The sequence below is a fragment of the Nelumbo lutea genome, chromosome 1, assembly GCF_056320005.1.
Source record: "Nelumbo lutea isolate HS-2025 chromosome 1, American lotus-T2T, whole genome shotgun sequence".
Lineage (NCBI taxonomy): Eukaryota > Viridiplantae > Streptophyta > Magnoliopsida > Proteales > Nelumbonaceae > Nelumbo > Nelumbo lutea.
The window spans coordinates 180,047,636-180,100,334 of NC_142684.1; the positions used below are offsets into that span (position 1 = coordinate 180,047,636).

General features: G+C 37.0%; 3 protein-coding genes across 4 annotated transcripts; all 3 read left to right on the forward strand.

Annotated features, from left to right (window-relative positions):
- The first annotated feature begins 1,364 nt into the window (after window positions 1-1,364).
- On the forward strand, window positions 1,365-26,670 carry LOC148879554 (D-xylose-proton symporter-like 2). Of its 2 annotated transcripts, XM_088961131.1 has the most exons (15): window positions 1,365-1,711; window positions 1,857-1,936; window positions 2,082-2,179; window positions 3,755-3,833; window positions 7,209-7,268; window positions 7,412-7,478; window positions 7,573-7,697; window positions 12,657-12,758; window positions 13,017-13,385; window positions 13,474-13,521; window positions 13,624-13,686; window positions 15,092-15,172; window positions 21,890-21,988; window positions 22,247-22,384; window positions 26,401-26,670. In XM_088961131.1, the coding sequence occupies exons 2-15, from the start codon at window positions 1,880-1,882 to the stop codon at window positions 26,530-26,532; spliced, it is 1,518 nt and encodes a 505-aa protein (XP_088817257.1). In that variant the 5' UTR covers window positions 1,365-1,711; window positions 1,857-1,879; the 3' UTR covers window positions 26,533-26,670. The 2 variants fall into 2 exon arrangements, with proteins under 2 accessions (XP_088817257.1, XP_088817256.1); XM_088961130.1 differs by having other exon boundaries at window positions 1,546-1,936.
- Window positions 26,671-32,134: 5,464 nt separating this feature from the next.
- On the forward strand, window positions 32,135-34,748 carry LOC148879555 (uncharacterized). Its single transcript, XM_088961133.1, has 4 exons — window positions 32,135-32,410; window positions 32,543-32,609; window positions 33,987-34,067; window positions 34,372-34,748. The coding sequence occupies exons 1-4, from the start codon at window positions 32,249-32,251 to the stop codon at window positions 34,434-34,436; spliced, it is 375 nt and encodes a 124-aa protein (XP_088817259.1). The 5' UTR covers window positions 32,135-32,248; the 3' UTR covers window positions 34,437-34,748.
- A 5,683-nt stretch (window positions 34,749-40,431) lies between these two features.
- LOC148879556 (transmembrane 9 superfamily member 2-like) lies at window positions 40,432-48,648 on the forward strand. The gene is made up of 8 exons (XM_088961134.1): window positions 40,432-40,469; window positions 41,284-41,977; window positions 45,070-45,110; window positions 45,198-45,783; window positions 45,892-46,029; window positions 47,206-47,362; window positions 47,470-47,954; window positions 48,183-48,648. Exons 2-8 carry the CDS (start codon window positions 41,835-41,837, stop codon window positions 48,400-48,402), a joined length of 1,770 nt encoding a protein of 589 aa, XP_088817260.1. The 5' UTR covers window positions 40,432-40,469; window positions 41,284-41,834; the 3' UTR covers window positions 48,403-48,648.
- Window positions 48,649-52,699: the final 4,051 nt, after the last annotated feature.

Consider the following 52,699-nt stretch of genomic DNA (forward strand, 5'->3'; position numbering starts at 1 on the left):
TTCATTAACCCGTTCAACGGTTTTGATCATTTTTTTAATTAGTATTTTTTAATTTATTTATTAGAATGTACTGTCCATTCAAACCGAACGATTGGACTGTCGACCCAGAAACCAATGGCCAGAACGATTCCGTTTACTGATCGTTTTTAAAATGTTTTTTACAACTCAGCTTATATGGTGCCTGTCTAGCTGTCATGAAAGCAATAATGTTTTGTCTGGATTTTCAAAGAAATGTCACAAACTTCAAAAAAGAAATTGTACAAAATATTTTACATGTAAATACCATTACAACTAAATAAACAACGACCTTAAAACTTTTTTCTAATCATAAAGAGAAAGTATATGATGCTACAAAAAAGTTTTGACCAATCAAAACATATCGATGATTTTTGATTGATCAAAAGTTTTTTTTTTTTTTTTTAATATCATATCTTTCCGATATCATAATCGAACCCCATGTTTCACGGGTTGAGCAGTGACACGTACATGGCATTGTAAGCGGGCCAGCTGCTATATCTTATTATGAGCGAGCCAATATATACATTCTGATCTCTGTTAATACGTACCACTTTACATTTTTATAAAACTCCTATCAGCCATTGGATTTTATATGGTAGGTATGGAGGACGCTGCAAAAGATGAAAATCAAAACTTGTAGCATTAATTGCCCATAACTCAGATTGTGTCTGACCTGTAATACATGCCTGCAACCAGAAACATAGACCACAGGAGATATTGGGATAAATACACCAAACACAGCTTAATATGCATAAACTTCTTATATCCACGAGTTCCTTGCTGGGACTAGCACGCGCCCACGTGCCTTACCTCATTTTCTCGTTGGTTGCGTACTTGCGTATACGACTATCCGTTGCCGTTGCTGGAATGCTCCGGCCGTCGTTAGCCAACTAAATGAGGCCCCTCACAACGTCCGATGATGATATCATCATTTCTGATACCGGAAGGAGGTCAGATCTGCTCTCACACAGGGCGCCTCACTTGCGCATCGTACCATGTGAATTATTATTCACGGGAGATGTGTTACGACGGAAAATCCAAGACCGCGGGCGCCCCACTTGCATATCTCAGCGTGTATCGAAATATTTTTCGTATTTATTACGGGGAGTTATTTCCGATATACGGCTGGGGTGGGCTGTGGGGGTGTTGATGCGAGTTCCGGACGGATGCCCGAGAAAATCTTGTTTCGTTGTCGAAGGTTCAACGTGATTGGGAATTTGGGATACTGTTAGTTGGGAAGTGGGAACATAGACGCACAATCGTCAATTCCACGTGGCATTTAGTCCAGAAAAGCGATGAGAAAAGAAGTAAAATGATGTTGACAAGGGCGACGCCACGCGGACTTTGTTGAGACGCAGATCAACTCCACGTGGCAAATTTGCCCAGAAGAGATGAAAAAAAAAGAAAACTGTGTTAAGAGGGAGATGCCACGTGGAGGGTTGCTTAGCGAGCCAAGTGGACACAGATGTGCGGCTGTGGTGTCTTTTGAGTAGCGTGGTAGGTTGCAAATCCAGAGACTCTTATTCCAAGTCAGAATTGAGTCAATTGATTGCCCAAGAACTCTCTCAGCTCTTCTGTGACGACGTGCTAGATCCGCGGCCGCTATTTTATAGGAAGAAATTGTTCTTAATTGTTGTTATTTTAATCAGGAAAAGTCGTTTTCACTGAAATTTTCTTGAGAAGAAAACTGCAGGTGATTATCCATCCATTTCTGCAACTCCAACTACCTCCTTGTGCCAACCTCCGCTCTGGTGCTTTAATTCATTCGCCCCCCCTGTTTATCTCTCCCAACAACCCTTACTCCGGGTTTCTGTTTCCTACTTATTGGTTGTGCTCAGAGTTCTGTTTCTGAAGTTGGAAAATGGCGTCCTCGGAGGCCTCTGACCCAGAGCAACCCGGGCTTTCATTCTTTGGAAAGGTTGTCAAGGCTGAAATCTGCTGTTTCTTTCTTTCTTTCTTTCTGGGTCTTTATCTAATTGCAATTTGATTGAATCGGAATTTGGAATTAGCTTAATTTTGCCCTTTTCGATTAAGAGCAGTTTTTCTTGTCGTAAACTGAGTAGGCTGGGAAGTCTTCGGGAGAGATCTACCAGGCAAGAGAGCCTCTTATTGGGCGGGACGAGTATTACAAGAACTATTCTGTTTGGGCAATAATCTTGCCGTGAGTATTTCGGAACTACTTCTTCTCTTTTGTTCAGTGATCGCACAATTTATTCCGTAAGAAAGCTGCATGTGTATATAGACTGAGATTGTATATTAAGTTTAATTTACTATGGCCTTGTCATAATATCTTGACAATTACTTGCATATGTAACTCAATGGTTATGCTTCGGAATTGTTATGACCGATAAAATAAGATTGAAAAAATGTTTTGGGATGCTGATGCCAAGATAAATATCCTCTTACCCAATTATAAGTAGATTATCTTCTAGTCAGAGAGAGGCCACCTTGTGTTAAAAACAAACCTAAGGTTAGGACCGTGCCCAGTTTACCACTCCCAACACTCCAGATAACTATGACTAACATTGGGTAATGGTATCTTCTAGATGAGATGACAGAGAGAAAAGATATGAAATTGTTAGAATTGGATGGGAAACTATACGTGCATGCTTGCCATTTTCTCTCTTGAACAAGTTATTTCTTGCATTGGTAGCATTAGGTTTGGCATTTTTGTCCCTTTATCTGCATTCTCCATTCCTTGCTCAATAATAGGAGTAGATGCTGGAGACTTTATTAGAAATACAATATTTTTCTTTTCTTTAAAAAATAGTTGTGTTTCTATGAACTGTTGATAATTTGTTACTTTTCCAGACAATGATTTCCAAAGAAATGGTGGTTTCTTTTAATCACACTGATTCTATGCATCGTCAGCAACTGTTTAAGAGAGACTGCACCAAATCCATTACTTTTGCATATCACTTCATTTTTAAGATAAATGGCCATGTATATGTGTATCAGTGTATGTATCATTTCCTACCATCATTTCGAAATTCAGATTGAGCTGGGTGGCCTAACTGTTCAGGTTATTTGAAAAATCCTGATCCATACTCTTCAGACTGTTAACCAAATCCTGAACTGTAATTTTGAAAATCAGACTGGACCCGATGAAACAGCTGAGTTGTGAAATAGTAGCCAAGATGGTATGCCAACCTGATGGATATTTTTTGGTCAAACTTGGAATTGGTCAAAACCACTTACCTGTGCATGCGTATTTTGAAATGGTTAAAAATTTGCATTTTTATTGCACAATAATGTTTTGGATTTATATGTTTGTTTATCTTAATTTTATTTTCCCCGTTTATCAATGTTATTTTCTTTTTTATTAGTCACTCAGTCAGTTTGATCTCAATGGAAAAACTGCTGATTAGTGATTTCCAAACCTGGAGAGTTACATCTTTGTTAAGCTTTTAGAACATTTTCTTGAACCATGTCATCTGTATGGTTTCAGAGTGCACACCTTCTGTGAATGGAATCAAGTTGCATATGTAATGTCCAACTAGGTATGAGACTCTAGTGACACCCATGTCTGGCTGTCTGCTACTGAAATGAATGATTTTCCTGTTCAATATAGATGTGTGTTTGTGGCTTCTTTTTCTTGCTTCACATCATTGAACATGGCCAACGCTTTATTTTGATAGTGTTCATGTTGAAGTAGTTAAATTTGTGTATATTGCCTGTTCAGCTTAGCTTTTCTAATTTCTATATATGAAATAATGAGCAACTTGCTGAGCTGTAGGTTTCTATTCCCAGCACTTGGAGGACTGCTGTATGGATATGACATTGGTGCCACATCTGGTGCTACAATTTCTCTCGAGGTATGATTTTACTTGAATTTATACACTGGACAATGTATACAGACACAAATATGCATATATCTGCATAAAATTTCATGATACAAAATATTGATAGTCTGGAGATTGTTATGATGTGAAATATTGTTCCTGCTGGCTTTGCTTGTTCAGATCAGATTAGAAACTGTTGCTCAGTGTGTTCATGTACCTGGTTTAAGATTATAAGACGGTGAACCTAACCACTTTGTGATTGGTTCTAAAACGAACCACCTTGTGCTAACAAACTCAACTAACTCAAGTGAGTGTTCTAGCTCCAGGCTTTCTACTCATAGTAAATAGTTAGAAGATGTTCTTCTAATTGCTTTTAGGATTTTTTAATCTCTTAATTTTTTTCATGTACTTGTCTTATTTCCTCTCTTGATTCTTAGAGCCATGTTTGTGTTAAATGTTAACTTACATTTACACTTTCTAGGTTTCTCTTTGAAGGGATTGGACCTGCCAATCTTTTGGTGGTTATGTATTATTGTGTTGTATTAGTATTGAGGAATGTCCTGTTCAACATTAGAGGATACACATCAAACTGCATCATTGCTCATGAGATTGTGGCTCTAGGGTATGCCTAGATAGGTAGAACTCTGTGGGTGATGAACATGTGATTGCAGGGTCAAGCTTAATTTGGTTACAGTTTTCTGTCTTGCACTTCCATTAACCTTCCCAGTTCCCACAAGCCACAACTCCCTATTTTTGCACCTTGGGATGTGGTTCCTATACTTTCTTTGGCTTTGGTTATTGTTATTACTTGCCTGTTTGTTCTTTCTTAAGTGTGATCTTGTAACCTTCACTGTTAGCCATGACTCCTAGGCCATTCAATTAACTGAATTTTAACATCCACTGCTTCTTCTACTAACCTAAATGCTATTATTAATTTATATGGCTTGGAGAGGAAATTTACATATAATAGTTAGAATTTAGACCATCTGTTCTACTTGTTATTGCATTTGCTAACTAAAAAGAAACATAGACAATATTCTAACTAGACTTGAATCCAGTCTGGAACCGAAGGAAATATTTAAGTTGAACTGACAACCATGGGAAAAAGGATGGGGTTAAGTAACTGTTAGGTGATATATTTCTAACATCAGTGGTCAGTGTATTGATTATTTTGAGTCAGGTCTTGCAAGTCTGCAGTAAATTATTTCCATTGATTAAGTTGAGGTGTCCAAGCAAAGGAATATGTGTGATGATCTCTGCTAGACAAAGATTTTTCTCAAAATCAACCCTTATTGCCTCACTACGCCAAAAATTTTACGACGTGTTACTTCCCCCTACACATGTTCTCAAAGAGTTCATATCTGTGCCCCACAACGTCCCACAGCACATCCCCGCCCGTCTATTTCGAACATCTCCCAATGATAGACCAAAATCGATGATGTCATCACCGGGAGATGTTCCCAATACATGGCGGGAATGTTCTGTGGGACGTTGTGGGGTGTCCCCTTGTGGGGCGCAGATGTGAACTCGTTCTCAAAAGCAGTACAGCAGCATTTCTAACTAGGTAGGTCTCCGATACAATTCTTTTCTACTGGCTACCTACATAGAAAGTGAATCAGCTAATGAGTTCATTGATTTTTGGTCCAACGATGTGTTTAAACTATCGTCTAATTATCTTTCCTTCTAGATAAAGTGATGTAGCTGCCATGGTCCTTGTCGACATTCCTACAGCTATCCTGTAATTACCTATGAATCGCCTTCAACTTATAAGATGTTACCCTATGGGATAGGCCCAATTGAAGCCCCTATAAAAGAGATAGGAGTTAAGCTTTTATAGTCGTTGAAACCTATAAATCCTGAATGTATTGCCAAAATTCCTCCTTGATGATTCCTTAAAAATCTCCAGTACCAAACCTTCCAGGTTTTCCAAGACTACACCCATCAAAGTAAAGTTTGATGGAGTTTAAAAGAGGGTGATCTAGGTCTGCCAAGTCCAAAACCATAGGTCATTGTTTTGAAGAGAAAGCTATATTCTGCCAACCTGTAGAAATATATTATATATAGTTAATATGTGTACTGATATGAAGAAAGCAAGTTCATTATTATTCCTTTTTTCATTCTTGTTCATAACTCTCTTCCTCAGTGTATCACTTGTAGTCATCAGGTGGTCCATGTCTCTTCCTTCTGTACTATTTCTTAGAAATGGTTTTTTTTTTTGATGAATTATTTCTTAGATATGGTTAATAAAATTTATTGGGATGGGGGTGGGGGTTTCTATGAGGTTGTTCCTTAACCATTTGGAGTAGGGGGAGCCCTGTGGAGCTGATATTTCCCAGTGCTGGATTAGGATAGAGGGTGGGTGGTAAGGGGGGTCAGCTATCCTTTAAAACAGGGCATAACCTGTCCAGGGAGAACAGGGTGGTCATATGAAGCATTTTTCTCTCCTAGTGTTGTTGAATTAAAAGTTAAGATACCATTATTAGGGGTGAGCATTGTTTGGTTAAAATCGACAAAATGAACCAAAAATTTTCTCTCCTAGTGTGCCTGAAGGACCTCCATGTACAGTTGAAAGGCCTTTATTAGTGGATATGCTATGATTCTGGGTGACTGGAATTCTTTTGGATTTATCTGGTGTGGTTTACAGTGGTTTTCTTGAGCTCTGGTTTGCAGCTTGCATTTAAGGTTCTTGGGGGTCCCATTGGTCTCAAGGCCTTTTGATAGGAAAAAATTGGTTATCTCTGTCTTCTTTTTGGTTAGAGGGCCTTCATGGGATCTCAAACTTTTTGGAGTTTGGTGGTAGGCTTTTAGGTGATCCTTTGAAATTGTGGTTTCTATTTGCTAAATATCCTGCATACTTCCCACATTGGCACCAGTGGACAGTGGTCTTGCATTTGTTTCAAGCATGTACAAGAACTAAGTGTATTTTGTTTCCTAAGAAACCAAATGCTTGAATAGAGCACACAGGATGATTTTTTTATTTGCAGAACTGAAGTGGTTTAGTGCTGAAGTTATGAAGAACTGGTAAACTACTATGAAATACTCGAACATGGTTTTGTTCATAAGAGGCAATAGGTGATTCCAGTTCTGCTACTGTTTATAACAATTGATCGGCATGATTGGTTTACTTGTGTCACAGTGCGTATTGCATAAATTTAGTCTTTCTCAGTAAGATACAAATCCTTGCTATGGATGCTTGTTCTTTATCGCCAACTTTTTCATTTCCTTTTAAATATCTGTTATTCTAACTGGATAGGTTCAAATAAAATGAAAATAATGATGGCAAGTAAGCTAGATAAAAATAAATTTCCAGGTCATATTGTGTAATTCCACAAATGCGATCTGTGGAATCCTAGATTAAGCTTCATGATGTCATTATTCTGATAAATTGATATTTTTCTTTTTTGGCAGTCATCCACATTAAGTGGGATCACATGGTATAACTTGTCTTCAGTGGAAATTGGACTCATTGTGAGTTAATATCTCATTGTTGCTTATAATTGCTTGACATTCACATAATGAACATGCATTAGTATGGTTCAATTCCTTTCTGAATATATATTTGTTTTCCTGTTTTTGTTGTTGCTTTTTTCGCATTATGAAATTGTTTATAGGTCAGTGGTTCGTTGTATGGGGCCTTGATTGGTTCTGTTTTGGCTTTTACTGTTGCTGACTTTCTAGGTTTGCATTCTCAACTTTTGGAGCATAGGATTATATTTCATGTTATTGTAAATTTTACTTGCTAAAATTTGAGAGTGGATATTTTCAATTGAAGGAAGACGAAGGGAGTTGATGCTGTCCGCTCTCCTCTATCTTGTTGGAGCTCTAGTGACAGCACTGACACCTGACTTCCCTGTTATGGTGATTGGACGCTTCATATTTGGCATAGGAATTGGGCTGGTAATTTATTTTATGCTGTTTTTTCTTCAACAGAATATCATTTATATTTAATTTCTCTCCATTTCCTTATACACAAACAGTTCTTCCTTTCTCCACCAACCCTTCCTTGTGCAATGTCAAATGGAAACATGGACAGAAGAATATACACAAGTCACAATGCATGTATATGAGATGTAGTGTGAAGGTTTACAGTTTGCTATAATGCTGGAAGATGATGTAAAAGTGTTAATAATTACATTTCCTAGAGAAAAACCAAGAGTCAATGTATTATGTATTTATTTAGTGGGTGTTTGCCAAATGCTAATATGTATGATTTTGTTTTTCAAAGCAAAGATAACTGCCACATTAGTAAAAGCAATATGATTTTTCTTATCAGATTTACTCAAAGAGTCTAAACAACCCACAGACCTTCTTTGTGGAAATTTAGCTGGGAGCTCAACAGGGCCTCTAGACACTCTATGGGGAGAATTTCAGCTTAAAATGCTTTCCCATGTAGCCAAAATAAACCTTTTCTTAGTGCTATAGGCCTAAGAAAGGGAGCTAAATAGCCAAGGACCTTGGTGCTAATAGGCACACTATGAGAGAAGTGGATAGGAAAAACAGAAAATGATATGCCAGATGTTCTAGCAAGAGAAGGGTGTTATGGACGCATTCCTCGGGAAGACGTACCATCGCTGCCGGCAGCAACAGGAACCTGACCCTCCGCAACAACAGTCTCATCCAGATTAGATTAGTCATATTGCTTGTTCTTATCTTATTCTATTGTTCTTATCTTATCTTGTTAGTAGATTATCAGATTAGGATTAGCTTATCTTATCTTGTTAGTAGATTATCAGATTAGGACTAGCTTATCTGATCCTTAGCAAGATAGAACTGGGAGTCTCCCTAATCAGCAAGGAGTCTCCCTAAGATTAGGACTCTTGTAATCTCCTATTTAAGGAGTTGCTATCAGTCAATAAAGATATCCAATATTCAGTTAAAGAAGTGAGTTAGGAGAGTTGGTGATCTCTTGAACAAATCACCAAAGGCACCAAGATAGGTTCATCAAGAAGGGACAAGGGAAAACAGGAGGTTTTCCCCATGGACCGACCTGTGACGAGATCCTATTCCTGGGCCCATAACAACTTGGTATCAGAGCCTACCGTCATGGGAGATCTGGAGCAGCTATCATCCAAGGTCCACAAACTGGAGCATAGGCTCGTGGAAACCCGCGTGGAGGTTCGTGAGGTCAAAGACGATGTCCGGGAGCTGCGATGCTTGCTGGAATCATATTTCTCTAACAAGGAGAGGGATCCAGAAGGGGCTGTAACCACAAACAGCCACCGACCAGACTTGACGGAGTCGTCCGGCGAACAGCAGGTCATCGCCCCGGTAGCCGTAGTCATCCCCAAGTACAGCAAGCTGGAATTCCCGTCGTACAACGGCAACGGAGACCCCTTAGGCTGGCTGTATCACTGTGAGCAGTTTTTTCGGAATCAACGGACAGATGACCGGGATAAGGTAAATCATTCTATATTGCTAGAAGAGGATCATGTTAAAGCAGAAACAGAACATGCTAAGGCACCAGTTGATTTCACTACATTGCAGCTTCACAATTTGATGTATGAGAAAATTCATTTTGGGAAAGCCATAAAGGTGCGCAAAGATTTCAAGTCAAAGTATCCAAATATTGAACTAGTGCTTGAGGAAGAGTTTTTCAGTTTAGCCCCTCAAGATATTACAGGATCTGTACTATCAAAAGACAGTGCACATGACCTGATGCTAAGGCGGCTTAATTTTGAGCTTTTCTGGCGAAAAGAACTCTGCAAACTTCTTGAGAAACTGGAGCAACACAAGAAAAGCCTTATGGAGACCATTGCACACCGAAAGAAGTTCCTTTCAAGTCTCCCGAAATCTCTGAAGAAAGCATCCTTGCTTGTCCAACACCAACTAGGGGTTCTGCATACAAAGAAATTAAAGTAGCATAATTTAGCAGAATTACTGCCACCTCCACTCTATGTGATTTACAGCAAGGCTGTAAGGGAGGCCATGTGCTTTCTGATGGATCCTCAGCTTGGAAAGAAGCTATGTTATGTCCAGTTTCCACAGAGGTTCGACGGTATTGATCGCCACGATAGATGCGCTAATCGCAATATAGTGTTCTTTGATATCAACAAGAAAGGCTTGGATGGGATCCAAGGACCAGTCTACGTTGGAACTGGTTGTGTCTTGAACAGGCAAGCATTGTATGGCTATGACCCACCAGTGTCTGAAAAGAGACCAAAGATGACTTGTGATTGCTGGCCTTCTTGGTGTTGCTGTTGTTATGGTGGATCAAGGAAAAAGTTGAAATCAAAGAAGGGAGAAAGAAGTTTGTTTGGAGGGTTTGACAAAAAGAAGATGAAAGTGATGGCAAAGGACTATTCCAAGAAAGGCTCTGCCCCTATCCTTGATCTTGAAGAGATTGAAGAAGGGCTTGAAGGATACGATGAGCTAGAGAAATCATCTCTCATGTCTCAGAAAAACTTTGAGAAGAGGTTTGGACAATCACCTGTCTTCATTGCTTCAACACTTATGGAAGAAGGTGGTTTTCCTGAGGGTACCAACATCACAACCCTCATTAAGGAGGCTATTCATGTTATTAGCTGTGGCTATGAAGAGAAAACTGAATGGGGAAAAGAGCTTGGATGGATTTATGGCTTAGTCACAGAAGACATATTGACAGGGTTCAAGATGCACTGCAGAGGATGGAAGTCAGTGTATTGTGTTCCTAAACTAGCTGCATTTAAAGGTTCAGCTCCTATAAATCTTTCAGATCGTCTGCACCAAATTCTCAGATGGGCTCTTGGATCAGTTGAGATATTCCTTAGTCGGCATTGCCCTCTATGGTATGGCTATGGAGGAAAACTAAAATGGTTAGAGAGGTTGACCTATACTAACACCATTGTTTACCCTTTAACTTCCATCCTTTGCTTGCCTACTGCATCATTCCTGCTGTTTGTCTTTTCATTGGAAAGTTAATCATTCCCACTCTGAATAATCTTGCTAGCATATGGTTCATTGCCCTCTTCCTGTCCATCATAGCCACTGGTGTGTTTGAGCTCCGATGGAGCGGTGTTAGCATTTAGGATTGGTGGTGCAATAGACAATTCTGGGTGATAGGAGGTGTCTCAGCTCATCTTTTTGCCGTCTTCCAAGGCCTTCTTAAAGTTCTTGCAGGAGTTGACACCAACTTCACTGTAACTTCAAAGGCCGCAGATGATACAGAGTTTGGTGAACTGTACCTCTTCAAATGGACTACACTTCTTATTCCTCCTACAACACTGATTATCTTGAACATGGTTGGAGTTGTTGCTGGAATATCAGATGCCATTAACAATGGTTATGGCTCATGGGGCCCCCTATTTGGGATTGATGGCTCTCAAGAAGGACCTCAGAACATCTTATGCAACTTGTTTCCTAATGATACTGGTACTGAGCTTCCCCATCAGTCAGCTAAGCTCTTTGTTGGTGCTGCTGTTAAAGTCTTGGTTGAATGGTGTAATTTACCATCGGCCAAAGCCACATGGCTCCCATTGGCAGAGTTCCACGCCACATATCCAGAGATCGAGCTTGAGGACAAGCTCGCAGTCCAGGAGGGGAGTAATGTTATGGACGCATTCCTCGGGAAGACGTACCATCGCCGCCGGCAGCAATAGGAACCTGACCCTCCGCCAGCAGCAGCAGTGATCCAATGATTCTCATCCTACCCAGTTCGGCAACAACAATCTCATCCAGATTAGATTTGTCATCTTGCTTGTTCTTATCTTATTCTATTGCTCTTATCTTATCTTGTTAGTAGATTATCAGATTAGGATTAGCTTATCTTATCTTGTTAGTAGATTATCAGATTAGGACTAGCTTATCTGATCCTTAGCAAGATAGAACTGGGAGTCTCCCCAATCAGCAAGGAGTCTCCCTAAGATTAGGACTCTTGTAATCTCCTATTTAAGGAGCTGCTATCAGTCAATAAAGATATCGAATATTCAGTTAAAGAAGTGAGTTAGGAGAGTTGGTGATCTCTTGAACAAATCACCAAAGGCACCAAGATAGGTTCATCAAGAAGGGACAAGGGAAAACAGGAGGTTTTCCCGTGGACCGACCTATGACGAGATCCTATTCCTGGGCCCATAACAACTAAGGGGCAACAGGGATCAAATGTAATGGGGTCCACCCATTGGAAGCAAGAGAATCTTTTGTTATAAATATAAGAAGGTTTGTGTAAGGAAGAGAGATTGGCTTCCTAATGTAACTTTGGGGTGTTGGCACAATCTATCTTGTAGCCTTCTATTATCTTTTCTGACAATAAGATTATTCCAGTTATACATAAAAAATCTTCCATAGGAGTATGTTCTAAATTAAAATATTTCAGAGTTGAATGGCTTGTTTAAGATGGGAAGAATTCTAGTACAAGGTAGACTATAAGGCTGATGTGGAGTTCGGGGAGGAGGTGTTGATACAGAGGATCCCTAATCCAGTGATAGGTCTGGATTACATGCATGATTCTTCCACATGGGAGATCATATAGCAAACTTCCCTAATGGCCAGATTAAGAAAAACATACATGTGTTTCTGTGTATTCTAAACCAGTGTTATGGAGTTGTGTTTCCAAAAGGAGGGGAAAAGAAGGCTAAAGAGGGGAGATATGATGCACCTTCTGATAGGGTGTGGAGGGTCTTAGTGAAAAATGGTACATCGTTTCCATTATTCTTATTTCCCCCTTCCTCCCCCCCCCCCCCCCCAAAAAAAAAAAAAAAAAAAAGAAACAGAACAAACAAATGAAAAGACATGGAGGGAACTCTAATATCCAACATTATACTAATTCACAATCTGGTCATGCATGTATAAAAGTCATGCTTTATTTAATTTTCTTTCTTCTTCCATTTTCTTTTTCCCTATAAAATTTTAAAGATATGTAATTTTTGGATTTAACTCTTTTAGGCGATGCATGCTGCCCCGATGTACATTGCTGAGACTGCTCCAACTCAAATACGAGGCCGGCTCATTTCTCTTAAAGAGTTCTTTATAGTTCTAGGAATGCTTGTAAGTGCTCAAGTTTATACTTTGGTTATATTTTGAGGGAAGTATTGAGTCAGCTATGCACGACATCATATAATGGATCCAAAAGAACAAATTTCTCATACTTCATGTGTTTGTTACTGTGTGTTTCATGTGGTAGCCCTCATCTAATTCTCATGATATCAAGTGATATTGTACCATGTTGGGCTAGATACTATATTAACCTGTTTTTATAGTTACTGTCAATCTTTCAATTACTGACTGCCTAGACTTCTCCTGCAGTTAGGTTATACGGTTGGCTGTCTTGAAATTGACCTAGTTGGGGGATGGCGCTATATGTATGGAACTAGTGTCCCTTTATCAGTGATTATGGGGATTGGAGTGTGGTGGTTACCACCATCACCTCGATGGCTCCTTTTATGTGCCATCCAAGGGAAAGGAAACATGCAAGATTTAAAAGAAAGAGCAATATCTTGCTTGTGCCGGCTGAGGGGGCAAGCTATTGGCAATTCAGCCCCAGAGCAAGTAGATGAAATTCTGGTTGAGCTTTCTTACAATGATCAGGAAAAAGAGTCTTCTCTAATGGAGATTTTCCAAGGGAAATGCTTGAAAGCCCTTATTATTGGTGCAGGTTTGGTCTTGTTTCAGCAGGTATTGTCATTTTGCAAGGTTCTATAAGTGTAGCATAGTTAAGTATCCTTTGGTATTTCTCTTATGTTACTAACTTGATGGTTGGCAGATCACAGGGCAACCAAGTGTGCTGTACTATGCTGCAACAATTCTTAAGGTGCACTTTTTGACTTTGGTTTATAAATTGAACACTAGTAGTGACTACATATCATAGCCTAGTAGGTGTGTATTTTTATTCTTATCCAACTTGGTTTAACAGAGTGCAGGGTTTTCTGCAGCATCTGATGCTACACGGGTCTCAATTCTTCTTGGTTTGTTAAAGGTAAGGTCAAAGAGGTTACTCTTACACATGGTTCTTTCCTCATTAGTTTATGATTTTTTTAATCCCTTATGTTGAATATGCAAGTGCTAGAGTTTTATAGAGTTTATCTGCTGATTTCTTTGGGTTGAAGTTGACTTCTTCACAGACAAAAGCTCAAACAAGTCTTAAAAGTTGGTTTGGTGGAAATTCTTGGTACTTAAAGGAGGAGCATATTGCACATTCCTTGTGAAAACATTGTAGAGATTATGGAGTACTTGGAATGTTTCCTAATATTCAAAAAGATTCATTTATCATTGTAAAATTTAAAAAGGATAAAGGCCATTTGAATTATTACATCATTGAAAATTTCCATATAAATATAATGCTACAAGCACCAGTTAGATGTGTAAAAGGATTTTCTATGATGCTATAGGTGTTGGATTTTGTTTTAGCTTGTTGTTTTTACTTTCTATGGAAGCTAACTTTGAAATATCAATGTTCTTTTTTAGGATACAAGGCTTTTCTTTCCTACTTTTTTATGAACTTAAGGAATCATGCTGGGTCCATAGTTAACTTGTTAATTGTATAAATTCAAAGTTGTTGTAGAAGGAAAGAAACCAGAAAAGACAGTATTATTAGAACTTGAAAGGACAGATTAGTGAAAATGTAGTTATTCTTTCTTTTCATGAAAAGCTGTTTTGACTTTGCTTTTACTTGGTCTTTGTTCTTTTACTCCTTGTGGCAATAAAATTAGATCAGTTCATTAAGAAAAAAGAGGCCATTGGACCTTTTCTAGAGATACATTATATTTTATGTCAATTTCTACATTTATATGCCAGTCTAACATTGACCACTTAGAATTTTAATAATAAACCTATTTTTTCAACATTGATGAATATGCCAACCATATGAATTTCCTAAACTAAGAGTTATGTATGAATACCTAGTTCAAAAGTTTATTGGACAGTCAAAATTTTCCTTGTATACTCTAAGCAATATACCTGTTATCCTACAAAGTTGGCTAGGTACTATTTTTCTAATGGAATGCATAAATTCCTTTCATCAAATACTGAAATAGAAGAAAACATGGCTTTGCAGGGTTCACATTTAACAAATTTAATAATATCAGTACCAGAGGAAATGCTTTGAAAAATTTCAAATTGATTTGTTGTATGAATCTATTTGTCCTTCCATCTAACAAGTCATGCAAAATCCTCCTGAATGGTATATGCAAAACATCATCTAGAGACATGAAGTAGTAGTTTCTTTCTTATGTGTTTACAAGATTCAAAGGCTTTCCTTAATTCATCTTGCTATTTTTTCTTTTTTTAATACATTAAGTTTTGTATCTTCTCAAGGTGAAAAAAGATGGGACTTGATGTTTTATTTGCATTCCAAAGGTCTGACTTATTTTTTCCTTTTTTAGTTGATTATGACTGGAATAGCTGTTCTTGTTGTTGATAAACTTGGCAGAAGACCTCTACTACTTGGGGGCGTCAGTGGCATTGTAAGTTCCTATTTACTTGCAAGGGGATCTCATATTCTGTTTTAAAATATTAAACCTTTAAAGATGTTTTGGAAAAATGTTATTCAGTATTGACATATTTAAGTTGTGGCATTTTTTTTTGTTTGGTAAGGTGAACCTTATTAAAGGAAGAAGGATAAAGGAGAATAGAAACACCTCCCTACAAACTTGAGAGTGGACTCTAAAGTCTTAATAAGGCAACAAAATGCAAAAGCACCAAAAAAGCATTCCCTGAATAAATATCACTCCTCTAGCAAGTTTTAAAGCAATACATTATCTGATGTAGGGATTCCTCTGAAATGTGAATAAATATCACCTCCATCCTGACTTGCTCAAGACCTAAGAAGAACATAGTTTCATCCTCTGACATAAGACCAAAACATCAGATCTAATCCAGTGCCTACAACAGATTTATCTAGAATAATTCAGAATGTCTCATCACCATGGTTAGTCTCCAGTTCTTAAAGGCGTTGGGTTCCTTGAGAGGAAGGAGAGAGACAATGCTGCACAACAAGTAACCATTCTGACAAAGAACTCACAGTAACTGGCACTCTCGTCAAATCCCAATGAGTGGCAAAAAATCAATAGAAGCTTTTAATACTCCAGAAAAGATTCTTATGGACATATCTACATTATCTTCCACCTCCTAAGAAGTGGTAGAGAAGAAAGTAGTCTTAAACAAGTCTGGGATATCAGAATGGGGGGGTGTCTAGTGATTGACAAAGAATGGCTAAAGTGATTCTTAATCTTGATATGGAGAATAATTTACCAGTCTGGAAAGTGGAGAATAATTTGAATTCTGAAACTGAAAAAGAGCTTTGTTGAGTCTCACTATGGAAATTGATTCGGCAGAAGGGGTAGGTCCTTTATCTGAGGAAAGCAGAATGAAGAGATCTCAAGCAAAAATCAAGTATGATAAATTGGCAGTAAAAGAAGAAATCAAGTGGAGACAAAGAGCTAAAGTGGCCTGATTAAAATAGGGGGATAAAAACACTCTCTTTTTTCATAGAATGGCAAACGCCAGATCAAGAGTTTCTTCAATCATTAAGCTGGAGTGGGAAGGTAGATTGGGGGAATCTGATGCAAATATGAAGGTAGTGGCAACTAACTTTTATAAAAACCTTTATAAAGAGATTTTGTCCTTCAGACCCTTTCCTAGAGACCTTCCTTTTAAACAGTTGAGTGAAGATCAGATTTCTAGGAGGAAATTAAAGCTGCCATTACTATGTTGGTGGTTGATAAGTCGCCAGGGCCGGATGGTCTTACCAACCTCTTTTATGTCAAATGCTGGGATTTTGTGAAGCAAAATATTTTGAATGTATTTCAGGCGTTCTATGGTAATGCTTCCCTTCAAAGAAGTTTAAATGCTACCTTTATCACCCTCATTCCAAAAATTGAAGGGGTGGTTAGTGTTAAAGATTTCAAGCCAATCAGTCTCTTGCACAGTTTTTATAAGATCTTTTCTTAAGTGTTAGCCGAGAGAATGAAAGGGGTGTTAGGGAATGCTATTTCATACAATCAAAGTGTTTTTGTTTTGGGGAGGCAGATGCTTGATTCTGTTCTTATTGCTAATGAGCTGATTCACTTAAGAAGAAGAGAGGGTACCCCTGGTTTGATTTGCAAACTGGACATTGAGAAAGCCTATGACTATGTCAATTGGAGGTGTATTGATTTGGTGTTGCAGCATATGAAGTTTGGGAAGAAATGGGGAAACTGGATAAAAGTTTGTGTATCCACATCCAAATTCTCAGTTTTGATTAATGGTCAGTCAGTGGGGTTTTTTGACAGTTCTAGGGGTCTAAGACAAGGTGACCCCTTATCCCCCTTGCTCTTTATTTTTGTTATGGAAATTCTCACTTTGTTTTGTAAAAAGGCTGTTGAATCTAGTGATTGGGAAAGCTTTGCATTCTCTCCTGAAGGGGAAAAGATCAATATTCTCCAATTTGCAGATAATACTTTATGCTTTGTGGATGCCTCTCCTTCCCAATTAGATATTGTCCTTGGGATATTAACCTGGTTTGAGGTGATCTTTGTGCTGAAAGTCAACTGGAACAAATATTTGGGGCTGCCCTTGGGAACAAATATTTGAGGTGATCTCCAACATAGTTGATTGCGCGGAGGTTCTGGCTTGTCAGACTGAATTACTCTTGGTGAAATATTTGGGGCTGCCCTTGGGGGCAAATTGTCTTACCTGCTTGATTTGGGATCCAGTTATTGAAAGAATGGAAAGGAAATTGGCTTCCTGGAAGGCAAGATCTCTCTCATTTGGGGGTAGGGTTATTCAGATAAATAACACACTTTCCAATTTACCTACTTACTTCCTTTCTCTCTTCCCCATCCCTAACAAAGTTGCTAAAAGATTGGAGCAGATTCAGAGATGCTTCCTTTGGAGGGGTTGGGATGAGGAGAAAAAAGTTCACCTTGTAAGTTGGGACCAAGTATGTCTTCCTAAGGCCGAAGGTTGTTGGGTTTTGTACTTTCGTTTAGATGTTTCAACAGACTTGCATGATCCCTTGTGCTCTTACTATTTCCTGTCACAGACTTGCATGATCAAACAATGCCCCTAAGTAACACAATTTCTTTATTTTTCACCTTCCTTTGGCCATGAATGGTTTCTCCTACTTGGAAACACCAGAATCACTAGCCTCACCAATTGATACCTAAAGGACAGCCCAGTGCACAAGGCTCCCGCCAATGAGGATGGACCTTGGCACATCGTTTGGGTTGCTCCATCGCGATCTGGGCGATCAGGATTTAAATTTTGGAAACAGCCTCTGTAAGTGCATGGTTGCATACATCTGTCTCTCACCAATTGATACCTCGACTTGAAAACTACCAGCTGAATTAGGATCTAAATTCTTGATATTTGACTCACCCTGCTCTTTTTCTTTGGCCTCTTCTCTTTTATTTCCATATGCTTATATGTGGGTGATTGGCTGAACTCCTTCCCCCCAAAAGACCTTAACTACTTGGCCACTTCAACCTCATTAGCAATCACTTGATCAATGGATAATGACTTACAAATTTTATTCCTCTAATCTGTTATAACATGTTATGTCTTCCCTAAGTTCATCGTACCCAAGAAGAACCTTCATTGCCTCTTTTGAGGTCCCAAGGGCACTACCATCAGTTTCTACTGACTCCCCTTACAAGACTGAAAAAGTCTTGTATTTTTCAAGTATTGGACACTCCTAAGCCCGTCTCTTCTGAATCACAACCTTTGCACAACTTCTCACCATTCTCCTATCATCCAAACAATGACCTCATCCAGTGGAACTAAACGACAAAAAAGGTGTTGACAACTCCCTAGGGGCAGTACAAGATTGTTTCACAATCATTTCCATTAGATCCACCAAAGACAGCCTATTAGAGAGAGGGGGAGAGAGAGAGAGATGTTATCAGTGCAGTGTAGGAGAAAAGAAGAGAGGAGAAAGATTTGAGAGCTCAAAAGCATGCTGGCGGCGCCAGCTATTTGTTATATATACTAGGGTGATAGCAACTAAAAAACAAAAGGGTAAAAATACAATAGTACCCCTGCGGTACTATACTTAGATAAATAACAGCTTTTAACAAGATAAATGAGACCAAAGCCCTGGAATCCGCTATGTGATTGCAACTTCCATCTCCCATCCTCGGCGGCTGAGGGGAAGATTCTGCCAACCCTGATGATAGAACCAATAACAAGAATGGGACTCGTAATCAGCCCCCCACAACGTCCCACAGCACATCTCTTGCGTGCATCGGGAACATCTCCTGATGATAATACCAGAAATGATGATGTCATCATCGGGAGATGTTCCCAATACATGGCGGTGATGTGCTGTGGGACGTTGTGGGGGGCTGATTTGAACTCCAAGAATGGCATCCTTTTCTTTGATTGTCTCATAAACTTGAAGTGCTGTCATTTTTAAGATCCCTTTCATGCCCTTGATACTCTGCATATTTTTCTCAAGAGTATATTATGCCTTCAAGGCCCATGGGCTAATAAACACATTTAAATGGTCCCAATTCCTATGCATTTCTATTTCAAAATACAACCAAAATTGGTCCCCCCCCCAGTCCATGACAGTGGGCCTAGCATCATAAAATTCCAATCTCTCTTTAAAATGCAGTTGGAAGCTTCCAGATTGCAAAACTTCAACAACCTGACATAACCCATATCAGAATTTGGATTTTTAGTCATCCATCACTCACCATTCCTTCTTTTTTCCACTGGCTATGTCCTCACTGGAGGATCCATGGTAAACAATGTAGGTGCCTCACAACCAGCTATATTGGGTTTGCAACTCCTTTCCACTGAATTGATGTCTTTACCCTCCAGCTTGTAGCAATGGAGGCTATGCTGTTCCTTCTGTCGTGATGACAAGATCTTAAAACCACTGCCCCTTTCAACTACAATTTGAAGGATGCACTTCTTCCCTTTCACCGCCAGATCCAAAAACTTTGTGATGTCAGACAGAGAACTACTGCAAATCAGCAACATTACCAATTCCAGAAAATACCTAGCTTAGGTTTTCCTTATCCACTTTGATGTATCCACCTGGCATTCTCAATCTTAACAAATGTGGTTATGCACCATGCATGGAGAGGCACTCCTATGACCCTTACCCGCCAGCAAGTGCAACCTCTAGGGATTTGAACTAGTTTGACTGATGACATCAACCTCTAAAAGTGGGTTGATAACTATTGAAAGTCCTTTAGCCAAGCCTGAGTATCTCAATAGCCTCAATATCCAAAAAAAAAAGCGTGAAAAACTAGAGCTCTCTTTCTAGATTTCTGACCCCAGGAGAGTGAAGGGAAGGCCGCCTTACCTGAACCCATGTCTTCACCTTGACGAGCTTTGGCAATCATCAGAAAACCTCCTGATCAAACATATATAAAGAAAAGCCTCTCTTTATGATCCCATCATTGTCAATCATGATTTGCTTTGCAGCTCTCAGTGACTTCAACTGAGTGGAACCATCCTCAAGAATCTCTAAAGAAGCAGCACCCCTTCACCACCTTTGATCTTCCTAGAACCTAGTATTTCCTAGAGATCAATTCATATATAATGAAAAAGAAGAAAATATTTCATTAATAGATTTGTGAGGACAGATCCTAGTGAGCCTTCGAGTAGGCTTCTACATTAGTTTATTTACTTCTGGTTGCTGAGTCCTGCGGAATCTGAAACTATTAAGGAACCTTCAAAACAAATGCTGGGGATAGATGGGTACCATCCTTCACCCTGCCAATGTCCAAACTGTGGTAATTTATTTTACAAATAGTCTCCTAATTGCTGAGGTATTTTTTAAAAGATCACTAGGCTCTAAAAAGAAATGTTTAAATCCTTCTCCATTTAGGGGACTTAAAGATTGAAAGAAGTAGATTGGAAAATTATAACGAGGAAAAACTAAACTGTCAAATTAGAATCTCTCAGTACCAATGTCTAAATACAGTCCCCTTTTCCTTTACAAATGATCTTCTGAAGGTGTTTCTTATAGGAATTACCAACCTCAAACATGAAATTCTTAATACCTTCATGTGGGCCTCAAAGATTGAGAAAAAAAGTAGTTTGGTAAATCAGAAATCTAATCAAGATAATTGTTCCCCAGGAGATTTAGAACATTTCCCCCAAATTCACGAGCTTTGTAGGTCTCTCAGTCACCACATTTGAAATTTTAATTTAGGCCTTAGATACTTGGGTCATTTCAAGGTATCAAATTCCATGCTTCTTATATTCTTCTTAATCCCCCTACCCCTAAGATTGATACCTATGGTAACTTGCTAAAGTTAATGTACAACTTGATATTCATTCAAAGCATCTGATAATAATTCTCAAATTCCTTACATCTTCCTGTCACTGATGAATCACAAAAGATGATAATGTTGTCAAAAAACTGAAGGTGCAAGGCAACTGCTTTGCCTGTACCTTCTTTAAAGCCCTTAAAAAACCAATCCTATTTGTATGGCTGATTGGCGGCATGGCAAAAGTAGGTCATGTTGGCCTGGCACAGCCCACATTACACCTATATTTAAACCTGTTTCAGTCTAAAAGAAACTTATCAGGAAGTCACTGCCACGAAATGAGAAGTGGGCACAAGAAACATACCCCAAATCCAGCTTTTCTATCTCCCACTGAAGCATGACTTCCTGACACCAGTTCATGGCAATTCCAAGTTCAGAATTTCCTTGATTCTAAAAGGTGGAACTTTGGAGATGATCTTGTACACACTACCAACTAAACTGTGGCCTAAAATTTAAAGCCCCAAATTTCTTGGGGATAAGGACATAAAAGTGTTGTTCTTTTCTTGATGAGATACCTCAAGAACCTATGTACATGTATTCCATTCTTTCATCCTAAGTTCCTAACTAATAAAGTTTCAGTTATCAATGAAGAAAAGGATTATAACTCAACAACAACTATTAGGTCCATTTTGGTGATACCTCAAGTTCAAAAGCAGCTCTTATGATTTCATCAAGAGGTCTTTACCTCCAGAATGTCTGGAGTTGCAAGGCCATGTTCTCAAATTTCTTTGCCTTCTTGAAAATCAAACGTATTGATTGTATTTGGGAGTGCTTCAAAACAGTGCTTAGAAAAAAAGCAGTCAAATCTCTCATTCTATTAACTGGGGTGCTTTTGAGGAGTAATGTTTCTGATGATTATTTTAATTGCATGGCATTCATATACTTCATTCTCAATATTCACTTCTCCTATGTCAGGTCATCTCTTTGTTCCTGCTGGCAGCATATTATACTTTCTTAAACAATGCACCATTTGTAGCTGTAGTTGCACTACTGTTGTATGTTGGGTGTTACCAGGTATGAGAGGTTTCTCTTTCATTCCAGTCTTCATATTATTTCCTTTTCTGGTGCAATAGTTCTAGATTAGGATCTGCTTTAGAACAGTGATTGTTAATTACTTCTAAGGTACTATGCCTGCCAGTTCTGGGCTGACCATATTAGGATTTATGATTTGGTAGTTGTATATTTGGAGTGTGATAAGCAGTGAATGCAAGTTATTTGTTGTATTTGTATCACATGCCAATGCGGCTTTCTTATCGGGACTGGTTTATGCAGTTATCATTTGGTCCCATTGGTTGGCTGATGATTTCAGAGATTTTCCCTCTACGCCTGAGAGGGAGAGGACTAAGTATTGCAGTGCTTGTTAATTTTGCCTCAAATGCGCTTGTAACATTTGCATTTTCTCCACTAGAGGTATCTATCTCCTTGACAAATTCCATTTTCCTGTTATTAATTCTTAGGGGTGCCATCAGTAAATTTCTAAGGAAAATGCTTTGGCGGTGTTTGGAATATTGGTGTTGTGTTCCCATTTAGACTCCATGTAAGCCATGTAGGAATTTTGACCTTACCTTCCAAGATTATGTTGGTTAGGCAGATACAACTTCAAATAAATATACCATGTTTTGCATAGAGTTATGTGCATGGGAGTGTTGGGGGAAGCTTCGTTTTGGTGTTCCCCTCAACAGGGGGTGTTTCCACTTTGGTTGTCTTATGTGGTACCTAGTGTTGCCTAATGGAACTTATGTGTTTAAAACTACAATAAACAATTTTGCATTGTGCTATGTGCCAAAATGCCTTACTTCCCTGATTTCCAATGCAATCAGGTACAATCGTTGAGACTTAACACCACTACATAATCATCAATAACTTTTTCTATTATCAGATTTTATGGTGGAAGCAAAACGTTTAAAAATGCGGAGATGTGAGGTGATGCACTTAGATGTGTGAGGCATAAGCCTTGGGCCATGATGCTTAGCTTCGTGGTTAACAATGTTTTAAAGAAAAACACCTACTAAAATGAGGAAAAGTACAAAATTATGCATAAGCATAGTATATATTTATGTTGGAAGAATCATATAAATGAATAAATGACAATATAATCAAATGATTTGAGAATATTAGAATTAGAGGAAATATTTTCATTCTTACAAACCATTCAATAACTATTTAAAGAATACATCACAGATTCACAGTGGCTTCTTTTTGGTTATTGTTCCAATGGCTTTAAATATGTTAAAGCATAATGACAAGCACATATACATGCATTGATGCAAATATGTATACAAAAACACAAATAGGGCATTTCAAGATGTGACAAATGTTCTTTATACTTTCAGGCATGAGCATGAAGGTCTTGAGTTGTTTTCCTTGAGCCTCACTTCAAGTCATAGACCTCGTATGTTTTTTAAAATACTAATGAAGAAAACCTAGAACTATATGACCATCCATGAATTATATATATTGGTCATCATCTGATTAATTGTCCATCTTCTGGGATTTGAATGGATTAAAAATGAGCCAATTTGGTTAGAACCATTCAGATAAAGTCATTCTTTACTATTTCCGATAAGCTGCTGTATTTAAATTTGAATGTTCCACTTTGTCTTAGGACTATCTTTTTCTGAATGATACATTTTAAGTCTTTCTTGCTAACACATCATGCATAGTTGTTTTTATCAGCAGCAATAATGGTGCTATATTAATATATGAATACTCAAGTAAGAAGCTCAACAAAGCCTTACTCCAACTATCTACATTAATCTTGTTTCACCATTCCACTCTATCCTGTTTCATATATTATGCATTTAAATATGTAGTTGTAGTTATGTAAATATAAAGCCGCACACCCTGGTTTAGAAACCGAGAACCCAATCTCTGCTTAATACCCACTATTCATGCATTACTATTTGAAAAAAAAAAGGTGTTCTAATTGGGTCAAGTAAGGAAAAAGGTATAAAGCTTTCCCATACAAAGGGATGTATTAATCTGTTTTCAGCAGTGAATGGATTGAGCATATTCTTTGAGCACTTTGTGCCTTGGTGGTGTGATTCTATCATTTTATTATAGGTATGATTCCTATAACTGATTGGTGTGACTCCAATATGGAATTAGAGTTCTAAGGTGAGACTCCAAATACACTAATTCAAGGCTGTGTGTCTCGGCCCTCTACCTTCTTTCTCAACATGCTATTACATATCGAACTGTTCTCAAGTTGCATACTTGGGTTTTGACCATGCTGCATCAGCTACAGAACAGGGGATAGACCAACCTCCACACCCCACCCTGGTAAAGGCGAGATTTGATCCCAAGTCTCTGCAGATGGAGACCTTACCGACTGAGCCTTTTTTGGATAACAGATCAGGATTTTATTGATTAAAAGAAAAGAGTTATTTACAAATGTATAAAAACCTCATTTAGGTAGTTCACCCATCCACCCTCACCCTTATTTTTTATGTTACAGCTGAGCCCATAACAGATTCTCTCTGGTCACACCTTACTTTGCCAAGGCATCAGCGAAAACATTGGCTGCCCTAGTGCCCTTTGAACAGTAAAAGAATGCATTTAAATGCTTTGTTCAACCAGTTCAGGTTGGCTGCCCTAGTAACCTTATTTTTTATTTTTTATATCTTTCAAATGGGACTTGTGCTGCCATGGACCTTGAGAGTTTTGTTCAACCAGCCCACCACCATCTTTGAATCTCTGTCCGTCATGATGTTTCTTAAACTCAGCTGCTTGCATATTCTTAAGCCTTGCAGTATTTCCATCAGTTCAGGTTTCACCGAATTTCCTTGTCCTAATGGCCCTGAATATAAAGCTAGAGTAACCTCATTATCATCTCTAGTTACTCCCCAATAGCCATCAAAGTTTAACTTCAAACAATCTTGTCTAGTAGGAGACTGTTGCATCTGTTGTAACGTCTTTGAAGTTGATGACTATTCACCACCACCCTCTAACCACTTCATCCATTGAAAATGAGGCAAAAATTGCCAAAAGTCTTTACCCAATTGACTACCTTCACTATGTTAAGTTCAACAATTTCTTCTACTCCCCTAACCTTGCCTTTGAAGAATCCCATATTTTCTTTCTTCCCAAATTGTCAAAATAATAGATGCCTTTGTTCCTCTTTTCCTTATCAAAGGTAAGAAATTTGGGCTGAATGAGCATTTGATGTCGAAAACCTTTTTCAAATGCAAAGCAAAAGAGCAAGAAATTAGTAATAGTAGGTGGTATAAAGATTCCCCACATGTATTAATGCATTACAAAGAACACACCAATGAGGAGACAGGCGCCAGTTTGCTCTTCTCTTTGAAGAACATCACAAGTATTGATTTTTTTCATGAAACAACTTCCAACAAAAAGCCATAACTTTGGAGGAACCAGAGTATGCCAAACTTCCTTGGAAGGAAAAGATTGGGAACCAAGAGAATGGGAATGGGACAGAACCTTGAAAAAAGAGGAGCAGGAAAAGACACAAAGAGTTGGGCATCCAAATTTTGAAATCAGATGGGGAGTTGTCCAAGCAAACCACATCCAGAGATTCCAACTAAGCCAGTTGGCACCTTTGTATGATATATCCTTGTAGCCATGGTTGTGGGTAGTGAACAATTGGTTCTGTAGGAAAAACAGTTGGTGTTTTTTTCCACCTCCTCATTGTCACTAATAGGAGATTGATTTTGCAGGAAAATCTTTAAGATAGAATTTGGAGTTCTAGAAACATGTTATTTTTTCAAGATAGAGTTAAGCCATGCTTGTATTAGAGAATTCTTCTTTTTGGTAGTATGTCATATAACCAATGCTTGATCGATTGATTGGCAACTTTTAGTACCGGAAGGGAGTAGTGTTCATCTTATTTTCCCAGCAGTAAAATTGAAAACAGAATGCTGCTATTTACTTGCTATTTCTTCGTTCTGATTAGTTTGATATTAGCTAGGTCAAAGAAATCTACTAGGCATTTATCTCAGCTTGTTGGTTTCTGATTGATAGATTACCCCCTGTAGCAGGCATTACATTTCTCTCTCAGCAAAAATTAGGTGTTTTTAAAATCCCGGTTGCCTGCATAGGACCTTCAGTGTAACAGTTTGACTTAATGACTTCAACTATCTGTATTTTAACTAATGTCTGTCCTATTAATTATGAATTTTAAAAGGAGGATTTTCTCTACGTTTTATCTATTGTCATTCTCTCAAAATTTCCAACCTGTTTCATTATTACATTGAGATTTTCATTATGGTGTGGAAAAAAGTTCATATTAATGAATGCGTTCATAGCACATGGGAAGGTAATAAGAACTGGGTTGGGTATCCAATAACCTATATGTTTTCAGTTACTGCTATTCACCTTTCTTATTTCAAACTTGATTCTGTTCTCTTTGTTTCTCATTATAAATGACTGCACTTAAGCCGTTTATTGTTTTTGGATTTTGATTGCAGTCATTGATTGGAGCGGGAATGCTATTTGTTGTATTTGGAGTGATATCTGTGTTGTCTCTTCTCTTTATATTCTTCATTGTACCAGAAACGAAGGGTCTTAGTCTTGAGGAAATTGAAGCCAAAATCCTTTAGAAAAAATCCTCTTCATTTTCCTCGTTTCACAATTCTAGTTTGACAATGAATTGGACTCCCAAATACAAGTTTCCATGGTGATGAAAAAGACTTTTTGTCCCAATTAATATATTTTTTTTCTATTACTATTATAGTTCAGCAGTCTTGTTACGCCATCCTACAGTTGTTTTTATTTTAGTTATAATACTGTAAAGTCTGTAATAATAGTTATATATTAGCAGAAAAACCTAGTTATTCTTAAAATCCTAATAAATCATCTTGAATATACCCTGGTTTCTAGGATTGGAGTGAGCCCAATTTTATATTGTAATTTATCTCAACAGATTTCTGCTGGCATCCCTCTCAGCCCAATTGAAATTTCATGATTTCATTCCAAACAGATCTTCCAAGGGATGTTTGTTTGGTTGTAGCACAAAATCTAGTTGACACTTAATGTAGATAAACATCTAATTCTAAGGCTATATTTGGTTACAAAATCAATTTGAACCAATTTTTTCTGGTCTAGCGCCAGCATCACATTGGATCGGCTAAAAAGGGCTTAGAATAGATTACCTTAGCAGAGAAGAATTCAAATCTGCAGTTGATATTTGTAAAGAGGGACAAGAATTAATGAAGTGATCATTTGTAATAGTAGTACATAGAATCTAGGGAAAAGCTTAATATCAAAAAATTTCTGGCTATCCATATTTAGTAAAACTAAAAAGCAATTGCAATCCATGGCAAGAAAACTTTTCTTTGAGTTTCTACATGCAGAAAGATTAATATAAAAAATCACAAATTAAGAAACAGTCCTAATTTGGTCATTGTTTAAAGATAGGCTCCATAGACTAGCAAAAAGTATGGCCCTTGCAAAAGGGCACTAACAGAGCAAATGGATCGGAGTTTCTACCTCCCCACCACACAGATCACACAAATTGCTCGAAGAAATACCCTAACGAAAGTTATACAAGTTCTCCACAAACAGGAGATAGCTGTAGGAACCAACAATAACAATCCACTCTCGTCATAAAATACATGGGGCCCACAGTCATTCCCCATGTATTTTATCACTGGTGTGGACCACTATCATTCATTCCACAGCCTATTACACAGTTAAAGTGTTCAGCTAATCCGATTTTATATCCATGGGATCATCATTATGCCTTCAATGGGGTTCAAAGTGGCACAGAGGATTCCAACGCTAAAATCGAAGATGCCATGCAGCTTCTATCTCCCATCTCTTTCAGTCTGTCACAAGGTCCCTGATTCATATTTGTAAGATGCTTAGTCCTAAGATGCTTAGAATTCTTGTTAGAAGGACTAGTGGGAAAAGTCCATGAAGTATTGTGCTTTATTCAAGCTTTTCTCCACAAAATTTATCTGGATATAAATTGGACAAATATCCGCAAGAGCTCTTCTTATAGCTTTCCACATACTTGAATCTGAAGACTTTATGCATCTAAGAAATTTATCATTGTTTAAAATATTTTGTTTTCAATAAATGAACGAAAAGGGTCCTGTCTAGGGGTGGATTTGAGCTGAGTCGAGCCGAGCCAAATAGCTCGAGCTTGGCTTGCCAATGTATCACAAGGCTCGAGCTTGATTCGAGTTAGAACCTTGAGCTCGAACTTGATTTGAGAAAAACATGTATAAAAATAAAAAATTATATATAAAAAAATTTAAAAATAAGAATTATAATATTTTTATTATATATACTATTTTCTATAATTTTATTATATATATTCGATCTCGACTCGTTTATTAATCAAGTCTCTAAATTGGACTCAAAGCTCGGTTGAAACTGAGCTAAGCTGAGCTTTTCACGAGCCAAGCTCGAGTAGCTCGCTAAGAGCTCGGCTCGTGGCCACCCTTAGTCCTGTCCTTCAACATAAGCCTCCAAGCTAGATCTATTCATGAGGAAGGCTTCAGGTTCAACTCTATACTGTTTCGAGCTTGGGTTTCAAGCCGAACTCATTAGAATTTTGGCAAAATCCAAGCCCAATCCCAACCCATGAATAGGTATGCTCCAAGCTAACTTAAAAAGCTAATGCTTTATTAATAAGCTTTGCTCCAAGCTAACCACCCTCCTTAGGAGTACAAAGTATTCTAGTTTGACCATCTAAACGATTTTTCCTTTTTTGAGTCTTGCCACTAGAATGACCTCTAAATCTTATCAGGGTCTTTTTGGGAAATTGAGTGAACGACTTACAATGAATTGAATGGAATGGAGCACAAACTTTACAATAACTTGTTTTTTAGCATACCAATTGGTGGTGGTTCAATTGGTAGGGTAAAAATAATGGGTAAAGTACAAAAACCTCCCCCAAAGTTTCTGACAATCATAAAACCTCTCCTATGGTTTCATTTTAACAAATACCTCCCCTGAATTTTTGAGAAATTCAACAAAAACCTCCCTTTTGTCACTGTTCCAGATGGAAAGCATAAGATTGATGCACCAGTTTTTTTCAAATACCCATTCTACCCTTTTATAAATTATTTTACATACAAAATTACTGAAATAATCCCATTTTGACTCAACAAAAAAACATATTTCAGTAATTTTGTATGTAAAAGTACTGAAGTGATCATTAAAAGAGGTTTTTGTTGAGTTAAAACGGGGTTATTTCAGTAATTTGTATGTAAAATAATTTATAAAAGGGTGGAATAGGTATTTAAAAAAAAATGGTGCATCAATCTAACGTTTTCCTTATGGGACAATGACGGAAGGGAGATTTTTGTTGTGTTTCTCAAAAGTTTAGGGGAGATATTAAATAAAATTATAGGAGAGGTTTTTATGATTGTCAAAAACTTCAGGGAAGACTTTTGTATTTTACCCTAAAAATAAATTTGATTTATTTATATTTGAATTCAAATTCTACTTATGCCATGTTTGAATCCATTTTGGATTGCAATTGGATATTGAATAGTGTACACATATTAAACTGAAATTGGTCAAAATATGATATAGTATTAATGAAATGAACTAAAGAACGACTTTGATATTATATTTTATGAACGAGGTCAATTAAAAATTACACTGGTATATTTAAATATAATTATATCATATTGGATAAGGTTGGATTTATATTTGGTCCAATTACAAACGGATCCGGTTTTAATGTGCACTCTAGCTATTCCCCAACATGTGGGTCCCTTTTAAAATGTGTATTTTTGTTTCCCTCATCTCATAAATTTTTGTTAGTTTATATAATTGGGAATAGTAATAGTCTAGAGAATTCATCAAAATACAAGGGATACTATATCAAGGTTTTGATAAAGAAAACTAAAAAAAACAATAAAAACTTATGAGGTGGATAAATCATAAATTTCAAAAAAAAAAAAAAAAAGACTTGGTACAAAATGTATGAATCAGGTTAGTGGGCTAGGTACTTTGTTGGCTTGGCCTGACTCATTCTAAGTTGAGTTTGGACAAATTTAGGCCAATGGGCACGATTTTTTTTTGGGCCAAGCTCGGGCTTTCTCAAAAAAACTTTGCCTGAGCCCAACTTATAATATATTATATACAAAAATGTATATTATATTTTATGAACGAGGTCAATTAAAAATTACACTGGTATATTTAAATATAATTATATCATATTGGATAAGGTTGGATTTATATTTGGTCCAATTACAAACGGATCCGGTTTTAATGTGCACTCTAGCTATTCCCCAACATGTGGGTCCCTTTTAAAATGTGTATTTTTGTTTCCCTCATCTCATAAATTTTTGTTAGTTTATATAATTGGGAATAGTAATAGTCTAGAGAATTCATCAAAATACAAGGGATACTATATCAAGGTTTTGATAAAGAAAACTAAAAAAAACAATAAAAACTTATGAGGTGGATAAATCATAAATTTCAAAAAAAAAAAAAAAAAAGACTTGGTACAAAATGTATGAATCAGGTTAGTGGGCTAGGTACTTTGTTGGCTTGGCCTGACTCATTCTAAGTTGAGTTTGGACAAATTTAGGCCAATGGGCACGATTTTTTTTTGGGCCAAGCTCGGGCTTTCTCAAAAAAACTTTGCCTGAGCCCAACTTATAATATATTATATACAAAAATGTATATTATATTTTATGAACGAGGTCAATTAAAAATTACACTGGTATATTTAAATATAATTATATCATATTGGATAAGGTTGGATTTATATTTGGTCCAATTACAAACGGATCCGGTTTTAATGTGCACTCTAGCTATTCCCCAACATGTGGGTCCCTTTTAAAATGTGTATTTTTGTTTCCCTCATCTCATAAATTTTTGTTAGTTTATATAATTGGGAATAGTAATAGTCTAGAGAATTCATCAAAATACAAGGGATACTATATCAAGGTTTTGATAAAGAAAACTAAAAAAAACAATAAAAACTTATGAGGTGGATAAATCATAAATTTCAAAAAAAAAAAAAAAAGACTTGGTACAAAATGTATGAATCAGGTTAGTGGGCTAGGTACTTTGTTGGCTTGGCCTGACTCATTCTAAGTTGAGTTTGGACAAATTTAGGCCAATGGGCACGATTTTTTTTTGGGCCAAGCTCGGGCTTTCTCAAAAAAACTTTGCCTGAGCCCAACTTATAATATATTATATACAAAAATGTATTTTATATAATGTATATATATATATATATATATATATATATATATATATATATATATATATATATATTATATGCTATTTTCTTTATTCTCCTCAAATTTTCAAACCATAGGGAGATCTTTTATTATTTTTGGGTTTCTAGGTTTTTAATATAAATAAATTAGTTTTTTATTAAATAAAAAAGAAAAGAAATCTTTTTTTTTTTCAATTTTCTATTGGGCTTTATATGAGGATTATTGGGCTCGAACTCAAGACCTAGGTCCAATGTAAAGCCGGGCTTGGGCTTGGGGTGTATGTATTTTATTAATATAGAGAGAAAGCCCGACCTATGAAACAAGTCTAAACTAGGGGTGATCATTTCAGCCTGACCCAACCTGGCCCGTGCAAGCCTGGCTTGGAAATTCTAGGCTTGGGCCTAGGTTTTGTGTTCAGGCCTGATCTAGGCCTGGGCCCACATCAAGCTCGCAAATTTTAGGGTGGGGTTTGGGCTTAATACTTTAAGCCTGACCTTGGCCCAACCTGCATATATTTAAACTTACACATTTTGTGTATAGTGTATGCATATGACATGTTATTTTATATATAAATATTATAACATGACATATATAATTTATATTATATATAATATTTATATTATATAATGTATAAAATAAATTTATAAGCATGTTGTGTCATTTAATATAAAATACTATAGATATATAATGTTTTATATATGAAAGAAATTGGTCCAAAATCAGGGCCGGTTCGGCCTGGGCCTGTGTAGACCTAGGCTAAGGCTTATGTTTCAGGCCCGAGCCTAAATTATAACCCTTATCGTAAGTGCAAAGCCCGGCCAGGCCCGGCCCATGATCACTCCTAGTCTAAACCAGCTTCAGGCTCTAATGTATGATCCGGATCATCCGGTGGGCTAATGGTTTATATGGTACAAAATGGGAACCCGATTGTAGGGATGGGTCATGGGCTGGTCCGGTTACGTCGGTTGACGATGAACCGTGTCGGATGTAAATGCAGCTCCATTCTGGACAAATGGATATCCGCTTACGAGTGGGGAGGGTTATTTGGTGGAAGTGATTGGAGAGAAGGAGAGAGAGAAGGGTTTTGCAGGCAGAGGCGCAGAGGCGCAGAGGCGCAGCAGCAATGGCAAAGTTCAACGAGACCCAGAAGATGAAGAGAGCTCAGGCCGCAGAACGTAAGCGGGCGATTCATGGAGATCCCGTGACGAGGAAGCTTAAGAACAAACCCCAACCTCTCTCCATGTCCGGCAAGCGCAAGAGAAAGCTGTTCAAGAAATGGCGTAGGGTTTGTTCTCTCTCTCTCTCTCTCTCTCTTTGTGTGTCAATTTCAAGATAAGCCAGTAGGTTTCTTGAGATGTAGCGGGTTTCTTATATATATGTTTGTTCACTCTCTTTTTGTTGTAATTATAATCTTCAGGAGCAGAAGGAAGCTCTGCAAAAGGGTATAGTTAGCATGGAAGACATCGAGATGGCGGTGGCTGAAGGTGCCTTTTTTTTCCTCTTTAAAATTTATACCATTGAATTAGATTATATTGATTTGGATAATTAGATAATAAGTGACTATAGTCTTATTCATCGGTGTAATTCTTACAATCTAATTTCAGTTTCTGTAAGCATATAAACTGAATATTAACAGATAAATGAACCTCATTTATCTTCTATGTGGGAGATTGCAAGTACAACTATCATGAGCTCTTTGGAGTGTGATTAATTCAAGATGCCCTTAGGCATAGTCTTGCATAGATAGAACTCTCACTTGGAAAGGGAGGACACTTAACTATAGATGCAGGCACTGTAACATAATTGATTGGAGAAGAGGGTAAGTAGGTGGGCTAAAATCATATTCTGGGGAGGTTTATTTGATATTCACAAACTGCTGAACAACAGTTTGGAAAATGAAAGGGGTGCTGCTACCAGTTACTCATTTAAGTTGTGTGATGGAATTGCACAAGTCCTTTATTCAGAGTTCTAGGCAATGAGAATGTGGATCCCCTTGAATTTGTTTGTTGAGGGAGGAAAATTGCTTGGTGTAATGGTAAAATCTTGGGTTGAAGTGTCAGAGCGCAGGTTTAAGTCTGAGAGCAGCCACTGTGTGCAAAAACTGCCAAAGATTAGGTCTGTACAGAGTCCTCGATACCCATGACCCTAGATAACTAGGTCCAACATTTTTTTTTGATAATTATAACTAGGATTTTTTTTTGGCAACTAGGGCCAACATTGGGTGATGACTTTTTTTTTTTTTTTTCCTTCGGGGTTTTCCTCTGTTGTTTTCTATGTGCAGCCTTGCGTATCTGATTGTTCCAAGGCTGTGCCTATGTTCACTTATCTCTTATTTTCTTTCTTATGTATTTTTTTTTTCATTAACCATCAGAAGGAACATAACTAGTTACTGCTGAGTGCTGATGTTGCTACCTTATTTCTATATGCTAAATTAATTGAATACTTATATTTCCTGATTACTTATTAGACTAAATCTGGTTGGTTTTCTAGTATCCTGGTCTAATGATAAAGTACATACTTAAAATCCAACAATGGTTGTTGCCTTTTCTTCCTTTTGCTGGTTCCTTTGATGTTAACTAATATTAAACTATTGATTGGGCATTCTGACAGAAGTTGTGTTTGCTACTGATAAAAGAAGAATTGCTAGTTATTGACAAAATTTAAGTTGACACGTCATCTAGTATTCATCGGCAGAAGCAGTGTTTCTCATGATTGTTCATATGGTTCATAACTAATGTAACATCAAGCTGGACCTCTGATATGCTCTTCTTGTATTGAAAAGATGTTATTAGTTAAAATATTGTGTGCTCATCTTGAATTGTAAACTGTAAAGATAATATTAGTTTATTGCCGAAAATTAGGGTCATCTCAAGAGGCCAAAAAGGAAGAAACAAAATTTCGCTTGAAGAAGAGTGCAAAGCTTCAAGTCAAACAACTAAAGCGTAAGGATAAGTTTTTTATTCTTTTCTAGTCTACATCCTTCCTGCCACCAAGTTCTTGTGAATTGCTTGTGATGATTTTTTCTTCTTATTTTGTATGGGATAACTAAATTTGATGCTATAGGGGTGTTTTCCCATGTGTATGGTTTTCTTTTCTAAAACAAAAAAATAACTATCACATCATTAGAAATGCACTGTTTTTGCTAATGTGGCAGTTGTTTTTTTGTTTTAGAAAACAAAATCTACACACTGACAAACACTCCTTAGTTTGCGAGAGGAAAATTAATGTTTTCTTTTTTGGCTATAGGTAAGAAAAAAGGGAAATCCTCTAAACCAGCTGAAGAGGCTCCTGTTGATGCCATGGTAGAATAGTTGGTGATAGAGATCATTCAATTGACACCTTCCTGTAAACAATTGCCACAGGCGAAGGCAATCTTTTTGTAGGCATTTTTCTAGGATATCAACATTTACTGCAGAACTTTATATTGCTTGTGAAGAGAGAGAGAGAGAGAGAGAGAGAGAGAGAGAAGGAAAGAGGACCCCCCCTCCCTCTCCAAAGGGAAAAAAAACAGAAAGCAACTGCAAAAAACAGGAGGGTAATATTGAAGTATGGATAAACTGATGAACAAACATTGAAGTAATAGAGAAAAAGATGTGCAGCAGCACTTGTAGCCTCTTCCTCAAGTAACTATTTAACTGACTTATTTCTGGTCTTTCAATTGATGCCAAATGCCATGTACTGACAGTTCTTTTGGCTTTGTTTGGTAAGTGTCTAATTTATACCATATAGTTTGTTATTAACTCTTTCCAACTTAGGGCTAGCTATCCAGATCGCCACCCTGTCTAGATGGACCAAAATGTGATTAAAGGATGGTCACAGTTTAGATCTTACACTTTCCTTTCTTCATTATCCTTAAGAAAGACTGAAAAAAATTCAGTAAACGCCTACGGATTTCTTAATACTAAAAGAATTTATGTGACGATGCACTGATAATTATTTTAGGAGCAGTGACTAGGATGCACAAATGCTCTAAAAGGTCAGATGTACATGGGAACCCAATGACCAATGTTGGTGCTGGCTATTGAGGGTGTTGCGAGGGTGGATGGATGTGGATCTGACATTTGGTTTATTTGTTTATTTATTTTTCTATACAAACTTGCTGGTATTGGACAGACAAAATACATGATAAATGCTGGTTCAAAGTTGCTTGAATTACAACATAAGCATCTGAATGAATTTGAGAATTGAGACATGACAAAAATCTGTGTCGAGGGATGTTTTTTTAATCAATAACCACATTTCATTAATCAATAAACTTTCTAATCTTTCTGGAGCTTGAGCTCCCAGGAACAGAAAAAGGAAAATATTACACTTGTGCCTAAAATATTAACTCCCTTTTGATTCCCTGATTAGCTAACCCATCAGCAAAAGAGTTAGTTCATCTTTTCACCCAACTGATTTTAATTTTCATCTCTTGAACCAGCCACCTAAATTTCCTCCTTTCATTACTTCACATCCATAATCTCCTATTTTCTTTATTCAGTCACCCTACCACCACCTCCGAGTTTCCTTCAATGATGAGTTTTCTTATATTCATCTCCTTGGCTCTTTCGATTCCTTTGGACTCTTTCTAGAACTGCAAAAATCTCAGCCCTGAGAGAGTCATCCACTCCAATTGGGCCTAAAATCATGGTTGAAACAAATTCATTCTCATCCCTAAACACACCTCCAATCCCCAATCGTCCAGCATTTCTCCAACTACTCTTATCAAAGTTTAGTTAAAAAAAAACCGGCCGGTGGGGGGCGGGGGGGTCCAAGACACTCCATACTGTTTTGAGCTGGGTACAATTAGCAATCTCACCCCATTTCCTCAATAAATCATTCATTGTGAGGTTTGTAAACAACTCTGAAGATTTCAGCCACTGTACAATCTTTATATGGATCAGTTCTTTCAATTCTTCACTGTTTCTCTACTTCAGAAAAGATCCTGGAATTTCTTTCTTCCCACAAAGCCCAATATCTAAGGCTAAGCCATGATGGAGATATTGCCAATGGGGTGTTTGACAAAATGGTTGGTTTTGTTTTTGAAGAAAAAAAACAACAGCCACATCACTAAAACTAAATTGAACACCTCCTTATTTGAACCTGGATTAGCTACCCTTGACATCCCTCCCATTGAGCAGGTGCTGGTTTAAACGTGTGGGGCAGCGTAGGCTCTATGTGTAGCGGATGCCAGTGGGTCAGAACGTTTACCTTGTCACTACTAACCATTTAACTCATTAACTAGGGTTGTGTATTTGTATCATTGCCATTTCAGCTTAAAAACGTTCAGAGAGGCAATGCCACGATGGCATTTCATGTTAAAACGAGAACACAGGCGTTTTGAGATGAAACTTGTTTGATTGGTACTTATGTTAACCGGGCCATTGAGAAATATTGTGTTTGGTGTTGGCATTATTAAATAAAACATTTGAGTGAAATGTTTAGATTCAATGTGACTGTCACCATACACCCTACTATAATGATTCTCACCCAATGGCCAAATTTAGAAAGAAAATGTTTTCTGATGATTGGCTCATTATTGCACATGGACGAGAATCATTATCGTAGGGTGGGTGGGTGTCACATTGAATCTAAACATTTCACTTAGATGTATTAGATAATAATGCCAACACCATATCATGAGCAAAATAAATTGAAAATGACTTGCATGAAACTTGAAAAACATGACTCTGTCTCATTAGGCCTCGGAGCATAGTTTGTTTGCCTGCGAGTGCAATTAGTCAAAGTATAATTTCTGATTTACTTTTGCTTTTTGACTGTCTTGTTTTCTCATGATAAGTAAAATGAAGTGACCTCCACTCTAAATGAAAGATAATGGAGGCAAGAGAAAGGTTATTTGTTTAGGAGTGAGGTAGGATGCAAGATATATATAAAAAAAAGCCTCTCTATTCTTAAATGCTTCTAATAAAATTCATGCACAACTCAAATAAAAACTCTCTTAGGTTTTAATTGTTTCTAATAAAATCCATTATTACTCTCACTAATAGGATTACTCTCTCTCTTTCTCTCTCCAATAGTCAATGTTTGTAATATATTCCCTCCCATTAAATCCCAAATCCATCTATGTATCTATATATAATAGAAAGAGGAAAAAAGAAATCCATGGGCATTTTTTATCTCCTCTCTCTCCAATAGAAGCCTTAGCTTGGACCTAAATTAGTTTCTAAAAACCCAAATTTGCCCACTAGTACATGGGTGAACCAATCTAAACAAATCATTGCTCATTTCCTTGTGTTATCAAATTTTCCCTATATTTTGATCTTTTCTTTGGGTTTAGGTTTCGTCCTTTGTTTATATTAATTTAATTTAATGTAGATTTGTTTAATAGATTATTATGTTCAATAATAAAATGTAGTAAGAAATAACTTAACGTGAGTTTTTGGTTGTTTTCATTGGTTCAATTTTGGAATTGTTTTCTTTAACTTAGTAGTTATTAATCTCATGCTAAACACATTTTTTGCTTTATAGGGCTATACAGTGGGAGGTAGCCCATTGCCCCAACCTGGGTCTATACTACAACTAACTAGATAAGGTATCAATTGAGTCATCATTAGTTGGTTTATGTGCTTCTTATATTATATAAGCTATATAAAAAGAAAGTTTTGAAGCTCAATACCTAAAAAAGAAAAGAGAATTTTTTTTTTCTACTATTCTACATGTAAAAACGTAGAAATATAGCATCCCATGCATCACATGGTTCACTACTAGTATATAATAGAAAGAGGAAAGAGGGAAGGTAAGGGGTTCTCTCACCACAAAGCACACATGTGCCTCCTCCTCTTTTTTGCCGCACACACACACACACACACACACACACATATATATATATATATATATAAAACAAGTCATCAAAATTAAAACTCTCATGGGACTTTATTGTCTCTCATAAAATCCATATTTACTCTCTCTCTCTTTCCCTTAAATAGCCAATATTTGTAACATCTCCCCTCACCATTAATTCCCTTTTCTCCCTCTTAAATCTCTCTTAATTCCTTTTGGCTCTTCATAATAAAGTAAGGGATGTAAATTAGGCGGAAGGAGTTAGGTAAGGGCTAATATAAAGATGAACCCTAGCTTGGATCTAATCTAATGCCAAAACCCAAATGTGTTCACCCAATACATGGGGTGAACCAATTTTCTTCTCATATAATACTCTTAAGAAGCCATTGCTCCTTTCCATGGGCCATAGAGCTTTTCTTTCTTTCTTTTTATAAATTTAGTGTAGATTTGTTTCATTGATTGTTTTGGCTCAAATAAAAAAATGTAGTAATAAAACACTTAATGTGAGCCTTCGATTATCATCATCAATTCAATTTTGAATTTGTTTTTTAACCTGGTTATCAATTTCATGCTAAACACATTTTTTGTTTTAGATTTATAGGGCTACACAACAGGAGTAGCTCATCCCCAAACCCTTAAGGCCTTAACCCTCAACCCTAGGAACAGTGGAATTTGATCCCAAGTCCTTGCTACAACAATCTAGAGAACCTATCAATTGATCCACCATCAGTTGGTTCTCGGGCTTGGATCTGCTACCCACAACACATTATAGTTTTGCATTGAGAATATCTCTTGTCATTCATGGGAAGATGTTCCCAATACACAGTGGTGGTTTTATGTGGTAATACTTAGTGGGTGACAGATCCAAAGTGTTGGTTCTCATGCTAAGTAGTTGATTTATGTACTCTCATAATATATAAGCTATATAAAAGGAATGAATTTGAAACTCAAAAACTAGAAAAGCGAATTATTTTTTTCCTACTATTAATGAACAGAAATATATGAAATTTTAATATTTGAAGCAAGGTTGTCCAAGCACTGCTTTTTTTTTTTTTTAATTTTTATTTATCTAAATGCTGTAAACAATTACAATGACGATGGTGGTCTTGGATGCTTATGAAACAAAATTTACTAATATGTAGCAACCTTGAGCGTTCACAAATCAAAGAGAAGTTTTATAAGCCTTTGTGCTTTCTAACAAACCCCTAACTTTAAAAGTTTTCCCCAAGTTACTACTTTATTGGCAATTTCTTATCATATTCTTCCTATTGAAAGTATTATGGTAATACTTCTAACAAAATACAGGCTAAACCTTAAATTGTGAGAGGCTAGTTGAGAATGAAATGAAAAGCAATCTTTTAAGTAAATGTTATGGTGCATTTGGTTTTCGAGAAACAGATGGGAAAGGAAGCATATTTGAAGAATATTCTTTTTTTTTGCGTGTTTGTTTCAAATGAAAACCCGGGAAAGGAAAGGAAACACCAGGGACACGGGTTCCAAAAAATCGGTAAGCGGGATTGCACTAATTTGGTGAGACCCCACTGAGAAAGGAAAAAGGCGAAAAAATTTTGTCGAGAGCCCTCTCATAGACATCGTCGCCTCCCTTCTCGTCCATTGTCATCTTCGGCATTCCTATCAGACATAGGGGTGGCCACGAGTCAAGCCTTTCATGAGCTATTTGAGCTTGGCTCGACTTGGTTTAAATTGAGCTTCAAGCCGAATTTGAGCCCATTATATAGGCTCGTTTGCTAATTGAGCAAAGCTCTAGCCTAGTGAAGCTCGGTCTATGAGGCTCGTGAGCCTAGTATTAAATAAATAATTTTTATTATATACATACATACATACATATAGATATATAACAAATAATTTTATCATATACAATAATATTTTTATTTTTCATATATAATATTAATATTTTTTTATAATTCTTAAATTTTTGTCTAAAAAATAAAAAAATAATTTTATACAAATAATTTTTATTTTTCAAAAAAAAAAAAACTTAGCTTATAGTCAAGCTTGAGATTAGTCGAGCTCAAACTTGCGAGCTATGAATCTAGCCAAGCTCGAGCTCGAGTCTGATACTATTCCCGTAAACCAAGCTCAAATAGCCAAGTCTTCGGCTTGGCTCAGCTCGAATCCACCCCTAGCCAGATGGTAAGTGTAGTTCCGATACTATCTCTTCATTCCTATTCTTTTTTATACTGTTTTTCTCTTGTTACATTTGATGGGTGGCCATTGAAATCTCATTGCTGGCTCCATCCGTCCTTGGTCATCCATACCTCACTACTAGCGTTCTCGGTGAAGGTAGGCTTAGACCTAGCATGATTGAACAAGATCTAGCTTCTAACCGGATAGTCATTTGAGTTTATTCGCACGATCTCTAGACCTGCATTATGGAATGTGGTTGTTCCAAATCTAGACATTGTTCTTCGGCACGATAGTATATCTTTTTGTTCATACATTTTTTTTTTTGTTTCAATTGAACTCAGATATGAGATTTTGTGTTGTTTTTTGTTATTTCAGGTAATCACAAACAACAAAGCATTTGATTTCAGCTTCAGGTAATAGGTGATCTTAGATCTAATATTTTCTTTCAGTACGTTGTTTTTTTTAAGTATTTTTCTTCTACACTTCACCGATTTGGAATGTGATTACGATATCTTATATGCACCTCATTGTTGCCATGTGGCAAATTTACACATTCATGTGGTCGACCATACAATGTCATTTAAGAAGATGAGAAATGATGAAAACTTGGTTTGATATGTTTCCTGTTAAATTTTCTTAGAAAACAAACACATAAAAATGAATTTTGATTGTATTGTTTCTCAGGAAATAAATACTAGATGCAAAAATGGGAAAAGTTTATATTCCTTTCTTATCCCATCCTTTCCCATTTCATCCTTTCTTGGCAATCAAACAAACCATTAGAATCAAAGAGCTCAACAATCTTATGTTCTAACCATAATAAGCAGTATATTTATGGTCCTACCCCTCACTCTAATATACTCTTTTGGCATAAATTTCAATAAAGAAACTAATAATCTACTAAATTGCATTACATATATAATAATTTTTTCTTATAATTATTCATTGATTTTATTTTCCATTATTATAATGTTATGACTCTGTGCCAATCACCATAAAAATGATTTGACTTTTGAGAAAAAATGATTTGTACACACCACATGGCAATTTAATTTGATACGACGACACTGCATTTTGCATCCTGTATTTAAATTTAGCTTTTACAATCTGTAAGAAAAACAAGGCTAGTATCCGCTACTCCGCTTTACTATGTGGTAACAAAAAAAAAAGTTTTTTTCTTAAAATTTTCATAGCATATGATTTTCACATGTTAGTATTACTATTTAGCTTTTAGGGCCTGAATGGATCCGTTCGCAGCCCTAGATGGACCCAAGTTGGCTTCCAAACAAATCCAAATGAAGAAGCACAGAGCGTTGCCCGCTTTTAGTGAGGTCGCCCGAGTCCGGATCCGGTACCCACTCATCACGATAAAACAGGAGCCCACGTCCGTCTGACCAAATTTTTTCACCCTCCGACTTCCATGTAAATCCCTCTCCAGAGAAAAGAAGCTTTTTTGCTTTGTTAGATCTATCTGCCTTCTTCTTTGTTGAAGCTTAAAATTTTCTGTTCAAATACCTTCGTTCGCTACCGTTAATGATTACTAGCTCTGTTTTTCTGCTGGAATGATCTTAGTCCAAGGTGTATGTCAAGACATTAAGTTTCTTCTTCCATTTCCCAGATCTGCTACTGGCATTGTTCTTTTGTTTTTCTGTTAATTGGGTGTTTTATTTATGAAAGTTTCATTGTGATACTATTTGATCTGAGTTTGGTCGAATATTGCCGGGGGAAACGAAGGTTTTGATTTTTGTGGCGAAACTCTTAGCTTGATAACGGTGGCAATGAAAATGGTGGGAGCTCTGGTTGTGTTTCTTTTCCTGGTTTCTGGTTTGAGAGTGGAAGCAGATGGGTCAAATCATAAGTACAAGGAGAGAGAGCTTGTTCCTCTCTATGCAAACAAAGTGGGTCCTTTTCACAATCCCAGGTAAGTGAATGAAACGTTTTGTTTCCATTTTTCGAAGTAATAAGATCAATCCTTTACTTGCTCCGGTGCTTAATATTTTTTCTTTTACGGCACAAGGGATTAAACAATCTAAAAATATATTCTTTTGGGGTTGTGGATTTTGGTGTTTAACACTTTATCTTGACATGAGTCCACCAAACACAAGGGATTTTGGTTGTGTTTCTTTTCCTGGTTTCTGGTTTGAGAGTGGAATCAGATGGATCAAATCATAAGTACAAGGAGAGAGAGCTTGTTCCTCTCTATGCAAACAAAGTGGGTCCTTTTCACAATCCCAGGTAAGTGAATGAAACGTTTTGTTTCCATTTTTCGAAGTAATAAGATCAATCCTTTACTTGCTCCGATGCTTAATATTTTTTCTTTTACGGCACAAGGGATTAAACAATCTAATAAAAGTTCTTTTGGGGTTGTGGATTTTGGTGTTTAACACTTTATCTTGACATGAGTCCACCAAATACTGCATTATATTTTTAATAATTGTAGATGAATCTGCATTTTCTGTTTCTTTATAGTCGTATAAGATGCTTGGTTTATTTATTTATTTATTTATTTTTAATTCTGTTATGGGTTCTGAATTTTCTCTGTTTGATGGTGGTGCCTATTATACAAATTTGTATTGTCAAAATGCTTGGCTGAGCCCGCGCGATGACCATGTCAAGGCATCTGGGGGTTTCTAGATGAACAACTGGACAACTCCTGAATTTGGGAACTTCCCTTATCGGCTGGATGTTTATGTATTTATACATGAAAAAGAACTATGAGAATTGATTTAACTACAGACGATATCAGGAGTCCAAGAACTAGAAGGCCATGTTAGGGTTGAAGGTTTCTGCTGCTAACTTAACAGACCTATCAGGCATGGAGGCCAAGATATTCCAGCTTCAACCATCCAAATCTTCATTCTTCAAGTCACAAGGCTATTTGATTCTTTTTTGGGGTCATTTAGAGAATATCATGATTCATGAGCTATTAATGTGCACTGATACACGTGGGCCATTAAATTATATATAGGGCAAATTTCTTAAACTACCCTTATGGTTAGCTAATTGACTAACTCTACCCTTACTGTTTACATATTGTCTTAGAGTACCCCCCAAGTTTTCTGACAATTGTCTAAAACCTCCCTTACTGTTAACTTTCCGTCACATGCGACATCATGTGATTGATATATTTTCCAAAAATTCCTAAAATACCCTTTCGTCTAAGCCTACTCTGTCTCGTCTCTGATGAAGATCCCAGAACAACTTCATCTTGGGGTTGGGGTGGAGCACCGATTTCATCTTCTGGGGATCAAAGAAGATGATTATGACTTGGAGCGACAATGATCCCTATTCTTGACATTGATTTCAAGAAAAAGTTCGTAGGTGTTGTAAAATGCATATTAAGTGTGGTTTTGGAGGGTATTTGGATTGTAACAGCTTCCTGTAGGTTGGATTGCTGAACAATCTGCCCTCCATTTCCACAAGTATTACCTATGGCCTCGGTGTTGTTTCCTATGGATCTCATAATCTTCTCAAAAAATTGCAGTAGGAACAACAAAGCTACCAACCATTTTCAATCACCAAGCGGACAAAGTTATCTCCCATACTCTGCTCTCCATTAATGACAGTCTGCATTTTTTTGGTAACAAAACAAATACTATAGATATTCTTCTATTTTCCCCCTTGTGATTTTCAAGTTCAATGTATCAATAGAGTACAAATTAAAATTTTTGTTTTGGAACATCCAAAAAATGTCATTTTACTTCATTAAAACTACCAACAGAAGAAAAGCTAGTGATTCAATATAAATTTCATTGGGTACACAAAGCCCGCTGACCTCCAACCAAACTGATAATTAAAAGCTATTGCTTGGGTTTTAACCTCCAAAATGAACTGATAATCAAAAGTTGCTGCTTGGGTTTTTTAATTAGACATGGTAGCCTTAGCTTTGAAATTCTCTGAAAGTGCTTAAAATCTTAATTTATTGATCAATGATAATGCTACTTCGACGTCTGAGTAGGTGTTTCCTCAATCTCGCTACTTTGAACCAGTAAGGAGCCAATTTGCTCATTGCTTCCATTACTTTGGGGTCCTCCTCATCTTCATATCCATTGCCTCCTGTAAAGCAATCAAATAAATAGCTTCTAGTGCTTGGACCCTGAGATCTAGATCATCCATTGGATCTTGTTCGATTGAAAGTGCATTCCCAAGCTCAAGTGGCATTTTTTATGTCCTGTTCGCTATAAACTTTCTTTCCAGCACAGGCAGAAGGCAGAGCTGGTCAGAGAAATTCTGACATCAAAAGCAAATTTTGTAGCTGCTTCTCAGCTTCAAAACAGCAATTGCAAATGGTCCCAGAAACTCCCTTTCTCAGTAATAGCAGTCATGAGCATGGAGAATGAAACTGAGGCCTTAGATGATAATAGAAATAGGAGGCCATGTTCCGAGAGAAAACGGAATCATGTTCTTGTCTCCTTGCCTCCGTCCTCCCCTGTTTCAGCGATGGTTTCATTTTAAAAATTTGAAGAATAATGGGTAAAATAGTCTTTTTCATCTTTCTGTTAACTGATGTTAATGGCAAGGAGGTTTTAGACAATTGTCAGAAAGATTAAGGGTACTCTAAGACAATATGTAAACAGTAAGGGTAATGTTAGTCAATTAGCTAAACCGTAAGGGTAGTTTAAGAAATTTTTTGATGAATAATAAGTGATCAATATATATATTAAGTTCATGGATAATAGGTGATCAACTGGTAAACTTGTCCAATCTAGGCAGGTGCCTGATTGTTTAGGTGTCTCTGAGAGACTCAGGCTGTTGGTGACTTGGCATTTTCTCATATCCCCTGGCCCGTGGGTGTGTATCACTTAGTGGTCTCTAGGGCACCTTGACACCTAGGTGTTGCCTAACTGAACATCAGGCAAGATTTGAACATATTGCTGGTTTGACTTAGTGCTTGTCCTTATTGGGCATCACTGTTGATTCTTTAACTTTAGTCCATAGCTCTACTTTGAGTTTTTTTTTTTCCTACTTTTTGTTTGGGATGGTCTGTTGATAGGGTGTTTGGTTTTTATGCAGTGAAACATATCGATACTATGATCTTCCTTTCTGTTCACCAGGTTTGGACTACTATAATCTTTCTTGTTCTGAATTGCATTGTTTATGGGCTACCCTCCCAGTTTGATTGTTTGCTTTAATGACCTTAGAACATGTGAAGGAGAAGAGGGAAGATCTTGGAGAAGTACTGAATGGTGATCGCTTGGTTGATGCACCATATGAGCTGAGCTTTCGAGTGGACAAGCACAACGAAATCCTCTGCAAAAAGACATTATCAAAAGAGGAAGTTACTCAACTGAGGACTGCTGTGTTGAAGGACTATTACTTCCAGATGTATTATGATGACCTACCCTTCTGGGGATTCTTAGGCAAAGTTGAAAGGGATGACAAGATGGATCCTAGCGAGTACAAATACCTGCTGTTTAAACATATCCACTTCGATGTTCTTTATAACAATGACCGTGTCATAGAGATCAATGTTCAAACTGACCCAAATATGTCTGTGGACATCACAGAGGACAAGGAAGTTGAGGCTGAATTTACGTATTCAGTTAAGTGGAAGGAGACTGATATTCCTTTTGAAAAGAGAATGGAGAAGTATTCCAAGTCGTCATCAATGCCACAACACTTGGAAATCCACTGGTTCTCAATAATTAACTCTTGTGTGACTGTTCTCCTCTTGACTGGGTTCCTCGCTACCATTCTAATGCGGGTGCTGAAGAATGACTTCATTAAGTAAGACATAATGGCGTTCTCTCTCTCTACCCCTCATTTTTGCAGTTTAATCTTTTAATTATTTTGCAATTAAAGATTTATTAATTAACTTTTTTTTTGTGCTAAAAGGTATTCACATGATGAAGAATCAGTTGATGACCAAGAGGAGAGTGGGTGGAAGTATATTCATGGGGATGTCTTTCGATTCCCGAAATACAAGTCCCTATTCTCAGCCGTTCTTGGTTCAGGAACTCAGCTCCTTGCCCTGTAAGAACTCTTTATAGAGCTATTTATATTATATTTATTTTTTTGGGTTGATGTTTTGATCATACTTGCAGATGTAAGAATCTGAGACCAGTAAATGCCCTTATGAAATTATAGGAACTACTGCAACTACTGGAGAACTGGGACTGGGATTTAAAATGCAATTACAATCTATGCTGCCTGTACACAGATGCTAACATGGGCATATCTATGGGAAATGGGGATGCAATTCTCAATTTCCACTTTTCCTAAAACCCTGTATACAGATGGCCATGAGTTATCCCATTTAGTATTACTAATATATGCTTGTATATTTTTCTACCAAAAAAATGCTTGTATATTTAATTTTTGTAGCTAATTTCCATACTTCACAAAATTTCTAATATATATGGTTTTTATAGTATGATTTGTAAAACCATTATGATTTTACACAATTTAAAAGTATTAACATTATAAAGTCTACGTGTCAATGCAGTACCAGTGTGCTAGGTGAGGTATCTGGATATCATAGATAAATAGTAGGAAAATGGTAGGGGGAATGGGGAATTGGTTTAGTTGGGATTCTCTAAACAAGCCCCATCAATTTTTCCCATGTGGAGGAACGGTTGACCAATCTAGACAGTCTATATAGGGGGACATTCTGGATTAGCCATGTGATCTCCAGCCCTTGCCTGCCAATTCCCCACCTTCTATTGGAACTTTCAGTAGATGTTATTGCCATCCAAAGTTCCATCTATTTAAATGTCAATGGGTAAGTGCTTCTTTGGGCATGTAGCAAGGGCTTTTGGATTGTCAAATTGAAGAGAGCAAGTGAGATCTTTTTGGGCCTCCAAGATTCTTAGATCATTAAGATCCCTCTAATTGACCAACTACCCAGCCTGTTGTATATATACAATTTGATATTCAAATTATATATTTAATTACTTATTGAAAATGCTTGTGTCTAATTTGAAATATCAAATCTAATATCAAATGTTATAAAATCGTTCGATGTTTAAAACTTTAAATTAATGTTGGGGATTATTCATGCACTTATGCCTTGATCTCATTATATGTTCATCATTCATTGGGGACAATTTTCTTGTATAATTAAGATATATGCACATTGAAACTGTCTAGGTACTTTTTTTTTTCTGATACAAAATTTCCTAATGATTGTTGTCTTTCTGGTTGCACCAGTTCGTTGTTCATTTTCCTTCTTTCACTAGTCGGGGTGTTCTATCCATACAACAGGGGAGCTCTTTTCACAGCTCTGGTTGTCATATATGCACTTACCTCTGGAATTGCAGGCTACACTGCCACATCAACCTATTTGCAATTAGAAGGAACTAACTGGGTAGATCTTGCATCTTAGTGATTGTTTTTTTATAGATGCCTAGCTCTCTTTGTGTGTGTTTCTTATTTTATTTGTTTCTTTATTTTTTCTCTTTTCCGTCCACCCAGGTGAGAAACTTGTTGCTGACAGGTTGCTTGTTCTGTGGACCTCTGTTCTTGACATTCTGCTTCCTCAACACTGTTGCTATTGTATATAGCGCCACTGCAGCTTTACCATTTGGAACGATCTTGGTCATTCTTCTCATTTGGACATTGGTAACTTCACCTTTGCTTGTATTAGGTGGTATTGCTGGTAAGAACAGCAAGACAGAATTTCAGGCTCCATGTCGCACTACAAAGTATCCTAGAGAGATCCCTCCATTGCCATGGTACAGGGGAACTATCCCTCAGATGGCAATGGCAGGTTTCCTGCCATTCAGTGCCATCTATATTGAACTGTACTACATTTTTGCAAGTGTATGGGGCCACAAGATTTACACCATATATAGCATCCTCTTCATTGTTTTCATCATCCTCATCATTGTCACGGCATTCATCACTGTAGCATTGACGTATTTTCAGCTTGCTGTTGAGGACCACGAATGGTGGTGGAGGTAATTTTCATTTACATGCATATATAAAAATGCACAATAGTAAATTTTGATAAGCTTGTCTGGAAAAAGAAAAAAGGGAAAACAAGAGAATACAGGCTAAATGGAAGTTTAAGTTCACAAAAAAATTGAGTATCTGTTACAAATACCAGATAAAGGGGCAATTAATAGTTTCTGTGTGCTTATGGTCTTGTGCGGTTTAAGTTTTAACTATTCTATACATTTATGCAGGTCTGTTCTTTGTGGAGGCTCAACTGGAGTATTCATCTATGGCTACTGCTTGTACTACTACTATGCAAGATCAGACATGTCTGGTTTCATGCAGACATCTTTCTTCTTTGGTTACATGGCCTGCATCTGTTATGGGTTCTTTCTCATGCTTGGGACTGTTGGTTTTCGTGCTTCACTGCTGTTTGTGCACCACATTTATCGCTCAATTAAGTGCGAGTAGATGTTTGGTTTGGCTACTTCTGCCCAACTGTTCATCAAATCGCTGAGTTAACATTATAGAAGTAGATGAGACTTGAGAGTGCTCATCAAGTGCTTTAAGGTGTTTGGTCTGGTCACTACTCAATTGTCCTGCCAACTGTAGGTCGCATAGTTCTGAGTCAATATTGTAGTAGTAGAGCAATTTTCCTTAGCTTGCTTTTGCGAATTTTTCATCCAAATAAGGAAAATATTATTTTATCACGAAAAATTATAATCTGTGGTTTCTTTATTTTTAAATCCCATTATTATATTTACATTTCTTTCATAGAGGATTTAGCATCAGCCTTTATGTAGTTTATCTAGGATTTAATAACAGTAGCAAATTACCCGTTCCATAGTGAAGATGTCCAATGCTTGATCGTTCTTTTTGGTTGGAAAGAGTAGCCAGTTTATAAGCTCTAAACCATTGTACATTTTTATTTGTAATGCTATTTTGTTCTAGGTTGTTTATGCCTTATTGTATGGTTATGAATATGATATTGACTGTTTTTTCATAATATGTTAGTATTGTTGACATTATTTGTTTGTTTATTCTGAAGACAAAATTTTGGGTCAATGCTATGGATAGAGAAATGGATTCCTGTAAGGAGTCTAAAACCCAAGGCTCAGTTTGGAAAGAGTACGGATGCAAATATGTACCGCTTAAATACATACAAAATAATACAAAATGTAAGGTTTTGCACTCTACATATTTGCATTTGTACTCCTTCCAAACTCAGCCTAAGAGTGGTTAATGTGAGGTTGACTTGGATGGGAAACAAATCCCATCAAGAATCATTTAATCTCTATCATCTTCTGGACTTGAGTCTAAAAACTTGAAGCTTGAGAGATCCCATCAAGAATCATCCCAAGAAAGATTGAGGTGTTTTGATCGAAGTTGTTCTTTGAAAATGATGTTAAGGGTTAATGGATTCATTCAAATAGGCAAGTTTAATTAGACTTACTATTTGATTAATTGATTGGTCAAATTGTGAAGTAATTAGCACTTAGAAATTGTTTTCTTGTTCAAGAGGATTCTGATGTAATGTGAATGAATATAATGTATTTGAATTGCAGTTCAGGCTGGCTTTGATCAGTTTTTGTTTCTCGTTATTGCTTTTCATCAGGATTGAAATAACTTGGGCAGGTTGATTGGCTACCTCAACTATAAAGAAGTCAAATTGGGCTGTTCAATTTGAAGAGTTTCAACTACATTATGCTAAGATTCAGGCACAGGCCCACTCAAACTTTAGCAAATCTTCAACCAAACCTAACCCAAGTTGCACCCTACCCACCTATTTACCTCTGTAGACGTAGAGAAGCTTGGTAGATGACCTATCTATTTCTGCAACATGGAAGAATCATGTGGTCAATCAGAACTATTCCTTTCATAGGGTTCTTCTAGATTGGCTAGGGGTGCAACTTGGTCGGGCTCATGTTGGGCTTTTGTCAAAATTTGAGTGGGCCTGGCCCAAATCCCGATCCCAAAACAGTGAAAAGTGTTAACTTGGACCAACCCGAATTGCAGCCCTAGGATTGATCATGCGTTCCTCTTCAATCCACGTCAGCTCTACACCCTGCTTTGTATTGTAGTTTTCCTTGAGTGATGTCCATCCAAACTTTCATTTCTCCAAGGTGGAAGAATATCAAGACCACCCTTTTTCCTCACTTCACATGAACTCTAAACCCACTTTATAATGGAGACAGATTGAAATACCTCCAATATCAAGACCACCCTTTTTTTTCAAGCAATGTTGGGTATATGAACACGGGGTTTTCGATGGGCAACCCAAGCCCAACCTGATGTAGGATCAGGCCCAACTCTTCATGTTAAGGCTTCTTGGAAAAGCTCTGTTGGCCCCCCATCATTTTGGTTCAAGTCTGTGCAGCCTAAGTTTCGTTAAACCAGAGTATTAATGAAGACATGAAAAGTTATATATATATACACACGTATGTTTGCATGTGGCAATTTTGATGTCTCATTTATGATAAGTGTATGCCTTCTCAGTTGCCACATTTGTACTATGAATGAAGATACTGAACCCCCCCTTACCCCAAAAAAATGGGAGTAGGGATCTTCTACCAACAAAAAGGCTTCCAACTCTGTCCTCACTGGCCACTGCAGCCATACATTGGGAACATCTCCGATCTCCCTTGTTATTCATGGGGAGATCTTCCCAATGTACTACTGCAATTGGCTGGGTGGGACGTTGTTGGGACTGTGTTTGTAGCTGATCTTAACTAAAAAAAATGGAGGTACTGTGTTCTTTTTCTCCCTTAAGATTATAAGAAATTTCTGGGAATGCTTTCCATATGCTTTTGACATAAGCCAGATTGAAATCAGGGCAATCTTTAACTTCTACAGTCAATTAATTCCCATAGGAATTGCTTCAGAAATTGTATATTGCATGATACACATTATAGGGGAACATAAGGGTAGGGGTGTACATGAAAAACAGAAAAACCAATCGAGAAAACCAAACCAGTTAATCGAACTGATCGGTTTGTTTTCGGTTTGGAATTTTTGAAAAAATTCAAGGGTCGGTTTGATTTTTGGTTAACCTATAAAAAAAGCTGACGGTTAACTGAACCGACCAGTATATATATTTATATGTATATTATATATACATTTTTAATATATGTCACATATTCTCTATGTATTATATATAAATATATATTCATTATATATATAAATATATACTTATATTATATTTATAATGATCCATTTATAAATATTATATATTTTTAAAATATTTATTATTTATAATATAATATCATACATATATTTATATAATATATATTATAAATATAAAAAACCAAAATCGGCAGATTGGTTAACCGGTGGTACCGGTTTTGTTTCAGTTTGGAAAAATGGAAAAACCAGTACCACAATTTCGGTTTACAAAAAAGGGCCATGGTTCAGTTAACTAAACCATGGACACCCCTACTTAAGGGTGTGAACAGAATAGGGTGCACTGTGCACACGAGATCCATTGGCCTTACCATAGTGCTTGCTATTGCCATTACTCAAGTTTTATCCTGGGTTGGTTGGGTTGGATCATGGATTAACTTGCCGATTCGATTGTCATGTTTAATTGGGACCATTTATGTATTGTTAGAAGTTTCCACTCTTTAATCTTTACTATTTAGTCTTTACACTTAAGGGTGTGAATGGATCGGTTTTGGATTGGACCCTATCCAGTCCAAAATATTTATTAGATTGGACTGGACTTGGTCCATCTGTAATAAATTTATATTGGATTTGGTTGGATTAAGCCAATATCCGGTCCATTGATATAAGATAAGAATATAGGTGTCAATGGAACGGGTTTGGGTTGAGACCAATCTAAATTAAAATGAATTTGAACAAATTGGTGGTCCAAATATTGAATTGGGCTGATCCAAAATAGTCCAAATTATTCATTGGATTGGATTGGACCTGATCCATTTGTAATGGACTCACATCAGACTGGATCAAACTGGACCAAGTTCAGTCTAATCGACACCCCTACTTACACTTTATTGTTTACTCTTTGAATTGTTGAATTTTCCCAGTTATTTTATTTTATTTTTAGAATTTTAAGGTTAATTTATTTAATTTTGACAATTTTTCTGTATTTTTCTTTATATTTTTTTAAATCCCCATTTATTTTTAGGGATGACCTTAATTGACACGTGGATCAATCCTAACTTGAACAATTAGGATTAGAGTCTAGCATTTACCGATCCAATCCGACCCAAAATCAACCAGAAGCATCTGACCCAACCCAGTTGACAGGTCTATTAATGCAGCAATTTGTCTTTTCCACTTTAGAAGCTGATGCTTAAAATGTCTTCTCTTAATCTAGGCTGTTAGCATGAAGGTTTACATGATACCCTTCTTTGGTACACTTAATAGAAGGAAGAGACCATATGAACCCTCTTTTTTGGGTATTACTTTATACACGGGGGATTAAGGGGTGGGCATAGAGCAAGGTGCACGTACGGTCCACTGTGACCGTACCACCAGGGAGAGTCAGGTTTGATCTGCTCCTCCTATTTAAGAGGATGCCAAGTGACCATCTCAGCTATGTACTAGATCATCGGCCATACCATGTGAAAATAGGGTTAACTGAACCGTGGATTTTGTTTTTTAATTGAACCGGTATTATTGGTTTTTGAAAAATCAGTAAACGAAATCAATCGGTTAATCAGTTGACCGGTCCAGTTAATTATCGATTCGATTTGTTGGTTTTTTAGTTTTTTTAATTTTTATAAAAAAATATAAAAAATATTATATT

Bases quoted from the DNA above. Each gene is read 5' to 3' on its own strand.
- LOC148879556 (XM_088961134.1), top strand. From the start codon at position 41,835: ATGAAAATGGTGGGAGCTCTGGTTGTGTTTCTTTTCCTGGTTTCTGGT. The intron at 41,978-45,069 runs GTAAGTGAATGA...GTTTTTATGCAG, and splicing joins GGTCCTTTTCACAATCCCAG to TGAAACATATCGATACTATG. The intron at 46,030-47,205 runs GTAAGAACTCTT...TGGTTGCACCAG, and splicing joins GGAACTCAGCTCCTTGCCCT to TTCGTTGTTCATTTTCCTTC.
- LOC148879555 (XM_088961133.1), top strand. From the start codon at position 32,249: ATGGCAAAGTTCAACGAGACCCAGAAGATGAAGAGAGCTCAGGCCGCA. The intron at 32,610-33,986 runs GTGCCTTTTTTT...GCCGAAAATTAG, and splicing joins CGAGATGGCGGTGGCTGAAG to GGTCATCTCAAGAGGCCAAA. The intron at 34,068-34,371 runs GTAAGGATAAGT...TTTTGGCTATAG, and splicing joins TCAAGTCAAACAACTAAAGC to GTAAGAAAAAAGGGAAATCC.
- LOC148879554 (XM_088961131.1), top strand. From the start codon at position 1,880: ATGGCGTCCTCGGAGGCCTCTGACCCAGAGCAACCCGGGCTTTCATTC. The intron at 1,937-2,081 runs GTTGTCAAGGCT...TAAACTGAGTAG, and splicing joins GGCTTTCATTCTTTGGAAAG to GCTGGGAAGTCTTCGGGAGA. The intron at 13,522-13,623 runs GTGCACTTTTTG...TTGGTTTAACAG, and splicing joins ATGCTGCAACAATTCTTAAG to AGTGCAGGGTTTTCTGCAGC.